At 49.8% G+C, this 71,245-nt stretch overlaps 2 protein-coding genes across 2 annotated transcripts; both read right to left on the bottom strand.

The window, feature by feature from the left end:
* Nucleotides 1-22,783: 22,783 nt before the first annotated feature.
* Arhgap40 (Rho GTPase activating protein 40) lies at nt 22,784-60,616 on the bottom strand. Its single transcript, NM_001145015.1, has 15 exons — nt 60,474-60,616; nt 46,122-46,318; nt 42,040-42,257; nt 41,478-41,553; nt 40,969-41,120; nt 38,524-38,689; nt 34,690-34,781; nt 34,076-34,153; nt 33,541-33,700; nt 31,549-31,631; nt 30,004-30,207; nt 26,564-26,704; nt 25,618-25,793; nt 23,717-23,766; nt 22,784-22,875 (listed from the first exon to the last, which is right to left on the bottom strand). Exons 1-15 carry the CDS (start codon nt 60,605-60,607, stop codon nt 22,784-22,786), a joined length of 2,019 nt encoding a protein of 672 aa, NP_001138487.1. The 5' UTR covers nt 60,608-60,616.
* A 4,597-nt stretch (nt 60,617-65,213) lies between these two features.
* Nucleotides 65,214-70,800, bottom strand: Adig (adipogenin). The gene is made up of 3 exons (NM_145635.2): nt 70,543-70,800; nt 67,491-67,620; nt 65,214-65,457 (listed from the first exon to the last, which is right to left on the bottom strand). The coding sequence occupies exons 1-2, from the start codon at nt 70,667-70,669 to the stop codon at nt 67,505-67,507; spliced, it is 243 nt and encodes an 80-aa protein (NP_663610.1). The 5' UTR covers nt 70,670-70,800; the 3' UTR covers nt 65,214-65,457; nt 67,491-67,504.
* Between the last annotated feature and the right edge of the window lie 445 nt (nt 70,801-71,245).

The following is a 71,245-nucleotide window of genomic DNA, read 5'->3' as shown; positions in this document are numbered from 1 at the left end:
TTGTTAAGGCGCACCTACCGATTTGTCATGAGAGTGTCTCTAGATTACCCAGTGGGAGAAATCTGCTCTGAATGTAATGACACCATCCCACAGACTGAAGGCTTGGGCAGCACAAAAGTGGGAAAGGAAGAAAGCCAAGAGTTGGCCTCTGTTCCCTTTCTCTCCTTCTTGGTCAGTCATGGCGTGAGCCGGGATGCCCCACCATGCTCTCCCCCTGTGATGGACTGAACCCTCTGAAATCATAAGCAAAAGTAAAGCCTTCTTCTCTTCAGTCGTTCCTGTCAGGCACTGGGTCACAGTGATGGAAGTAACTAGTGTTCCAGTGTACTCCAGTAGACACTGTCAGGAGACACAGGACCCTGTAGTTCGGTTCCATGATCACGTTTAGGACCTAACCCATTCCAGAGACTTGCAGGCAGAAAGCCAAGGCAATGCCATAGCTCCTCAGGGGCTCACTGAGCATCAGCTTCCTAAGTGTGAAACTCTCACATCTGTCTGAGGCTCTCTGGAGGCTAAGCCGTGTATATCTCATGGAGATGGTTTAAGAGGATCTAAAAGGCTTCGAATCTCAGGTGTGCATGCACACACATACTCACATACTCGCATTCTTTCTTTCTCTCACTCTCTCTCTCTGTATGTCACACACACTCACATACACACTCATACTTGCATATTCACGTTCTTTCTCTTTCTCACATACACACATACACACATACACACTCACATACACACACAGACACACGCAAACACACACCACACACCTGTGCGCCAGAGTAGGACGCCACCTCCAGAAGGTTCCATGAGTTACTCTCAGCCTTTCTGTCGTTGTGCAGGCCTTCCCATGGTTATGCGCAGTGCAGAGAACCTGGGACAGAGGATTTCTTTTTATTCTCTACTTTAAGTATTTTTACCATTTTATAGGTGTAGATATTTTGCCTGCGCGGCTATCTGTGCACCAGCATCATGTCTGGTGACTTCAGAAACCAGAAGAGGGTGTTGGATCCCCTGGGACATGGCGGCTGTGAAGCACCACACGTGGGTGCTGGCAGCTGAACGTGGGTCTTGAGGGGCAGCCAGTGCTTGTGAACATGGAGCCTTGCTTTAGCTCCTAGTCCTTACTTACGGAATATTTCACAAAGGTAGATAAACTCAAGAATCTAATTGTGCACAGTTCATCCAACAATGCTAAACACCATCACGACCATCAGGTCAATGACTAGACCCTCTTCTGGGCCTGCTCTTGGAACCCTCCTCTCCTATGTCCTTTCTCTCTCCAGAAAAAAGTCACACTCTGGTTTCTGAATTCAAGAATTCCCTCACTTTCTTTTAGCGTCTGCTGTCCTTGTGTGCATTCCCAAACAATATTTTATTTATTTGGTTGGTTCGTTGGTTGGTTGGTTTGAAGGAAGTTTGCATGCAGGGCCTTGCATATGCTAGGCAAATGCTATACCACTGAGCTACATCCTTAGCCCATTGAGCTACATCCTTAATAATATTTCAGCCTTACCTGCCTGGTACTGGATACAGTTGAGACTCGTGTCTGTTGGCGTTGCCGTGAGGAAGACCTGTCATGTTGATGTGTCACGTGCTCCATGTTCCCACTGCTCTGCCATGCTCTGTCTGTGATCACACCACAGTGTGTCATTCCGCCTTTGTCAGAGACTTTGGTCATTTCGTGTATGTCTCCTACAGTGTACATGCCCTTTAATGTGTTTCCTGCTCCTGGAAAGAAGCACAACTTCTGTCCGAGGACTTGCACACCTCTGACTTTATTAGACAATCTTCAGCCGATTTTCCAAAAATAACTACGTGGCCCTTTGTGGACACATCAGCAGCAAATGAGAATTCTCAACAACCCAACATCGGACCAACAGGTCTTTACTTCAAAGCTGTTGAAAGTGTTGGTCCTACTTCTAGAATATTTCTTTTACCTGGATCACAAGGACTCTTCTTCCCAGAAGCTTTCTGGGGCTTCTGTAGTCCGTATTATCTGCCACCCTTGGCTGCCATAGCTCTCCACACCTTCCACATCACAGTAGACCTCACAGTGCTTAGCTGCAGCCCCTTTCCTTCCACCCTGTCCCCCACTAGCCTCGGAACTCCTGAAGACAGAATGTATGGATAGGACAGGTGCAGAGTGGGAGTTCGGTCCATAACTGTGGAACAAACTGGTTACACTCCCTTCCTCCCCCAACCCATGACTCTCCTCAACCACTGGGAGGCCAGGTGACTATTAAGGCTTTTCATAGAATTGTTGCCAAAACAACAAATAATAACTCCAGGGAAATTAATTGTCAGATCTGCTCTTTCATTAGTGGCTCATCAAAGGACTGTGAGCCCCCAGGGGGACTCTTAAAACTAAGTAACCGATCAGCATGGGAGGAGGCATCTTCTACCCGGAAGCCCCCTCCACCAGCACAACATGCAAACAGACACACCTCCTGTGAATTGCCGGGCCTGGCCATTTAACACAGTTATTACCAACTCCCCCTTAGTGAATTACAGGCAAGAGCCTCGGGAGAGCTTTCAGAGTTCTTCAAATGGATGTTTAAAAGCCTGCGGTTGCTCAGACTGGCTTAGCTAATGGCATTTATTACTTGGAGATCAGGGTATTTACATAAAGCTGGATTTTTTATTAGAGTGGTCAGGTGGTTCCTGAAAGGGAGGGCGGGAGGAGAAGATGGAGGAGCACGAAATTCTGCTTCAGCTTCAGCAGATGCGGTCCAGCTCTGATCCCACGGGAAGGCTGGTCCTCTCGCATGCCAGTACAGAAACAGTCTAGGGATTGAGTGTGGTGTCCCTAGGTGGGAGGACCCAGCACGGAACATGTCTGCATTTCTCTGGAGTATGGAATCAGAACCATGGACAGCTCACAGCGCAGGCATTGACTCTCTTGGTAGGCATTGCTCTTTCTTTAGTAAAACAACAAACAAACACCATTAATGTTAGCTCTTTGATGATTTCACGCATAATATATTCTGGTTACTCTTTTCTTAATCTTCCTCCCACCGCCATCAATTCTTACTGCTCACCACCAGTCCCTTGCCCAGATGAAGACTTTCAGTTTTGTTTTGTGACCCATTTAGAACAATCAGAGCCATCTCTGTGACCACTGGATCTGTACTCTCCATTTATTCCTTCACTCTCCTTCACGAGGTCGCACAACAAGCCATGCCTCTTCATCTCCCTGGATCTATCAGTAGGCAATAGTCCAGCAGGGTGGGCAAGGGCCCCCTAAACTCCCCTTCCATCCCTTTCATTCATGCTTTGCTGCTGAGGGGCCCACTCTTGTGAGACCCAGGGCAGGTCGCCCACAGTTGCTGCGAGTTCACGGCTGCAGTGTCTGTGGAGTTCCCAGATGTCAGGTTTTTAATTGAAGGTTTAGGGGAGGATCCTCGCTTCTTTCAGCTGTAGCCTAGATCATTGGAGACAGCGAGCCACTGGCTTTGCCAGCAGTTGGGGGAGGAGAGTTTGGTATACTCCTGAACTTGCAAGGCAAGATGAAGGTAAACTCAGGCCACTGGATACTGGTTCCAGGAGCTTCTGTTAACTGTCCATTGCTATGTGGGGCTTAAGAGATGGCTCAGAGATTAGGAGAATATAATATTCTTGCAGAGGACTGGAACTCAGATCCCAGATTCGGTAGATTACAAACAGCTATAACTTCAGCTTCAGTGGATCTGATACCTTATTCCATGGGCACATATATTCACAAGCAGATATTCACACACACACACACACACACACACACACACACACACACACAGCACCTTGTTATGTATTCCTCATGAGTCTCTATTCTCGGGAGACTGCTCTCCTGGACTTGCATGGATAACCCATCCAATTGCAATCAGCTGCCAGGTCACTTGGGGCCAGAAGGTCAGACTACAAGTATGGATTTAATGAAGGAAGTGAAGAAAGCAAGGGGCCTAGAAGAGGAGCAGGTGTTTGGTAGGTAGGCAGCACTGAGAAGAACATTCTAGAAACAATGAGAACAAAACAAATGACACAGAAAAAGGGCTGTCGGGAGCCATGGGAATTGGAAAGTGGTTCAGATGACTCTGGCAGAAGTAAGCAGGGTATGGGATACCTGGTTGAACCCACAGAATGAAGGGGCTGGAGTGATCAATATTTAAGTAATTGCCACCTCTGGGGTTCACGTGATGCTGAGCTGAGCAGGTGGAGTGTTGTGCTTTGTTCCTCTCTCAGGGTCCCCATCCTACAGATGAAAACTCTAAGGCTGCAACCCCATTCTACACATAAAAACACTGAGGCTTTTCAGCAACAGGGATGTGATTCAGAACCCAGGAGTTCTGACTTCAGAGCTGGCAGTTTTGATTACAATAGCCCATAACCTTTCAGAGTGGGTATAAATACACGTACCCGATAGCACACACAATATATAGACACCACAAACATCCTCCCAGAGCTGCAAGAGACGGCACACACTTGTAGCTACAGCACTCTAGAGGTGTAGTGTTGTGTGACTTTTCCTGGGGAGAGGGCACCAACAACAGTTTAAATAAATTATCACATTAAATGTAGCTTAGTGGACCAATGAGTTTGGGGGAAGGGTTACTTATGGGAGTATGTGGTGGGTTAGGGGTTACCTACAGGACCATGGACGTCTCAAAGGCAGCTGCATCCCTGACAAGCCCACCTCAGGAAGATGATAAATTAAAAAGCCACACTAGCACAGGAGATTATTCATGGAGTCTGCATCCCTAGAGGTTCCTACTCAATCTGCCGACATCAAGACTGGCCAGAGAGGTCAAGAGCTGGCAGTGGTTCCTAGCCTTGCTCACTCTGTCCATCCTACACCAAACACACCTTGCACTTCTCTGATGAGCCTGGCACTGCCCTCAATGGTGAATGAGCCCATAATGAAAGAGCTTCCAGCAAAGACACCCACAGTCTCCCTCCATCTTCCCTCAGAGGGAGAGCTGAAGTTTCCCAAGCCAGCCAGTTTTTCTCTGCTGTTGCTTTCTCTGATGCAGGAGCTCACAACCTTGAACTGGACCCAAGTGTCTCAGAGCCCTTCTGCATGAAAGCGCATCCTCTGCCCTCCTAGGGTATCACTCCCCAGAGGCTGGGTGTTGGTCACTCAGTGGGGATAATGCCAGTATCTAACATCATGTGTCAAAGCAAGACCCAAGCCCTTCCTGCAGGCTCTAGTTGGCCTTCCTAGTGTTCTAGAGTTCTCGAAGTGTATTTGCAGACGGGAGACTACTACAAAAGCATCCCGGAGCACAAGCAGTTAAAAGGAAGAGACCGTTGAAATGCGTCTTCTTTTATCTGTCTGCTTCTCCAACACAAACTGACAGACCAGCAGGCTTAATTCAAATGAAATGCACGTAGTTGGCTCTATAAAAGATGACTTTATCTCAGCGAGGAAGAGCGATTAGGAGAAATAAATGTGTGTGTGATTGAGGACAGGATGCCCGGTGACGGGAGATGGAGGATGCTTCAGCCTAGCTAGGCTGGATTGCTGATGCTCTGGAGGCATCCCCTTCACCCCTCAGAGGTAGATGGCCACAGAGTCAACCCTACTGCAGCTGCACCTGGCAGCTGCCCCTTGACACAGGGAACAGCCAGTCTGGGCTACTCTGGCCACCCTGGTGTCCTGATGTAATTGGTGCAAAGGAAGCAGAAAGAGTAGATGGTACATGGACCCAGCCTGCTTGGGTTTGGATTCCAGCTGTCCCCTAACAGCTGTGTGGCCTTAGGAAAGTTGCTTAGCCTAACCTTGCTGTCTCTGCTGGGAAATGGAGTTAATAATAACAGCGTGGGCCTCATTGCTCTACTTTACTACATAGAGTAAGTACTTGACACACATGAAGTAGTGATGGTTGACTGGACAGGTGGCTCAGTTGCCTGCAGCCCTGGGTTTGATCTCCAGGACTGTTTAAACCCACTGTGGTGGCAGATACCTATAACTGCAGCATTGGAGAGGCGAATGAAGAGGGATTGGAAGTACAAGGACATCCTCAGCCACATATTAAATTCAAAGCCAGCCTTAGCTATATGAGACCCTGTCTCGAAAGAAAGAAGAGAAAGAAGAGAAGGAAGGAAGAAAGGAAGGAAGGAAGGAAGGAAGGAAGGAAGGAAGAAAGAAAGAAAGAAAGAAAGAAAGAAAGAAAGAAAGAAAGGAGAGAAAAGAAGGAAGGAAGGAAGGAAGGAAGGAAGGAAGGAGGAAGGAAGGAAGGAAGGAAGGAAGGAAGGAAGGAAGGAAGAAAGAAAGAAAGAAAGAAAGAAAGAAAGAAAGAAAGAAAGAAAGAAAGGGATGTTCCTACTGTGGAAGCCAGGTGGAACAACAGTTTTAGCTTTTTTAGTTATTCTACTACGGCCTGGCCACTCGGGACCTATTTGAGCAAGGAATACTTGCAATGGGGCAAGCATGCCAGCAAGCTGCTCTACCAAGCAACAGCATCCACGCATGTAGCTGTCTGCTAGCAGGACAGCTGTGGGGCTCAGCTCTGCAGATCAGAGACTCCCAGCACTTGGTAGCTGTGTGGCTTTAGGCAATGCTTCTGCCTCTCTGAGCCTCAGCACCCAGCAACCCTCATGGCATAAGGTTAGGATGGATAAGTCATTGCAGCAGGCAGCTCAGTCCTGAGAGGCAAGACCCAATAAACACCAGCAACGACTAGAGTCCATCATCCTGACCTCTCTCCTCTCCCCTTGAGTTGAGATATTATCTAGCAGGTTGGTTTCCAAAGGACCACTCACTTGTGAAAGTTTCATACAAAATGCTGAAACCTATTCACGTACCCTATTCATGTACCCTCTCTGCCTCTTCCACTCGCTCCCTCCATCCCTTCCTCAGATGCTACATAACGCTACCTCAGACTCCAGCTAAACAGCACAGAATCAGAGTTCTGATACAGTGGCGGGTGGTCAGTGCTGCCAAAGTGGTCAGACCTGGCCAGCAGCAGTGCCTCCACATATCCCCTGTCCCTGGGTGTCATCCTAACCCCTCCCACCCCCAAGTGCCCCTGATCTAGAATACAAAGTAACCAATCCTTTCTCCTCCTGGCTGACCCCTCTCCCCTCCATCCCCCTCCTCAGATGCATGCGGTATGTTCGAAGTCAAGGCCTTTCCAGAAGGAGCCCCCTCAGGGTCCCCAGCTGTGGGCCCTGAGGCCTGGATTCCTCAGGTTCAGTCCAGGCTTTAAATGGGTGTCCACACAGAAGGAAGGCACCTGACTCTGGGTCCTAAAGAGCATCAATCTAATGCCTTTTCCAGAGCGGGCTAACAGGCTGCATCTAGGCTAGCCTGGTACTAATGAGGACCAAAGCAAGAACAAAACCAAAACAAACAAACAAAAAAAGGGAGCGTTGTTGGTCCCTGATCATCAGGACCTCTCTCCAACTCTCTTTGGAGCATGAGAGTTCCCTGAAGAAACAGGAGTAAGGTCTAGCCTGAGGCACAGAGCCTCCAGACCACAGGGTAGGTCTTGGCCCCTGATAGGCTTGGGGCCAACTTTGAAGTCCACAGTGTCCCCACCATAGAAACTACAAAGTCCTGGGCACATTCACCGTCCTTCCTCTGTTCCTGGGCAAACTGCAGCTTTTCTGCCTGGAAAGTGTGAACCCTGTCGGCCCATTCCCTCCTTCAGGTCTCAGCATAAATGTCCCCTCCTCTGAGCAGCCTTCCTGGCCAGCCCATCAGACCCGAACTCTGTTCCTTCTAATGCCATCTTCTCTATTCCTTCCTCCTTCAAATCTTTATAAGGAAGGACCTCTCTCCTTCCCTCTCCCTCCCCTCTCCTCCCCTCCCCTGCCTTTCTATAGGGGCGGGCCTTCTCCTCTCTTCCTTCCCCCCCCTCCACTGATAGCCTTTGCATATATAAAGCCCTAAACTATGCAGGTTAGGGGTGAGGTGAAAATCTTAGCTTGGATGCCTTGGCTCAGGAGAGAGCAGAAAGGACCCAGTTTCCAAGTCCGATGGATCCAGTCCTGGTGCAGTGAGAACACTTGTTATCCAGCCTTGGCCAGGCACCGCTCAACCTTGCTCTTTAGCCAGTGTTAATGATCCTGCCTCGTAGACAGAGGAGAGGAAACGGTGCTAGCATCCATGGAGACAGCACAGCCACAGGGGAGACAATGCAGATAGAGCCTACAGAAGGCCCAGCAGTGGGCGCCCAGCACTGGAAACCTGCTCTCAGCCCCCTCCTAGTTTCTGAAGCAGAGTTAGGAGTTCTTACAAGATGCCTGGAGCAAAAGCCTTAAGTCCTAAGTGGTTCCTAATGCTGCAATCCTTGAAAACAGCTCCTCATGTCATGAAGACCTTCCACCATCAAATTATTTTCGTTGCTACTTCATACCTGTATTTGGCTACTGTTGTGAATCATAAGATGAACACTTGTATGTTCCAATGGTCTTAGGTGACTCCTGTGAAGGGGTTCTTTGACCTCCGAAGGGGTCGAGACCCACAGGTTGAGAACCACTGCAAATTCAAAGATGAAATTAGAACACACCCAAGGCTGGGAGTGTGAACTCTAGGAGAGAGTTGCTGCCTCTTCCTCCTCCTTCTCCTTCTCTCTCTCTCTCTCTCCCTCTCTCTCTCTCTCTCTCTGTTTGGGGGGGAGGGGCATTCATGTTTGTTGTTTGTGATAAGGTCTCACTCTGCAGCCCAGCTGGCCTACCCCAGCCTCCCACGATGCCTGGCTCAGTCACCCCTCTTTAGTCTTGTGTTGTTGGGAGAGTTGGTTGGTCTTTCTGGGCCTCCTTTTTCCCATCTGTAAATGGGGCAGTCTGAGACTCGTGACCTGACTTTAGATTCAAGTAGGAACTGAATGAGAACAAAGAGCCTAGGCTGTCCCTGACCTGAGGCACAATTAGCAGCCAAGAGCTGTTTGTTTGCCCACAGTCACCCCACCGAAGCGCCCACCCTCCAAAGTGAACAGGCTTCACAGCAGCTAACCCGAGCTGTCCCACGAGCTGTCCCACGGGTGCTTCCCCTCAGCCTGGTAGGAACATAGGAACAGCATTATGGTCATCCTCCCTCTTGCCTGAAGCCCAGAGAGGTTAAGCAACTAGCCAAAAGCCACACTGCAGGGCGGGGAGGAGTGGAAACTGAGCTGTGAAACTGGATCTGAATCCGGGCAGCTGCACTTCCTAACCAGCCTCCTTAGGCACTATCCTAAGAGCCTATGGTGTGCCAGGCAGCACGTGGGGTTTTCTCTTGCGTCGGCCTGAGCCTGGATGGTCACCTTCTGTTGGGAAAGGAGAAACTGAGGCTGAGAAATGTGAAATTCCTCACGAGGGAAAGGGCGGCGCCCAGTTCGGTGGAGAGAGCAGTGTGCAGGTCTCCAGGCAGGGGCGAGAGGGAGGAGAGATGGGGCCAGCCCAGCCGCTTTTTTTTTTAATAACATTAATAGTTAAAAGGCAATTATGATGCTAATTTGCAGTGCTTTAGGGAGGGCAGAAGCTGAGCAGGGACTGGCCCTCTCCCCGGAGAGCCCCAAGCCTGGCTGAGACACAGCACACACATCCATCGGCTCCCCAGAAGGAAGCAACTTCTTCTTCTTCACAAGGCTCATCTCTGCCAGGCTCCTGCAAAACCAGGGCCGTGAGGTGAAGATGTCTGTGGGCCAGCTCTGAGTCTTCCTTCCTCAGGACAATTAAAACGATAGCACAGGACGTGAGCGTGTGCACGTGGGTGGGTGAATTCGTGCGTGTTTAACTCCTGTGTCTCAGTTTCCTTGTCTGTAAGATGGAGTGACGTCCTATCCATGCCAGGTTTGAAGGACATAGAGCCTGAGACTGTGGGAAGAAGATCCCACGTTCAAGGCTACCCTGGCTACACAGTGAGTCAAAGCCATTCTGGTCTACATAGTGAGAGCTGCCTCAAACAGCCAAAAGACAGTGGAAAACAGCACATGGGATGTCCATAAGGGCCTCAGGAAGATGCTTGGCGCCTGAGCCAGTGCAGAACCGGTGCTGACTCTGGACACAGTGCCTGGCATGTCCTCTTAGTGTCCACAGTCCCAGCCTTGTCCTGGAGGAAGAGACACTTAGGCGATTAGCTAACAGGTAGGGAAGGCTGGGAGGTTATGGATCAAGACAATAGTGTGTGTGCTGCTGGCTGGGAGAGAGGGCTCCATGGTAGAACACTCATCTGCAAGCTCAGAAGCCAGTCTACACTGGGTGGCGTGATGGTGCACGCCTTTAATCCCAGCACTGGGAAGGCAGAAGCAGGCAGAGCTCTCAGTTCAAGGCTAACCTGGCCTACAAAGTGAGTTCCAGGATAACCAGAGAGATCCTGAAAAACCCTGTCTCAAAAGAAGAAAAAAGAAAAAGGAGGAGGAGGGAGAAGAGGAGGAGGAAGAAGAGAAGAGAAGAGGAGGGTAGGTAGAAAAGGAGGGAGAGGAGAAGGAGAAGGGAGAGGAGGAGGAGGGAGAGGAGGAGGGGAGGCTAGTTCGCCAGACAGGCTAGACGGAGGGCAAGGGACATTGCCAAGACACTTTCTCACCACCTGTGCCCCGTAGTCCATAAAGACGGCCACAGGTGAAGGCCACTTATCACACACACACACACATGCACACGCACACGCACACACTGGCAGAATTCAGACTGGGCTGAGCCACTGGAGTAGTTAATGCCCCACTTGTTCACAACATCGGCTCATGAAGCAGGGGATTGACCACAGGTGTGTCCTTGTGACCAGTGCCGTAGCCATGATGGAGAGCCCTTGAGAAAGAGACAGCGACAGAGATTAGCATCAGGTGAGGTTATTTCACATTTATATACTTCTTACAATTTAATAATTACTAACACAACATAATATATTATAAACATAATATAATCAACACAAATAGAAACATAGTCATATACATTTATATTATATGTAAATATAAAATTATGATTATCTTATAGATTTTATATAAATATTTACATTGCATCAGAAAGGACCTGGAGGAAAGGACAGCCTAGCTTCTCTCCAGGAAAAAAAGGATTTACGGCCAGGTAGCCAAAGTGCTCAAGAATTTATTATTACTATTGTTGTTGCTGTTGTTGTTGTTGTTGTTGTTGCTGTTGAGACACTTTCTCCTTGTAGCTTTAGCATTCTTCATCCCAGCACTTGGACAGCAGGAGGGGGCAGAGGCAGGCAGGTCTCTCTGAGTTCAAGGTCAGCCTGACCTACAGATGGAGTTCCAGGATAACCAGGGATACACAGAGAACCCCTGTCTCAAAAACCAAAACCAACCAAACAGAACATAATAATTTTTTTTAAAGGTAGGGTCTCCTGTAGCTCATGCTGGCCTCAAACTAGCTATGTAGCTAGGTACTTGAATTTCTAACTGCCCCACCTCCCAGGGGCTGCAATTACAGTCATGTGAGCCATGACATCCAGTCTGTGCAGGACTGGAGATCAAACCCAGAGCCTGGTGCATGCTGGGCAAGTACACTGCACAGAGTGGGAAACTCTGTTTTGATCTCAGGGCTGGCTGAGGCTCCCTAGCCTGTGCCCCGCCAGCCTGAGCCCAGGCTGTCCCCACTCCCTGAACACTCCACACCCATCACTCCACCAGAAGACAGAAGGCCCTTTCCACCCCAAGCCTGGCAAGTGGGAGGTGAGGAGGTGAAGACTTTGAGAGTGGGGACATCACAAAGGGTTATCAGTGTGTTGACGGGGAGGAAGTTGCTTCCTGCAAAATGGCTGCATGAGGGCTGGGTGGCTGGGCTGCCCCAGGCCCATCTCCAGCTCATTCATTGATGGAGACTTGGAAAAAAAAATACTGATTTTTTTTCCCCCAGCACTGGAGACAGAGAGCAATCTGGGTTGCTATGCAACCAGTGCCTGTGCCCAGCTGATAACACCAGAGGAATTAACTGTCCTTGTCCTGCTCAGGCTCCGGAGGAGGGGTTGATGCCAGTGGTTGGACCATAGCCTCCCCCACCTGCCAACCTCTGGCTCCATTGTGGAGGGGGAACCCTGAGCTAGGTCCCAAACCCCTTGCCTCCAAAGCATCCAAAGGGGAGCCCTTGCCCTCCAGCTTAGGGGGTACCTGGCTGCAGGGTGAGGAGGGGCTGTCTGAGCTCTTAGACCCTGGATGTCCCTGCCTGCTTTGATCTGCAAATGAGCTGTGAATTCAAAACAAACCTGGACTGGAAGGGGAGCTGTGAGGAGGCCCGGGCTGCTGACAGGCTGTTGAAGGGCCAGCCAGGGCTGGAAACAAGATAGGCAGAATGAGGCCATCTCCTGGGGCTGCAGAGAGGCTTGTGTGCAGCGCTGGCCTCGCTCCTGCAAAGGTCCTCCAGGCCCGAGGAAGAGCAGGGCTGGGGTGAGAGACAGGTCATACTGGAGAAGACGGGACGGGGACCGCTTGAAGCTGCCAGGGCCTTGCATTGTGGGAAGAGCAAGAACTGACAGACCCAGGGTCTGGAGAACTGGAAGCAGCCTGTCTGAGGGACCTGGGGATTGGATAGTGGGTGGGACCTAGGGAGATGTAACAATGCATGCCTGAGCATCAGAGTGAGCCAGCGAGATCCAACTTCCTGCAGAAAGCCCTGTGCTGTTGGTGAACATGATCCACCCCGGAGCCCAGACTCCAGGATCTGCACACATCTTCCCAGGAGCAAGACGGTTGAACCTGCAGAAGTGGGTATCCTAACTTCTATTTCTTTGTTTCTATCCTGGACAAGGTGAAGGTGACTGAGTCCCTTCTCTAAAATTTGGCTCCTCCCAAAAATGGTAAATAAATTACTTTTTCCATATTCATATACATGGTGTCATTTGCTCTTAGTGTGGGCAAGTGTTCAGACCCAGAGTCAGGCTGTGTGGTAGCTAGCAATACCTGGGTTCAAATGCACTCAGAGCTGTGTGACCTTGGGCCAGTCACTTGACCTCTCTGAACATCAGTTATCTGTGTCTTTTCCATGAATGTGTCCTGAGGACTAAAGAGACTGTGTGCCAGGTTGAGCTTGTGACAAAGTGCCTTCGCTGTGGGTGAAAGCAGGCTGAGTGTTAGATCTTTCTTTTGGCTCAGACTCGAGGGATATATGGTACATGGAAGCCATGACTCCTGTCTTCTGCTGTCCTGGGTGGTTAGGTGTTTAAGGACTGCAGGGTCTAAGCTGTGTGTGTGTCAATAGCCCCAGAGCCAGAAGATGCAGGCAGGTGATGAGGGAACTTCCTCTGGCCCAGGAGAATTCCACAGCCTCAGAGGCCAGGTTCACAGGACTTCCCTCCAGGCTGGAAGCAGAGGGGGGGGGGGCCCACCCCAACTGCCCTCTGGGTTCCCTCCCCTCCTTGCCCCACTTACTGAGCAAAAGTCTTGCTTCCACGTTACCATGGTTACCATTTACTTGCGCACTCTCACACTGGGCTCCAAGCTAACAGGCTTGGCGGGGCAGCGTTATTAACTCATTTATTCGGAACAGCAGCTGAACTTGAACCTTATTTTTAACCCTTTGAGGTCTTCCTAAAACTTTATTGTGTGTAAACAGCGTTCCTAAACAGTAAACGCTCTTATTTTAGCGGCACAGTTCCAAAGAATTTGGACAAATGTTACTCGATAATCCATGCCACCCTCTCTGGTCTAGCTAAGACACTTTCCTTACCCACAGAGAGTTCCCTGGTACTCAGCTGTCAGTCTTGCAGATCACCCCACAGATCCTTTCCTCCCACAGGCTGTCCGTCTGTCTCTGTCTTAAAGCCCACTCCCACAGTGACACACCAACTCCAACAAGGCCACACCTCCTAATAGTGCCACTCCCTGGGCCAAGCATATTCAAACCACCACAGTTACCTTGGAGTTGTAGACAAGGCCAAGTTTTATAATTGGGGCTTTGGGTCCGTGCCATCAGTGGTGACCCAGGCTTGCCTACACTCTGGTCTCAGTCTCAGTCAGCCAAGGGGTGTTCCCCAATCCTGTTGACATCCAATCATCAAGGGGGTGTGGCACAGAGGGCCTGGATGCCTGGTCTGCTTCTTAAAGTTAAGGTCTGATGTCAGCTGACCTCATAAGGATGTAAGCACTAGCCTTCCGGTCTGTCTTTTTTGAGTTGTGGTTAGGGTCTAACAAAAGCAAACAGTGACAAATAGTGAGTGACCTATGCTTGGTAAGGCAGTAAAACCAGTCACTTGACTAGATTTTTGAGGGGTCACCCACAGCGGGCCTGGGTGAGCAATGAAACCCCCAACCCTGGATGTTCAAAATCCTTCCTGAGGCTGGGCAAGGCTCTGCTTTCTCAGCAAGGTGATCCCTGGCCACAGTGGGGCCTTCCACACTGCCTGGGCCCCTCTAGGAGTTCTGGGAACCAGTGTCTGATGAGAGATGAGCTTGGAAGGGGGCAGTGGGAGGCACTGAAGGGGTCACAGCCGATTTTCCCAGTGGCCCCAGTCTGTTAGCTGGGCTCCATTACCTAAGCACTGACAATGTGGGAAACATGGACTTGCTACGTTTTTGTAAAGATGAAAGGCTCCCTGTATGCCTGACCCATAAGAAGGTGGCCAGGAACTATAAGCACCCGTGATTGATCGGCCCCCTGAGCCGGCTGCTTACGGGGAAGTTTTAGGAGAGGGGTTGCTAACGAGCAGACTGTCCTGCCTGCCTCTTCACAGGGCACATGGCTATTCTAGGGGAACTTCTTTGCTGAGGGACTTGGAGCTTGTGACATCACCCACCTGGCTTCTGTCCACAGCCAGTCTTTCAAAGCTGGATGTGAGGAGCTAGAGAGTTGTTGGCTCAGCAGTTTAGAGCACTTGCTGCTCTTGTGGGGGACCCAGGTTCAGTTCCCAGCACCCACATGGCAGCTCACAACTTGTAACTCCAGTTTCAGAGGGATCCAGTGCCCTCTTCTGGCCTCTGTGGACACCAGGCATACACATGATATACAGATGTACGTGCAGTCAAAGCACCCATACACACAAAAATAAATAAATATTTAATAGGATCTTACTATGTAGCCCTGGCTATCCTGGAACTCACTCTGTGGACCAGGCTGACCTCAGACTCACAGAGATCCACCTGCCTCTGTCTTTGAAGGTGTGCACCACCACACCGGGCTTAAATAGATAATTTTTAGAAACTGTCACATAGTGTATACATATTTCAGTGTGGAGGGTGTGTGGGAAAAATAGAAATGAGAAGCGGGTGCCTCACAGAATATCAAATATAGTATTGATGTTAAGTATTAGAATTTTTGTACCTTACAAACGAACTCAATGTTACTAATTTAAAAGAGCTACTACCGACTGCCAGATATTAAGGAGACTTTTGGACATTGCTTTCTTTCAGAGTTTTTTGTTTGTTTGTTTTGTTTTTTGAGACAGGGTTTCTCTGTATAGCCCTGGCTGTCCTGGAACTCACTCTCTAGACCAGGCTGGCCTTGAACTCAGAAATCTGCCTGCCTCTGCCTCCCAAGTGCTGGGATTAAAGGCGTGTGCCACCACTGCCCGGCTCTTTTGGAACTTTTAAAAACGTGCATGGGTGTGCATGCATGTATATGCATATGCATGTGTACGCACACACATCCCATAATACACATGACACATGGAGGTCAAAACACAAGTTTCCAGAGTCCGTTCTCTCCTTCTACCATGTGGGTCCCAGGGATAGAACTCAGCCATCAGTCTTGGCCTAGAACCTGAACCACTGGGACACCTTGCTGGCCCTGACGGGTTTCAAAGGGTATGTGTGACTCATACCACACATGTGGTTCAGTAAGTATGATACCACAGAATTTCTTTAAAATTGAACTTTAATAAAAGTTAAGTAAATTAAATTTTAAAAATAAATTTTAAAAATCTGGCCACGAACTGAAGGAATTACCAGTGGAAAAGCCAAAGGCTCTCCCTGAGACTTGTTATTCTCAAAATGTCTGCTCAGCTAGACCTGGCCTGAGCAGACCCTAACATCTCTTGGGGATGGATCCAAGTGGGGCAGGGTTAGAGTACCCCAAGGAAAACAGCATGGAGCCTGGAGTCTGGAGCATGCAGAGCAAGAGGGAATGGGAGCCACCCTCATGGGAGGGGAGCTCAAGGCTGCTGCTGGGCCAGAGGACATGGCTTGCCAAGGGGTTTGCTCAGGGCCTGGCACAGCCATTTGCCTTTTCTCCACTTCTTACTTTGAGCTCTCTGAGGGTACAAACAAGGTCCAAGTCAGGTGGCCGTAAGGCATGGGGTTCCATGAAAGGTAAAGAACCAGGGTGTGTGTGTGTGTGTGTGTGTGTGTGTGTGTGTGTGTGTGTAGTCGTATATTTTTCATAAAGAAGAAGAAGAATCTTAACGAGAGGGAAAAGTGGGGTTTCCTGCATTTCCCCATCCCTTGCAGCCCTGTTAGGCTTGCTCCCACCCACCCCTCTCTGTGACGCACTCCCACCCTCCCCTCAGATCCATCAGGGCCCATTGTTCTCTGCTCTCCTCAGTCCAAAGCTCTTGATGGATTTGGTAATTGGGGTAATTACGGTAATTTTACCTTAAAGACAGACAGCTGCGGATTCCCTATTGGGGAGCCCCTCCCTGGGCCGCCTGCCAGCATTCAGGGACAATGACAAGTGGCTCCCATTCCCCTCCCCCAGAATACAAAGTGGCTGGGTAGGGGTGGGGGTAATGCATAGACTGTCCCTTTGGCAGCCCACGGTGGGGGTTGGGACAGCAGTGTCATTTTCCTCTCCACCACCCAGCCTTGGTTCTAGGGATTTGTCAACCAAACACACACACACACACACACACACACACACACACACACACACACACACTTTTCCTTTTCCTTTTCAGGCCTGAAAACCCAGGCAGATAAACCCCACTGTCCCCGGTGCGGGGATAACGTCCCTGAAGGACGCCTAAAAGGCGTCCTTCCTTGCACCTATCCTTGTAATTTCTAAGGATAAGGGACAAGAAAGAAAGGTGGTCTTGGTCTTTGAGTGTCATTTGCCCCAAACCTGGAAGCACCTGCCAGGCTCGGAGGAACCAGAACCCGCGCTGCTCTGCCCCCAGCGGCATCTTGTGGAACTGCATCCTAATCCAAGGCCCCAGATGGCAGAGAAGATCGCTGAATGCTCGATCTGTCAGTATAGAATTTCAGTATAGAAGGGAGTCTCAGAGAGCAGAGGTATTCAACCAAGGCCACCCAAAATGTGTGACACCATCACCACCACTACTACCACCACCACCCACACGCGTGCGCGCGCGCGCGCGCGCACACACACACACACACACACACACACACGCTGGCGTGCCTGACAGCGAGAGCTCATGCAGGTACTTGAAGCCCACCAGCAGGACAGGGTCTTGCAGAGACATTAAGAGCTGTGTTTAGGGGGAGCTGAGGCAGCCTTGGGTAGCCTCAGAATTCCAAGTTGGTGGTTTCCTTCTTCCAAACCCTCCTGGAATGCATCTCATCACCAGGCAGCTCACTGTTTCTGTCACCACTAGGGATATCCCAGCCTGCAGCGTCTATGTCAGGAAACAACTTCCTTACACTTTAGCTCCAGCGCACTGTTCCTCGCTGCTTGGGGAGGGGGGTGGTCCTTCCACCTGCCGCTTGCTTACCCGCGAGCCTCCCCTTAAACTCCACTGTGCTTAAGCACCACATCTCTGGAAGCACCCCTCTCTCTCTCCATACGCTGCGGGGAAACTCTAGCACTGTTCCAGTTCCCCACTCCACACACTGAGGGACCCTGCTCCCTCCCACCACCCCCATCCTGTTCTCCTCGGTTGCCCATTGTAACCACACAGCAATTTGTGAGGTGCCCTATGTTAACGTTTCTCGTTTCTTCCACCAGACTGCAGACTCAAGAGGAAATGTGGCCTCTGTTTGGAATCCTGTAGCTGAGGGAGGGAATTCTGTTACTGTGTGTTGGGAGTTCACGGACATCACTGACCCATGAGAAACAGGTTATCCGGGTCTTTACCACCAAGGAAGAGGGCTGGTGGCTTCAGAATAAGTCAGCTTGCCCCGCAGGCTCCCTGCCCTCATCCTCCGCTGGGCAGCACTTCTGGGTCTCACTCTCTCCCACAGTGTAGGGCCCAGACTTCCGGGATAGGACGCCCGCACCCCCATAAGCCCCACCTCCTGTGCTGAATAGCAAATCCCTGAAGGTTGGGGGTGGGGAAGGTTGGGGGTGGGGAAGGTTGGGGGTGGGGAAGGTTGGGGGTGGGGAAGGTTGGGGGTGGGGAAGGTTGGGGGTGGGGAAGGTTGGGGGTGGGGAAGGTTGGGGGTGGGGAAGGTTGGGGGTGGGGAAGGTTGGGGGTGGGGAAAAAGAACAGGATGAAAGAGCTGTAGGGTGGTGTATTAGTCAGGGTTCTCTAGAGTCACAGAACTTATGGATAATTTCTAAATAGTAAAGGAATTTATTGATGACTTACAGTCGGCAGCCCAATTCCCAACAATGGTTCAGTCGCAGCTGTGAATGGAAGTCCAAGGATCTAGCAGTTACTCAGTCTCACGCAGCAAGCAGGCAAAGGAGCAAGAGCAAGAGCTAGACTCCCTTCTTCCAATGTCCTTATATTGTCTCCAGCAAAAGGTGTAGCCCAGATTAAAGGTGTGTTCCACCACACCTTTAATCCCAGATGAAAGGCATAGCCCAGATTAAAGGTGTGTTCCTTAACTCGGAGATTCAATCTTCTGGAATCCATAGCCACTATGGCTCAAGATCTTCAAACCAAGATCCAGATAAGGATCTCCAAGCCTCCAGATAAGGGTCACTGGTGAGCCTTCCAATTCCGGATTGTAGTTCATTCCAAATATTGTCAAGTTGACAACCAGGAATAGCCACTACAGGTGGACTGAGCTGTCCCTCTGCCCTAGCTGCCCGAAAGGCCTCTCTGATTCATACACCCTGGGTGAATTTCAAGGCGACCGGCTAGAATTTTGCCAGCTCCTTCTATTTGCAGGTCTTTGCGGCCAGCAATCCTTATGGCTGGTTCGTTTACAACAGTTTGGAATCTGTTCATGTGTCACGTCCTTGTTGGATGCATCATAGGCTCATTCTACCCGCCACGCCACCTGGGCACCCATGACACCGGTACATGTCATTGGGGTACTCTGTCCAAGGTCTTGCCTGTCACAGAAGTGGTTAGCCTGCCTGTACACTGGCATCGCTGGGGTTGTGGAGAAATCTGTCATGCAAAATCTGTCCCCCATCATCCCTGCTCCCCGCCCCCAACAGCTCTTAACCAGGAAAGGGAATCCGCAGGATGCAGGATATACTCTATCGCTAGGGGTACGGCCCACGGCCCACACGACTGAGGCACAGAACTCCCAGTAGCTCTGAGCCCCAGTTGCCCACAGGCCTGCGTTGGAGGGCCCAGATCTGGAGCACTCTAAGCCCCACACGTTCCTAGCCTCCTCTCTCCTCGCTATCCATTTGATTTTCTCAACATGTGATGCCTTTCATCTCAGAATTGATGTCTGTCTCGCCCATCTGTGAGCTCTGTGCAGGCTGGGTTCTTTCCTGCCCTTTGCAATACTCTGAACTTAGCTCAGCTCCGAGCTGGCCACTCATAAGACACTCACCACCGCTGCTGAAAGCCTGCAGACCCCTGACTCCATCCCCACGGTTCTCTCTGCAACTTGAGCACAGAGTACTGGGCAGACTCCCCGCAGCCTGTGCACATGGAATGGGATCCAAGGCTATGTCTGACCCTGGGTAGCCCTGCTAAATGCTGCCTCTCCCTGGGATGTATGCCCTTGGCTTCTCTCATCTCCTGCCTGGCGTCACCACTACCCTTTGCTCTTCCCACTGAGGACTTCTGGCTAATTCCCACCCCATTTTTCCTCTCAGACATGTGGGAGTGGGGGTGCCTTGCTATAGAAACCTTAGCGGATTTATGTTGGTCCCTTGCAGACAGCACAATGTCTAAGGCTTTACTCTTGGATGTCTAGACTTTAGACCTGTCACAATGTGCTTCCCAGTGAGGGCTGCCTTCCTGCCTTCCGACTGTCTGCCCCTTCTCTGTGTCCTCACCTGGCCTTTCCTGTGTGCTTTGGGTGGGGAGAGGACTCCCATGATGTCTCCTTTTCCCATCAGGACACCCTACACTATAGCCTCTTAGAACTTTAACTTTAATTTGGATATGAATCCCCTTAAAGGCTTCCTTTCCAAATACAGTCACTTGGGGGTCTGACTTTTAAGTATGGGTTTGGGGAGAATGTGATTTGGTTCCTAAGAGGCTCCGGACTCCAGCCCAGACTGCAGAGCCTGCAGAGGCTGGGCCCCCACTGTGAGTTGTGCTAAGCCGGCAGAGGAGCTGCTGTGAGATCATCAATCATGAAGATGGCACTGGCTGGAAAGCGATGAGGTCTCAGATACCACGGAAGATGAATGGAGTAATGGACATGCCATCGAATTGGGCTCCTCCCCCGCAGCCAGGGCTTCCCTCCTGCAGTGGTAGCACACAGCCAACCTGGGGCTCCCACAGAACATCCAGCACACGTGCCTACCTCCTGCTAAGGTCAACCAACTCTCTAACTACAGAACTTGGGGTCATTCCTGCTAGTTGAGAAAGTGAACATGGTAAGCAATAAGACCAGCATAAGCGCTGAGACCCACCCATGTGGGGAGAGTAGCAGTTACCACTGCAGGCTGCCTGCTTCTCCTGAATAAGGGGATGGTTTGGAGAACGGTATGGCACACACCCTATGAGTTTTCTCATCTGTGTCTACCAAACAGGCAGGTCAGATGGAGACAGCAAACCAGCTGAGGTGCAGAGGACAGAATGTGAACACATTTGTTCATCCAGGCGAGCAGTTTTTACTATGCATTTATAGTGGTGTCTGCCCCCCCGAGGGGCTGCTCCCCAGTCAGGGAGATGGAGTAAAAACTCAGTCAACAGGACTATTGCAGGCAGTGTTAAAATGCTAAGAAAATAATTAATGATGGAAAGAGTCATGTATGACACACACACACACACACACACACACACACACACAGAGAGAGAGAGAGAGAGAGAGAGAGAGAGAGAATGAATGAATGAATGAATGGACATTTGACCTGAGACCTGACATGGAAGGAGCCGTGGGAAGGGATTCTATATGAAGACAAGTGGAAGGGTAAGAGCTCTGAAGCAGAAATGGACTTGGGTTCTCTGGGGACCTACAAGGAGGTGCATGTGTCTGGTTGTTCAAAGGCAGATGACTGTGGAGAGGTGGTCAGGGGCATAGGCAGCCTGGAGGCCAGGAACAGACCATATCACTGCTTTAAATGCTTGAGAGTCTTCTAGGTTTTCAGTGCAAGGCTTTTCCCACGATTGAGATCATCATCATCATCATCACCACCACCACCATCATCATCACCAACGACAACCACAACCTCCATTACCGCCAGCACCACTGTTACAGACTTTAGGCCTGAAAAAGTACTGTTGGTTGCATGCAAGTCTTTCTACAATGATTTGTAGCTCTTTACTCCATGAGCTCCTAACCACAGGATCACCCTCATCCCCACCAGCATCACCACAGGATCACCCTCATCATCACCATTATCACAACCATCATTACCACCATCAGCGTGCCATAGGATGAAGCAGATGTTACCAGTGCAAACCCACATCCATCCCTCCAGGATCACAGAGTCCGTCTGTGTACAGTAACCATTTTGAACTGCGCCTCTATCTCTAGTCAAGAGCTCACTGGCAGTCAGAGCCACTCGGCCAGGCCCTCAGTCAGCCTGGCAATGCCCATCATAGTCGGGAGCAGCCTGTATTCAGTGGCTGGACTTGACTCCTTCCTCTGTCCTCCCATGTGCCTGCCACCCTTGTCCTTTACCCCTGGGATGGGGTGACTCAAATGGACAGTGTCTACATTGTTTCTCAGGGTCCCTCAGCAGAAGTAAGCTCTATTTGCCCGTTGTGGCGACTTGTTTGATAATGCACCTGCGGATGGTGGCCTCCCCTTCTTTCTCATATACTCACTCTTCAGACTCCTGGGAGCACTACTCTCCAGACTCCAGGGAGCACCACCTGCTCTTCAATCTTTATCTCAGAGTCTACTGAGGAGAGCTGAGATGGAGACACTGGAGGTGGAGTTTACAAAACTTTTGGTATAAATTAGATGCTCAACATATTCATTATTGAATGAATGAATGAATGAATGAGGCTTCACTTCCCCCAAGGAGAAGACAGACTTGGGCAGAAGAAAGAAGGGGTAGAGCTGGGGTCATAAGGTGTTGGAGGTAAGCAATGCTGCCCTTCCTCCCATCCGGGCCTCCTACTCTAGGCACCGCCTCTGGCCCTGCTGGAAAGAGTGAAGGTGTGGCCAGAACCTTTGGGCTAGCACAGCAAAGTGTTTTATCTCCCAGCTCCAGTCAGCTGCCCAAACAACAACACCCACTGTGAGCCAGGCTGGGGAGAACAAGGTGAACATGGCCTTGAGCTAAGTTGTGCGTTTAATGTTGAAGCAACTTAAATATGCTATAAAATGACACAGACCTGTAAAACAGCGTGTAAGACGCAAGAGTACAAAGGGAAGGTACTCATCTGTGCAGCTATCCTAGGGCTGTCTGTGGCCTCAGGCATGGGTCTCAGAGAAGACAAGGGGTTTCCCACTTCGTACTGTGGGGATGCCTCCGGAGCAATATTTTTCTGGAAACGTCTGCCTGTTCCTGAGAGAGTTGTCACAGTTTTTATTCCCTTTGTGTCTGGAAATTGTGGACAAACCCCTGGAGAGATGCAGGTACCCGGGCAGCATCCTCCGGGGCTCTGCGTATGTGGTGAGACAGCTCTGTGCTGTCTGCCATAGAAGAGGTATTTCCTGCAAGGGGGGCTTTGGATGAAGACCTGGCCTTCCCATGTGACCAGCTCTGCTGCCGGGCTGGATCTCCAGGCTGTTTCTTAGGTGGGGCTCTGTCTGATGACCCATTCTCCATGGGGGTTGGCACGGTACAAATCCAAGAGGTAGGCATCTGGGTCCAGGCGACGTTCACCTGTGGAGAGGCGGGATTCCAGAGGTTGAGACTGTGGCAGGGAAAGATGCTGTTATCTTTTCAAGAGCCTCTCCCCAGGCAAGGTACCACCTTCTGATTATAGGAGCCTTGCCGTGGCTCACAGTTACCCCCTTTTTTTTTTGAAGAGACTTCTTCTGTTAGTAGAAGATGCTTTGCCAGGAAATGCAGTCCCCAAGCATCCACACCAGAGGTGTCAAGGACCAGCAGCCTTCAGGGCTGATACAGCCATATAAGCATGCATCCCAGCGCCCCCTGGTGGATCTGGCAAGCTCCTAAAATACCTTCCCTAGCCTCTAACACTCCTTCCATGCAAAGCTGCCTTTCCATCATCACCCAAAGCTTGTGGACCTGGTGTTGTCTCCCCTTCTTGGCCACTGGCTCTCTGAGGGAAGCCTGGACCCTTGGACCAGCAGCCTCAAATGCACGGGGAAATTATTAGAAACACAAGCTCACAAGATACCGCCATTTCTCATCACAGTCCTGAAAGACTCTAATGCCCTACTCAAGTTTGAGGGTCATTGCTTGTCCCTGGCTCTCACAAAGCAAGGACACTTGGAGCCAGATGCTGCTGAGCCTACAGCATCCATAAAGACTTCCACATTCAGGGCTGAGATTCCCCTCCCCTAGAGTGTCCTTGAGACATCCGTGGGAGCACTGACAGCTTTCACACCAAACACTAACCAGGAGTCAGCTCTGGGTAGAGCTGCCCACGAAGGAAGAGTGCCTAAGTCAGCCGTGCTCATCTTGACCCTCACGGCAGGGGAGACGGAAGCCTGAAGCCCCCCCTCCCTGTAGATTCACTTCCCACCAGGGAACTTACCAATATTTCCTCCAACTTCATAAACAAGGAAGGTGACCGGCTTCGTGTTACTGTAAGACAGAGAAAAACGTCCACTGGACTCTGCTACACAAGGCAAGGCCACCCCAGGTCTGGAAGGAGCATCCTCAGGGATTTGTGGTCCTAGTAGGAAGGGCCTGAGGACTCTTCTGAGAGAACAGGAGCCAATGAAAGAGACCAGCCTCCAGAAGCAGAGAGGGGAAGGGAGAGGCAGGGAGGTAGTCAGTCCTTGGGAAAGATCAGCCCCAGGTGCTCTGCCACAGGGCATCAGAAGTGGGCTTCAGGGGGTTCGGTCAGGGTGACAAGTGGAGCGAGCACCCTGCTGTGAGCACCGGCTTCTGCATCAAGGAGGAATGTGTATGACTCTGTGTGGGTTATAACAATACAAGTGTATAATTATCCGATGATGATTATAGGTATCCTGGATTTGGATCCAGGATCTACCCCTGACTAGCTTTGTGTCTTTGGACATGCCTTTGGCCTTTGATTTCTCATTAGTATCAGAAGGAATTGGGTCAGACACTTGGTAAGGGCTGATACTCTGGGGGTCTTTGTGCCAACCCCAGGAAGGAAGCTCCCAAGGACTCCGGCTGCTACTCCTTGTGCCTGGGAATGACAGCTACGTATCAGCCCCCTGATGCATTTGGCCACACCGTTTCTTGCTTCCTTAGGACCTCTGCACATGCAGGGTTCTGTGCCCGGAAGCCTTGTTTGCTCCTCAGGTTACAGTAGGCACCTCAGTGCAATTCATGTTATATAAGACAATATAGTGTTTAACTTGACTCAGCTACTTAATTTATGTCTGTCTCTTTTCTCATGGCATGAGCCTGTAAAGGCCAGAACCTTTGTTGTTGTTGTTGTTGTTTTTGAGACAGGGTTTCTCTGTATAGCCCTGGCTGTCCTACAGCTCACTTTGTAGACCAGGCTGGCCTTGAACTCAGAAATCCGCCTGCCTTTGCCTCCCAAGTGCTGGGATTAAAGGCATGCACCACCAACCCCCAGCTGGTTTTTTTTTTAAATATTTATTTCTATTCTTTTGTTTGTCTGTTTGTTTGTTTCTTCCTTCTTGTCTGTCTTCCTTTTGTTTCTTTCCTTTTTTTTCATTTTTCTTCTCTTCTCTTTTCTTTTTCCTTTCTTTCTTTTCTTCCTTCCTTTTTTTCTTCCTTCCTTCCTTCCTTCCTTTCTTTCTTTCTTTCTTTCTTTCTTTCTTTCTTTCTTTCTTTCTTTCTTTCTTTCCTTCTTTCTTCCCTTCTTTCTTTCTTATTTTTTTTGACACAGAGTTTCTCTATTTAACAGCCCTGGCTGTCCAGGAACTTGCTTTTTAGACCAGGCTGGCCTGAAACTCAGAAATCTGCCTGCCTCTGCCTTCCCAAGTGCTGGGAAGGCGTGCGCCACCACAGCTGGCTATTTATGTTTAGTTACGAGTTGGGGGTGGTGTACATGCACATGTGTGTGGGTGTCTGTGGAGGCCAGATTGCTGTGTACCCTGGAGCTGGAGTCACAGGTGGTCATGGGCTGCCTGACTAGGGCAGCTGGGAACCGAACTCCAATCCTCTGCAACAGTGGTCAGTGCTCTTAACCACTGGGCTGTCTCTCCAGCCCCTCTGTTAAGGCCTTTCATTGCCATTTTAGCATTCCATGCACCGTCTGATCTACAGTAGCTATTTATTAATATATATTAAAATCAGTAATGAATGGTGGCCCTTTTCATTATTATTTGGAGCCAAGAAGTTCTAAAAAGGCTGACCACCACAGAAAGGGGAAGGCCAGGGACAGACATGTGTAACTCCTCATGGCCTTCAGCTGGAAGGGACCAAACCCTATCCCTCTCCACACCATGCAGGGCAGAATGGAGGCTCCTGCCTCAGGGAGGTGGCACTTACTGTGAGAGAAGGCTGTTTGGGTTCTCACTGCCCTCTTCAGGCTGTGAGCCAGGGTTGAGGTGCTCTGTGAACAGCTTCAAGACGTGGGTCACCCTGGTGCTAGGATTCAGAGGCACCTGCAGAAGATCCATGCTAGGCCAAGTCGCCTGGACCTGGATCTTTGCCACTTTGGGAGTCTGGAGGTGAAGATTTGGAGATAAAGAATCAAGACCCTTCCATCCCTGCAATTCATGCGCACGTGTAATACTTAGACCAGTATTCAACATCACATGCATGCACAAGCCCACGTCTACAGCCAGGTGTGGAAATGCATGAACATACGAGCTACATACAGATGTGCACATGTACACCCTGGCTCATGTCTGCTGGTCAACACACACAGTCACAGATACAAAGACACACACACATACACACACACACAGATACACAAACAGACATACAAACAGAGACAGACACACACACAGAGATACACAGGCACACAGAGAAACACAGACACACACAGACACAAGACACACACACACACACACACACACACACACACACACACACACACACACACGACTTTCCCAAGTGGCTGTGTTGAAAACTCCTTCCTGCTCCATGTTCCGGAAAGAATCTTCGATTCTTCCACATCCCTGTTCCTCAGAGTAGCCCTATCCACTTTCGGAACCCCGCCCCAGGCTCACAAAGGACTTCCTAACCATAGGGCCAAGTCAGTGACTTCCAGAACCTCCCACCAGGCCAGCTTCCCATCCCTCAGCCCCTGCCTCTGGTTTCGCGGCACCAGCTCCTTGATCTCTGAGATGCGGCTCCGGCGCCGCCTGGAGGTCACAGACGGTTATGCATGGCAGTTTGGTGGCAGGGCCTAGGAAAAACCCGGATGCCCGCCCCTCAACCTTCTCTCCCCCTTCGGTTTCTCCATTCGCCTGGTATGGGAGCCACTCACCGCCTCAAGCCCTTCCCCAGCCTTGTCTCTGTCCACGTGTGTCCTCCACAGCCAAGTCTTGAGGCCCCCATCACAGAGCTGGGAACGACGGCCATTACTGTCATTCAGTTTTCGCACTTGAGCTACCAAGAAAGAGGCGACCTGTCCAGAAAGAATCATGTTTCAGCTGAGTTGATATGGCAGTGGCAAGCAAGGCCCCATTTCAGCCACCGCTGCCTCTCCCGCACAGGGCTTGAAACGGACACCTTGAAGCAGCTTCCAGAGATGTTAGAGGTTTAGCCCCAATGAGGACCCCGGAGTATTGGACTCAGGATCGAGCAGTCCCTGGAGCTACTGGACAGAGCTGTGCTTGAGAGAAGCTTCTCACTGGCACACCATGCAGAGATGTCCCCCAAACACATCTGGCCTGCAGAGTTCCTGGAGAACTGCAGGTCAGCTCAGCCACTGTGCAGTGTGAGAATCTAGCAAAGACCCAGCGACCCTCTTTCCAAGGTTCGACAGACTATGAGGTGTAGAAGCCTAATCACAGTGACACGCGTGGAGAAGTTGATGAGATTTCTATCTTGCTGTATACATCTGGGCTGTTTGATACTTTAAAAAAAAACCAACTAGTAAAAAACTAGTATTTAAGGAATATTTAAAAAAAAAAAAAAACTTCCTATAACAGGAAAAAGGTAGCATCCAAGAGCTGTCAGGTAAGATCACTGGCAGCTCTTTCATTAGCTGGTCCCTAGCATCCAACATCACGTGGAACTCCCCCTATTTGGATTTGATGTCTTCTTTTGACCTTTGCAGGGAGCAGGGCCATATGTGGTGTGGCCACACCCATGCAGGCCAAAAGTTCATACAGATAAAATAAAAATAAATCTTTAAAAAATTGCAATTCACTGTGTTTTAATAGCAATGTAAGTTAGGGGGTTGCATGCAAAGAAAAAGGAATTATGGGAGTCTGGGAGGCAGGTAGGGGGTTTTCAGCAGAACAACTGACCCTGAACTGAGTCTTTAAAAAAATAAGCATCCCTTATTTTTTGTTTTGTTTTGTTTTTTGAGACAGGGTTTCTCTGTATAGCTCTGGCTGTCCTGGAACTCACTTTGTAGACCAGGCTGGCCTCGAACTCAGAAATTCACCTGCCTCTGCCTCCCTAGTGCTGGGATTAAAGGCATGCGCCACCACATCCAAGTTCTGCCTTTGGAGAAAGGGAAAGGAGTATCCAGGCAGAGTGAAAGGCTTAAGCAGAAACCCAGAGATGGGAAGCCCAGGGTGCATTTGAATGCTTTGCTGGAATATATTAAGTGTGTGCCTGTGGTGCTGTGAATATGCTTGGCCCAAGGAGTGGCACTATGGTGAAGGAGGTGTGGCCTTGGTGAAGGAGGTGTGGCCTTGGTGAAGGAGGTGTGGCGTTGTTGGAGGAAGTGTATCATTGTTGGGGTAGACAATCAGACCCTCCTCCTAACTACATGGGAGCCAGTCCTCTGGCTGCCTTCAGAACAAGAACAAGAGGTAAAACTCTCAGCTCCTGCACCACGCCTGCCTGGATGCTGCCATGCTCCTGCCTTGATGATAAAGGACTGAACCTCTGAACCTGTAAGCCAGCCCCAATTAAATCTTGATCTTTATAAGAGCTGACATAGTCATGGTGTCTGTTCACAGCAATGAGACCCTGACTAAGGCAGTGCCTCATGGAGGGCAGAAGAGGGCATCAGAATCTCTAGAAGTGGAGTTATAGACTGCTGTGGGCTGCCACATGGGTTCTGGGAATCAAACCCAGGTCCTTTGGAAGAGAAGTGTGTGCTCTTAACCACTGAGCCATCTGTCCAGCCCCCACCGCTCCCACTGCTGATGCATTTAAAACAGCAGCTGGCTCAAGTCAGAAGATCTGGGGCTACTCAAAGAAAAATGCATTTACTCGCTTCTGGAGGGATCCATCTAACTTGTGGATGAGGGGAGGGATAAGATGGAAGATGGGTAGGTGGACAGGTATGTGGTGGGTAGATTGGGGTAGATGGGTGGCTAGTGAATGGGTATGCAGGTAAAACACTGATGAATGGCTAGCTGGGTGAGTGGCTGGGTATATAAATGGGTGCAGAGTGGATAGATGAATAGATGTGAGGTAGGTGGGTGGGTGGGCACATTGTTGAGTAGGCAGTGGGTGGATAGAGAGATGAGTATGAGTCCACGGGTAAATGCATAAGGGATGGGTGAGTGGGCGGATAACAGATGGATGGATGACTGATCGGTGGATGATGGATGGTAGGTAGATGATAAGTAGATAGCTAGATTAGTGGTGAGTGGTGGATAAGTGGGAATTGTTTGGTCAAATGGGTAGGCAGATGACTGATAAGTGGGTAGTTGGATATGTGGGTGGAAAGTTGTTTGGGCCAATGGGCAAATGGATAGGAGACTAATGGATTGAGCAAATGGCCTGAGCAGCCCCCGTGGATGGTGCCAATTGTGTGGTAGGAATACTGAGCGCTAGAAGGATCATCTCGGGCTCCTGTCCCATCTACAACTTCCGCAGACTAGGACCAGGTGTGTGATCCCTTCTGTGTGATTACCTCCCCCCACCCCGATCCCACTCCTGCTTCTCTGCATGTTTTCAGGGCAATGTTCTTGGTGGGAGCAGGGATATCTCTGATGTCTGGTTTTGGCCTCCCTTGGGCAGGACTTATGCCCCTGAGTCGCAAAGCTGGACACTCTTGCTAGAGTAAACTAGGGGTGATGGGGGAACCGGAGGGCTGCGAGTTGGCTGAGAGGTTGGGGTTGTAGAGAAAGAAAATGTAGTCTTCTTAGACTTGAATGCAGGGAAGAAAAATCCTGGCCTCTGCACAGTCCCTCAGAGTCCTAGGAAGAGCTCTAAGTAGTGGCTCAAAACATGGCACCCATGATAGAGGGAGTGGGTATCTGTTACCTCCTTCCAGCCTAGCTAGGCTGGCTCAGACCATCCGCCACTTAGGCAGAGCCACCTGCTGTACTGCTTCTCATCACTCTCCTTTGATATGCCACTACCTGCTACCTGTCTGAGGCCAGACCAGACCAGTACTCGGAGATTTTCTCGGAGTTAGCGCGCCTAACTGTGATCTTCGTGAGTTCCTACTAAAAGGCTGTTCTGACAACTTCAAAGGAACTTTGTGTGACTGGGAATGGGCCTCCTCTCTTCTTTATAAAGCATGTTTGACATTAAAGTTGAGTCTTGATCAGAATTCAGTCTTGACTCCATTTCTCTCTTTACCCGCCTAGATTCCCTCTTTTCTTCCAGATTCCAAGATGCCTTCCAGGCTGGAACCCAGACATGAGAGCCTCAGGCCGGCCTCAACAGGTATCTACACCAGGGGAGTGCAGAATGGTGGAGCCTGTGATGGATGGACAGGCAGATGGACAGATGATGGACAGACAGATAGACTAAGACTAATGGATGGATGGACCCACTGCCATCACTCACCGTCCAAAGCAGGTCCTGGTACTGCACCATCATGCACACCACTTCAGCTGCGCCCTCTGCCAGCTGCTTTCCACCCTTGGTGAGCTTGGGAGGCCGCCCGCGGGGCAGGAAGAGACTGGGGACCATCACTGTGGAAACATTCCACAAGGTCATCTTGTTGTGCTGCTCCTGGGCTGCCACCTTCCTGAGGAATTCCAGGAGTGCCTAAGGAAGGACACAGACCCTGCCTTAAGTTCCAGCACAACTCTCTTTGTAGGAGTCTGGGCAGGAAGGGGGTGGATCACAGCTACTGTCCACTGACACCCAGCAGCCAGCCTCTCACAGGTGCTGCCATCTCTCCGATGGTAAGTCAGCTGCGATGTGCCTCAGGAAGTTTTACTGTTGGGCCCATTTTACAGAGAAAGAATCTGGCTTAGAAAATGTGCCATGGGCCATGTAGTAAATAAAGGTGAAGAGAGAGATGGATGGATGGAGGAAAGATGGATGATGGAAAGATGGATAGGTGGGTGGATGGATGGATGGATAGATGATGGATGGATGGATGATGGAAAGATGGATAGATGGGTGGATGGGTGGAAGGAAGGATGGATGGATGATGGAAAGATGGATAGATGAAAAGACAATAAACAGAAAAAAAGAAAGGGAAGGAAAGGAAAAAGGCATGGGAAAGAAAAAAGGAAGAAGAAAGCGATGAAAAAGACAATAGATGGTTAGAAAAAATGAAGAGGAAAAGTCTGAGTGAGAGAAAGGAAGGAAGGGAAAGGAAGAAAAATAGGAATGAAGAGAGGGTGAAAGGGAGGGAGGGAGGCGGAGGGAGGGAGGGAGGGAGGCAGAGGGAGGGAGGGAGGCTATACATTGAGCTCCTACAGGAGGCCACATCCTCTATGCCATGATTTCTCCTGTGCTAGCTCCTGTAGCACCAAAACAATCAAACAAACAAACAAAAAATACTTCATCATCCTCAGTGGCTAAGAGGCAGTAGAAATTCCAAGATAAAGATCCCAGGCCCTTTGTGGGCCCATGAGCCCCAGCCCCAGCCCCAGCCCCAGCCCCAGCCCCAGCCCTCAGCACCCACTCCCAGATCACACAGTGAAGGGCCCCAGAGGGGACCGGTTCCCAAACTGGCTGTCAGTAGAACACTAACACCACACCACGTCTGAGAAGGACAGTAAGCAGCTGAGTCTGGGATGCGCTGGCTGCTCCAGCCCCACTCTGAGATGCACAAGGCCTTGGCATACCAAAGCCTCGGAGAGGTCCTCAGGGAAGAGTAGTCTGAACTAGTGCATCTCCCCCCTGCTCACCAGACTTCTCGTCAGCACACAGAGCCCTTGCCCTGGAGATGCTGGCACCTAGTGGATCAGGTGTGCTCCGAGAGCTCTCCTGCTTTCTTTGGGGAAGACTTTCAGACAAGGACTGTGTAGGCCAGTGGTCACCACACCCACACCTGGTATGGCTGTGTGACAAAGGCATGAACAGAAGGGTGAGTGCCTTCAGATCCAGCACTGAGGCCGAGGGCTGAGACCAAGGCATAAAAGCCACTTTTACCTTCAAGGTGTTGCGGTTGGGTTCAGGCAGGAGGAGGACGAGCAGGTGGAGAGCCTGCAGGCGCTGTTTCAGGTCAGGGATGTCTGTAGAAGATGGAGGGAGGGAGGGAGGGAGGGAGGGAGGGAGGGAGGGAGGGAGGGAGGGAGGGAGGGAGGGAGGGAGGGAGGGAGGGAGAAGCTCAGGAATGCCCCATCCTTGCTCTAGCCTCGTCCTGGGGAAAATTCAGGGCTGGGAAGCCCAGCAGACCCTTTTCCACAGGGCTTACCACTACTTCCTGGCTAGCATGCTCAGGCAGAAACCCAAGTAGTGCTGATCAAGATGAGACGCTCACCACACTGTGTTAGTAAAAAGCTAGCACACATGCTCAAGCCATATGCACTCACACATGCATATGTGTGACTGTATACATGGCCAGACAGACACTGAGCTGAATAATGGCCCAGTGTCAGAAATGCCAGACGCCAGAAAGTCATCCCTGGGAGGAAACCTTGATAGCTCACTTGTCCAGCACAGAAGGTTTCCCAGTGTCTTTCACAAGATGAAGGTTGGAAAGGAAAAGCTTGCCCACACCGGAGGTCAGAGTCTCCAGGAGGAAGAGGGGAGAAGTTACAGAAGGGCATATTGCATGTCAGGGCAGGGGGCCCCTGAAGCACTGATGTTGGAACTTGGGCAGGTGGCAGTGAAGTTGTGTGGGGGAAAATCCCTCTAGTCAGAGAGCAGCAGGCTGGGAGGATGAGGGGCAGGCTGCAGAGGGAGCAGCATCCCCCTTGGATGTCTTACTACAGGAAGGGAGGATCTGTGAAGATGTGGGTCAAGTCCTTTTGCAAGTGTGTTGGGGCTTGATGCATGTTTTGAAAGGAGGCTGTGAGACAGAGGAGAGAGAGAGAGAGAGAGAGAGAGAGAGAGAAACACTCAGAGCTCTGCTGTGCTGGGGATGGTGGAGTTCAGGTGGCCTGAACATAGTGTGTGTGTGTGTGTGTGTGTGTGTGTGTGTGTGTGTGTGTGTGTGTGTGTGTGTGCAGGCCTCAGTTGCTCTCTACCCTATTTTTTGAAACTCACTGAATGGCTAGGCAGGCTGGCTGGTGAGCTCAGGAGATCCCTTCGCCTCTGATTCACCTGTGCTGGGACTGCAGAGCCATGTGACTCTGGCTGACTCTTACCTGGAGACATGAATTCAAGTCTCCACGAAGTGTGTGGTGAGCCCTCTATTGACCAATCAGCCCCACCAAGTTGCAGAGAGAGAGAGAGAGAGAGAGAGAGAGAGAGAGAGAGAGAGAACCACACACAGGTGTCCACAGATCCATACGCCTGATAAGCCCCATCCCATGGATGTCAAGAACTCCAGGCACCACCATAAAAGGAGAAAGCAAGCCGGGCGTGTAATCCCAGCACTCGGGAGGCAGAGGCAGGTGGATTTCTGAGTTCGAGGCCAGCCTGTCTACAAAGCGAGTTCCAGGACAGCCAGGGCTACAAAGAGAAACCCTGTCTTGAAAAACCAAAAAAATAAAAAAATAAAAAAAAAAAAAGGAGAAAGAAGATTCCTGAAGGTTGCCCTCTGACCTCCACAGGGGCTCCATGGCCTGTGCTCCGCCCACCCCACCCCACACACAAAGCTTTTCACCTTTTAAGAAAAGAACTGAAGCTAGCTAGTCCCCACCCCTCACCCCATCTATGTCAGGACTGATAACAAGGTTAGCTGCCAAAGCCCTAACTCTTTCTCCCCTGTGGGTCTACACACTCATGTACAAATACATACACTTGACAGACACGTGCACCAATACCCACCACCCGCATGCCTGTGCATCCATGTATACGCTTATACACATGCTAACACACTTCCAGCCCCATCAGCTTGGGACCCCAGAGGACAGATATTTCTGAACAGGTATCCTGTGTGCCTGCCGCTGCCCTCCTGCTCCTTCCCCACCAGGACGAGGGGCTCCCACCATTCCACCGGCCCCCGCGCATGCGCACCACTGTCGCCACACGCACCGGGCACTGATGCAAAGGCTGGGAGGTACTCGGCTGTGAGCAGAGGCACAGGCAGCTTCCGGAGGAACCTCTTGAGCAAGTCAGATGCGTCGTTGGGATGAACCTTGTCCCAGCTAACGAGGCCGGCATAGAAGTCTCGCTCCAGCTTCTGCTCCAGCCCCTAGAAAAAGGAGGGCCACCAAGAAGTTACCCACAGTTCCCTCATACGCTCACTCTGTATGGGCTTAGTGTCCTCAAAGGTGGGGACAGTGCCAGCACTTCTCAACATCCACATCGTTGTTGTGAGGATGGGATGCCATCCTGTGTTGTACTACAATGTGCAGGAAGCAGGGAGGGCTCCGCTCCACGGTGTTGGCAGTGTGTGTGACTCCAGAGCCCACTGCTCTACTGGGCTACCTTTCTGTCTCCTGGAATCCCATAACCATACCAAAGGCTGGCTACAGACTAGCCAGGACCCTGATTCTCTCCCAGCCAATCACAGCACAGGGCTTGGAGAGCTGAGGTATCTTTTAAAGGTGGAAGAAGCCAGCATTACCTTGACCCTGGCCTGGGATCCCGGCACTCTGAGGATGCCTTCCGTGTCCAGCCCTCTTTTTTCCAAGCAGGACAGCAACTATCAGAGACAGAAATCATCATTCAAGCTGACTGACGCTGACAAGTGGGTCTGAGAGCAGGGTCTGTCTGTCTGTCTGTCTATCATGAAAACTAGGACGGGAGGGTGCTACAAGGGTTCCTTCAAATGACAAGAGCCCTTGCTATTGTTTTCGTGGCCCTGGAAATGGAGCCAGGATCTTGCACATGTTGGGCAAGGGTTCTACCCCTGAGCCAAATCATCAGCTTATCTGAGCTTCCTGGACCACTTCGTGAGCCAAGTACCGTGCTGAAAGCTTTGGAGACATTTTTTTTTTCATTTAATTCTCATCTAAAGGAGACTGTTGTTAGAACTCCAGTTCACAGACATCAAAAGGAAGGGTCTAGAAGGTCAGAGCTGCACCCAGCTCTCTCAGCTAGCAGACACCAGAGGCAGAATTTGAACCCAGCTCCCCTCCTATGAAGCCCAGGCTCTTTCCCCTGCGGTAGGCATTTCCCAGGCAGTCCTCAGAGCCAGCCCTCCAAGGGCTGAGGAAACCCAAGCTGGGGACAACTTACAGCTTGCAGGAGCAGTGGGACCTGGGTGCTGGGGAAGACTCTGTGGTCAGCTTCCAGAAGGCTATGAAGAGGCACGCCAAAAAGGCCGGAGTCTGCAGGAGGCAAGAAGAGGAGAGGGGGCATCTCAAGAATAGAGTCAGACTCATTTCTCTGGAGGACCAAGCTCTGGGAAGAGGTGGAACTGAAGCGACTGGCCTCAGAAATGGTGACCTCAGGCGTGCCTCAGCACAGCCCTCTCCCCTGGCTAAGGAAGAACTAAAAGAAAAATGTCCATTGAAGAAAATACGTAATAAAAAAAAAAAAAGAAAAATGTCCAACACTTTAGTGTGAGCCAACAGACCAGGGCAGAGCTGCCTAGGTCTGCAGGAATGGGCCAAGAGCCAGGGTCTCAGCCAACCTGGCTTAAAGTTGTCGCCAGACAAACCCTTTCATTGTCTTCTCTTCTGCTCTTTCTTCCACCAGCCTTCTTGTCTCTACTTGACCCTTCTTACCATCTTCCTAACCCACCTTCCCCCCTTTCTCTGAAGAACCACAACAAAGCCACAAATGCATGGTGGGATGCTGAGAGTGATGCAGTTGGATGAGCACACACTATAGATGGTACCAGATGTCCAGACCTTCATAAGAACTGTATACAGCAGCTCATGACTGTAGTCTTAGCACTCCAGAGGCTGAGGTAGGAGAAGAGAAAGCCAAAAGACAGCCTGGGTTACGTCTTTGTGAAATTCTGTCAAAAAAAATTTTTAAACATTGATGCATTCAAACTGTTAAATATAACAACTGTGGATGTGTTTTGTACCAGGGAAAATATTAACCTAAGACCTATCTTCTAGTAGGGAAAGGGTTAAATATACTAGTGTAGTCAGGGGAAGAAACATAGTGTAACGGCTAAAAATGATGGTTTCCTTTGAACCACTGAAGACATAAATTGAGGAAGACATAGGGACAGACAGGCCTCCCATGTTCATGGATTAGCAGAATTAATATTGTGGAAACGGCTGTGTTACAGATTATCAATACTCCAACGACACTCTCCTCAGAACTAGAAAAGGCAATCCTAAAATTCACATGGAAGCACAGAAGACTCTGAATAGCCAAATCAAATCCTGAGCAGAAAGAGCAGCAGTGGAAACCTCACAACACCCGATCTAAACGACATGACACTACAGAGACGGGAAAACAGACACACAGGCGGCTGGACTCGAGCACAGGGCCCAGGAATAAAGCCACACAGCTGCAGCCGCCTAATGCTTGACAAAGGCCGGGAAAAGAATCCTCTTCAGGAGTGTCAGGGAAGCTGGGTTTCACGTGTAGAAGTGTGAAACTCGAGCCATCACTTCCCCCCAAATAAATTCAAAATGCACCAAAGACCTTAATGTAAGGCCAAAGCTCTGACGTGGTTAGGGAAAATACTGCAAGACAATGACACAGGCAAGGATGCTCTGGAAATGTTCCAAAGAGCAAAAACATAACCCCAAGAATTGACAGATGTGACTGAATGAAATATTTAAAAAAAAAAATCCACACAAAGAAGGGAACAATTGCCAGATAATCTACAAAGAGAGGATTGTGGTCCAACTATACATACACCAGGGGATCAATATTTAGGATACACAAAGAACTCCAAATATTGAATACCAAAAAAATGCAAATTGTGTGATCAGTAACAGGATAACACATCGAATAGACAATTCTGGAAAAAATACAAATAACCAATAAGTATTTCCGGGGGCAGGGGGAGTTGAACATCTTTACTCGTCAGAGAAATTTGCAAGTCAAAACTGTATTGAGACTCCATATCAACCATTCAGAACAGCTATCATGAAAACTAAGGCATGCAAACAAGGACTGGCAGGGCTGTTGGGGGTTTGTGTGTGTGAATCCCTATACAGCACACTGCTGGTGGGAACCCACTGTGGAAAACTTATGGTGATTCACAAACCAAAAGAACACAACGTAATCGGAACTGGAGAGGTTGCCCAATAGTGAAGAGCACTTGCTGCTCTTGCAGAGGACCCAAGTAAGGTCCCCAGCACCCACAGGGTTGGTTTCAAAGGATCTAATGCCCTCTTCTGATATCAGCAGGGCACTGCACACACATGGTACACAGGAACACATGGGCAGGCAAAGCATCCATACACACAAAATAAAAATAGACCTTAAAAACAACTACTGTAGGACTACAGTGAGACCCCTACAGGAAGTAAGCCAGCAAAACACAGACACTTCCACATCCATGTTACTGTGCAGTACTCACAATAGCCAAGATACAGAACCAGCCTAGATGTTCATCAGTGATGTGTAGATGAAACTGTGGTACCTGGGTGTGATGGCCTGTTATTCAGCCAGAGAGAAGAATGAAATGCTACGGGCAGGAAGATTGACAGAGATCATCCTGGTATGTGAAATAAGCCACTCAAAAGGACAAGCAGCCTGTGCTTCTTTTTATGTACAGAATCTAAATTTAACACACACTCACACATACACACACTCACATACATACACACATATACACATTCACATAATACACACACTCATATATACACACATATACACACATACGTACACACATTCACATACATACATACACGCATTCACATATACACATTCACACACACATACACACTCACATATACACACACACTCACACATTCACACTCATACACACATAATACACACTTGCACACTCACATACATACACACACTAGCATATACACATTTACACACACTCATACACACACTCACATACATACACACATATACACATTCACACACATACACACTCACATACATACACACACTCATATACAAACATACACACACATACATACACACATTCACATATACGTGTACTTGCACACACTCACATACATACACACACTCACATATACACACTCACACAAACACTTATACATACACACACTCACATACATATATATATATACATACTCACAAATACACATGCTCACACACACTTACACATTCACACTCATACACACACATTCACATATACACACTCACACACACTCAGAAAGAATCTCGAGGAGCAGAAAAGGGTCTAAAAATTGGCTGTTTGAGAGAAAAGATGGTAATTAAGGAAAGACAAAATATCACATTTTCTCTCATATGTGGAAGGAGAACTATCGTTCCAAATTCAACACTCCTCCTGTACATCTTCTCTGCTGTATGAACCTGTGCTGTGTCCCCACTGGGGCACCCTTTGTGCACCTCCACGCTTTGTGTGGGGCCTGGCCATGTGAATAGTGGAGCTCTCTGGCACAGTCACCTACACAATGCAGACGGAGGCTTTGGATGTGTTCGGTGGGTATGCTTGCTCTCTGTGTTTCTGCTCTTGCCAGGAGAATCTGCTCCAGATGGCCTGGTGGTCCAGAGAGGAGGAGGAGAGCTAGACTGACCCACAGCTAAAGCCACCCCTGAGCTAGACCAATCAAGCAGTCTCTCGCTCACCCATGCGACGAGAATGCCTAAGCCAAGGTGGGTGTTGGGGGCTGCTCATGATGGAACACTACTGTAGGAAAGTGCAGGATGTAGGACCAGGAAAATGGAAAATGTCCACAATTTATTGTATTAAGAGGAAAAAATATATTCACACATACATAAGGTGTGTGTGGAGAGAGAGAGAGAGAGAGAGAGAGAGAGAGAGAGAGAGAGAGAAGAAAGTGAACGCTGCTTGTATCTGCCTTGCAGTTTCCATGGAATGGGGTAAAAGTGCTCCTTAGTGGTGGGGCAGGCAACCCGAGTTCTCAGGGCAAAGGGTGGGTACAGAAGGTTGCAGGCTTGAAGGGCAGCCAGGCTTCTGGCACACGTGCTCACCTGGGCCTTTCCACTTCCCGCCTTTGCATCTCTTCAGGTCCAGGCCCAGGATGTCATAGAGTGCTGTCAGCTCTATCAGGGCCAAGGGAGGGATCTTCTTCATGTCCCTCGAAGACAAGTCTCCTATCCTGGTCACGCCCAGTCTGCCTTTGGGAATTCTGAACCTCTAGGGTAGGTGGTAAAGACAGCCAATCAGGAGGTGTGTGGGATGCTGTGGTAGGGGTCACCGGTCCCTGGGCATTTAAGTGAGAGAAGCACAGAGCGGGTGAGACCCCAATCGGGGACCACAGCGCACTCAAGTCTGAACTCCTGCCTCAGAAGGCCTTTGTGGGCAACACTGCATCAGGCTCAAAGCAAAAGCAAGCTACAATTCAAGAAAGGTCCTGGAAGAGAGAGACCACCCACGGGCCTCTTATCACGTTTCCATTCTTTTATTCCTTTCACACATGCTTCTGCTACTGTTCCACCCCTCAGCCTCAGCCTGGGCAGTCATTGCTCCTCTTCCTGCCTATGAGCCTGGTAGAGAATGAAAAGACGAAGGCTGCTCAGCTGCTCCACCTAGAGCCCACTTTGGAGCTCTGCAGGCAGCTTTCAGCATTGTGGTGGCCAGCAAGAGGGACAGGTCTTCTGGCTCTTCCTGGCAGGCTTGATCAGATCACACCCTCCAGTGTACCATGAGAGCACCCGAAGGAGATGGGTTATTTTTGGCATGTATGCATGCATGGTATACATGCACATGTGTGGATGTAGGTACACACATGCATGTGGAGGCCAGAAGTTGAATCAGGTGTCTTACTCAATCAGTATGTATGTATGTATGTATGCATGCATGCGTGCATGCATGCATGTATTACGTGTGTATTACATATGTATTACGTATGTATTACATATGTATTGTGTATGTATGTATTATTACATATTATGTATTATTTATTTATGTATGTGTTGCATATGTATGTATGTAGGTGTATGTATGTAGGTGTATGTATTACATATGTGTTACATATGTATTATGTATGTATTATTACATGTGTATGTATTATTTATTTATGTATGTATTGCATACGTATGTATGTATGTATGTATTGGATACAGGATCTTACTATGTAGACCAGGCTGGCTTTTAACTCACAGAGATCTGCATGCCTCCCCCACCTGAGGGCTAGGATTCAAGATGTAAAGCACCACGCCTGTCAATCACTCGCCATTTTATTTATTAAGGCAAATTTTATTCCAGAGCTGTATTTTATAATTATAACCAGACTATAGCACACAAGCCATGGGATCCTACATCATAGATTCAAATGCTGACTTGCACTTTATTGCCAGCACTCAGGAGGCAGAGGCACTCAGTACTCTGAGTTTGAGGTCAGCCTTGTCTACAAGCAGAGTCTAGGCCAACCATGGCTATGTAATAAGATCCTGTCTTTAAAGTGTGTGTGTGTGTGTGTGTGTGTGTGTGTGTGTGTGTGTGTGTGTGTGTGTAGAGGTCACCACAGGCAGGAGGCAACCCCCCCCCAAGTGGTAGAGAGTAGTGGTCAGTGGGTCGACTTGGGCCTGGCAGCTCTAGAGCCCAGGTTCTTGCTTCTGTGCCAGCCGGCCAATCATTTCATATCTCTAAACTCACTTCCCTTTTGTCTGCCAAAACTGAGGGCATAAATGGTACATTCATCTCCCAGGGAACCTGAGACCACAAGCATGTGTGCAGGAAGCCTAGGGGCTGACACCTCCAGGAGGTGGCCCTCTGTAAATAATCCCACGGTTATTCAAGCACATCATATTGTGGTCGGTGAAAACCTCCCTTGGTAACTGCAGGTCCTTTGAAGATTGTGTCCCATGAAAGAAGCCAGAATACTGCTGACTGTCTGTAGGAGGGACTGCTTTCAAAAAGGGTATGGAGGTAGGGCTGTGCTTCAGGGAGTGGAGGCTCCTAGACCTGCCTGGAACCTCCCACAGCTACAAACATCACATTTTATCACTGTGTACATTACTGAGTTAAATTTCAGATTTTTTATTAGTAGAATGTATTTAATATTTATTTGTTTATAGCCTATGTAAGTGTGCTTATGCTTGTATGCACATGTGAGTTCTCATGTGGTGTACGTTCTCGTGTGTCTCTCTCTGTGTGTAGGCATACATGTGCCCTCACAACATGGTAATAGTCAGAGGACAACTTGGAGTAGTCTATTCTATTCCTCTACCATGTGGGACCCAGAGACTGAACTCAGATTGCAGGCTTGGTCACAAACACCTCTGTCCACTGAACCATTCCACTGACCCCGTTCCTGGTTCCTGACACCCAAAAGCTGCCAAGATAACAGCTGCAAGAGGAATCAAGTGAATTAATGATTCAATGACTTCCCAGCTAGGTGCCTAGCGTCCTGGCAGCTGTGAGGAGCTGAAGGATGGGGTTAGTGCTCAAAGATCTAGGGCCAGCATCCTCACCGGCAGGGGTCCCTTGCCCCAGGCAGTGGTGCCTCCTGGGGATGGCCAGGCCCTCTGTAGAAGCACTGCAGCTTGTTCAGAGTAAGCAGAGTCCATGTTGAAGACTTCCTCCATCCCAGCCAGCTCCTGTGGTCCCCCAGGTTCTGCTGATCCTAGCAAATGAAAGCAGAGAGACAGGTCTGACTAGGAAGCAAGTTCTTAGGTTAAGGACTCAGGCTCACTGTCCGGGAAGTGACGTTCTAGCTTCGGCCCATTGCCCAGGAAGCGAGTTCTTATCTGAGGCCAACAAAAGTGTTCACCTATCTACAGATTTTCTAGACTGAGGCCCGTGGGCCTGAAGGCAGTGGTCCATTTAGGGAACATTTTGTCCCTTTGGAGTTTCTTCCTGCTACCCCTGTGCAGGGAGGGAGAGGAACCAGAGGAAGGTGCAGAGGTGAGCAATCTCTTGCTTCACGGAGAGGCTGGAGCAGCCTGGATTCCCAGGGCCCTGAAGAGTGAAGCCCACTTACTCAGGGGAGATGCAGAGTCCTCAGAGTTGATCTTGGTCCATTTCATTCCTGAGACTCCATTCTCTGGAGCCAGTTCCTATACGAATCACAGAAACGCCCAATTAGTCCTGTGGGGAGATAATACACAGACCCCGGGAGATAAGAACTTCTCACAGGAAGAGCAGCTGAAGCCCAGAAGGGCAATGTTACTTAGCCAAGATCCCACAGAAGATACATTGCTGGGGGGGGGGGGGGCGGGAGATGACTGTCTAGCCTCGAGCCCATCATGTTAACCACAGGGTTGTGTCCTTTTCCTATGGATTCCAGAAAAAAAGATGCCCACAGCGTGTCAGGCTTCAGTGACAGCAGAGCATGCGAATCACGACCCAAAGCATTTAGTTTGTATTGGCAATGACTTCGACAGAACCTAAGCTTTCAGATGCATCCAGGGACACGGTGGTGGCGACAAGCGCATACGCACTTGGGCAGCATGGGAACATGACACACTGGCATGCAGAGAGGCACGTGAGAGTCGAAGTGACATCACGGAAACTCCAGAAAGATAGTGCCTAATGTCCCTTACCCTTGACGTGAAGACCCCAAAGATATCCCTGACGTCTCTGACGGGCGCCTTTTGTCGTCTTCGGGCTGAGCGGGCATAGATGTCTAGCCGGCGGCACACAGCAGCCACCTGGGTCTGTGTCAGTGTAGACAGGAGTCCCTGATGATCACCATCCAAGCCCAGACCACCAGCAAGACCCGACAGGCCTGTGTCCTGTAGCCACTGGGATTCGGTGTCTCCTTGGGTCGACAGAGGGAGGGCATCAGATCAACACATAGAACTCCACATGTGACCTAACCATGCTCGCTAATGTAAGCCTCGCATAGAGCCATGTATTCATGCGGACATGAAGAGATTCTGCAGTGCTCATATTGAGGCACATGATTCTCCCCAGATGAGAACTGGGGGTGCTTACAACATTAGCCAGCATCCAGATTTAAGCCCCTATGAACAAACTCTTAGAGACAGCAAGCCAGGAAGGGCCCTGTGCACTCAGGTTTCTGGAATATTGGCATGAAATTACTTCCACTCCCAGTGCTGGCAAAGACACCAACCACAGGGTCCTGGAGGTCCAGCCATGCACAGCATGGACTCTCTCTGTTCAGGACCTTTATATACTGGAATAGTGCCCCTGGTTGGGTTTCATGCCAGGATCCTATAGCAAAACCATGCTGAGACCACAGCTTCTGGTCCCGCCTGCTGGAACTTTGCTGCAGGAACTCAGGCCATGGGCTAGGATGCTGCACCTAGGCCACCAGTCCCGGCTACCCTGACTTGGTGCTCTTCAGACCACCCTGGGGAGACACTGCCTTGTTGTGAGAGAACCAGCCAAGCGTTCACCAAGGAAGCTGTGCAGACTGCGAGAGGGCTAGCGGGGACACAGGTAGTTGTATCTCATGTATTGAACAGGTTATTCCAGAAGGTGCTGATGGTTTCAAAAATAGCCTAGCAAGGGCCTGGGGAAGTGGCTCGGTGGTTAAGAGCACTGGCTGCTTTCCCAGAGGACCTCAGTTTAGTTCTCAGCACCCACATGGTCTTTAACTCCAATTCCAGGGGAGCTGATGCCCCCTTCTGGCTTCTGTAGGTACCACATGCACATGTTGCACAGATAGACATGTAGGTAAAGTGCCCATACACAGAGAAATAAGTAAATCTTTAAATACTTTAAGTTTCTGCAAGATATTCTAGCATAGCACTAAGAAAGGCAATTAACACACTCATATAATGTTCATTTGTATCTAATTATTTACTAAATATTTTCCCTCAGTTACCAACTATACTTTTAACTTTTTCATTGTTTTTTGATTTCAAGCTTGAGGACAATTTTTATTGGAGTTTAAAAAAAAAAAGACCCAGGACAAGCAAGCCATAAACCTCAGCAGCTGTTCGGAGGGGAGAGAGAGAGAGAGAGAGAGAGAGAGATATGCTGTTTGAGTTAAGCTGGCATGGAGGGTTAGCCTTAAGCAGGCACGTGGTCGGTAGAGCTTTGGAGAAAAGAAGGTGTGTACAGAGAGCACAGACCCCCAGACTCCCAGAGGGAGCATGCCTAGGCTCTGGGCAGCATCCAGAAGAAAGAGACAGAAGAAAAGAAAACAGGAAAATTAAGCTTTTTCGAGTCCCGACTCAAAGGCAAGCAGACCCAGCAGAGCTTTGGAGTCGAAGAATGGAACTGTGAGAGGAGAATTCTGTGTGCTTGTGAGAAACTCCAAGATAACAAGGCAAGAGTCTTATGGTCTCAGTTCCTTCAAAACAGGGAGTTTGTGCTTTCCTGCCTCTCCCAGGTATAGTGGATAGGAGCGAGTTCACTTCAGATTATTCATTGCAGCTGGCTATTATTATTTGTTTCTATGCTTCTACAGAAAAACACGTCACATGCCACATGCAGCTTGTCCTTGTGATTGTACACTTTCCTCGTGTGAGTCTTCTTAACCCTCAGAGTATAAATTGCCTGATGCTCTGAGTAAAGCTGGCGACTACATGAGGCTTTACTCTGCCTTACTTGGGGTCTCCCTTCTCCCAGGTCCACCTACCAACGAGAGCAGTAAACAGTAGGAGGGACTACCTTAAAGCGCTGTAAGGGTACAATATGAATGCAAGGAGAGTGCTTGCCATCACCTGCCATACGGAGAAGTTAAGAGGAAAATGGACCTCAGAATAGTCCAGCAGGAGCAGGGACAGGAGAGCGCATCTGGTGGCTATGAGCAGAGCAGAATGATATGCGTGTACAAAACCTGCATAATGAAACCCAGCATTCCTGGGCTGGTTAGATGGCTCAGCGGGTAAGAGCACTGACTGCTCTTCCAGAGGTCCTGAGTTCAAATCCCAGCAACCACATGGTGGCTCACAACCACCTGTAATGAGATCTGATGCCCTCTTCTGGTGTGTCTGAAGACAGCTACAGTATATTCAAAATAATTAATACAAATATGTTGTATCTATATTATCAATATCTTATATATAATAATTAATATAAATGTAAAATAATTAGATAATTTTTTAAAGAAAGAAACCCCTCATTCCTACACTAACTAAAATAGAATGATGATAATGAACTACACACTCTCTAGCCCTAACCCTAACCCCATCTGTCCCGAGCCTACTCAAGTCCTGTGTTTTATTTTGTTGTCTGAAGACACTCCAGCCTTCCAGCCTTCTGACTCCAGTCCATGTTGGGTTTTTGATAGACTTGCTGGCTATCGTATAAGGCGGGCAAGCCCATCTTGTGTATCCCCCTCCTTCCTCACCAGAGATTTGCATTTCTTAGACCCCTGCACCAGAAATCAGCATCAGCCTGTAAAGACCTGAAAATCTCAAATGCCCAATTTGACCAACCAAGGCCGGCGAGGCCGAAGCATGGGCCAAGGGAGAGGGTTTCATGTGGGCAGCACTATCTCGCTCTCTTTACTCCCTCACTTGCCAAACAAGGAAGGATGGGGCATTGGGAACGTGGCCAGTTGTTCCAGATTCCAGCACGCAGACTGAAGTGGGAGGGGCTGGTGACGCCCTGGCCTCGTGGAAAGTGGATGATGGCTGTGTATGAGCAACTGTTACGGTAATGTGGAGGCATGAGAATTGTTACAGCAATGAATAACATCGGCCAGAAGTCCACAGGTTGTCAGTGTAGAGGGAAGCTAGGAAGACCTTTCTGAGTTAAGCAACTGCCTAAGCACAGATCATCTTGTAAGGTGCCTGAACAAAGAATATTCTAGAAAGAGGAGGCATCGAGGACGAAGGCAGGGGTATGCTTTCATGGTCAGAAACGGCAAGGAGGCCTTGTGGGAGAAGAACGTGGTAGAGTGACAGGCCCAGGCCAGTTCTGGAAAGGCTTGTGAGCTAGGGGAAAAGACATCCCACCAAAGATGGAATCTGCGTCTCCTCCCTTAAACTATGAGTGCACATGGGATGATAGAAAACACAGAGCAATGGTGGCTGTCTGTCACGGCTGTCTGGGAGCATCCTCTTCCTCAGGCTTTACTCTTTAAGCCCAGATGTTTAAGTCATGTTGTGAGGAGGCCTGGACCACACACAGAGGCCACGTGGAGGCAGTCTAGACCCCAGGCCACAAGTGTGGATGTGAATCTAGTCCCAGGCATGTGAGTAAGAAGTCCTTTGAGATGACTGAGCCAGATGACCTTGGGCTCATCACTGAAGGAGATCCAGCTGAGAGCCCGGTCATCCCCAGAACAGTGAGACATGTTAACAATGGCTTTTGTCTCAGGGACACGCGGCTGCTGGTACCCTGAGAGACACAGGGAGTTAAGAGTATTGTTTAGAGTGCTTAGAATCTATAGAATGTCAGATCCTCATAGACTGTGGGTTCTCCATTGTATCCCAGTGTCTCACTTGGCCTGGCAGACAAGAGACATTCGATAGATATTTCCTGACTTAGTTCACCAAGTGGGAGACAGACCGATGGGTCTTATAGGATAATCCTTTTTGACAGTGGCAGAGAAAACAGAATGCAGGAATCTCAGTGGAGAGATTACTGCAACAGTCCAAGCAAAGTAGAGTTCCTCTGTGCTCTAGCGCGTGTGTGGGCCCTGACATGCGCTTCCCTTGGAATAAGGCCTGAACATGCAGCTTGCAGGCCCAACTAGTCTCACCTTCTAGGAGCTGGCTTCTGCCTTCACCACAGTCCTCCTTCTTCACTTCCGCCCTCTGTTGGATCCGTTCCACCTCCATCCAGAAGCCATCCATGGACAAACTCTCTGCCCAGGACAGCCGGGAGTGGGAGCAGTCAGCAGGGCGTGGCTTCTGAGGATGCTGTTGCAGATTTGTGGGGCCTGTAGAGAGGCCAGGGCTGTGCAGATAAAAGGAGGGGGGTGGTCAGGGCAGCTCAACTCTTGCTGTGCCAGGCCTAGGTATGTCCTGAGGTTAGTGCAGCCCCAGATACTAGACACTGGCTCTCAGCAAATTGACCTGTGACATTTTTAAAATCCTCCATCACAAGCAATGTTACTAATGCCAAAGACAACTAAAGGGCCAGAGTGCTCCCTTAGCATGGCCAACAGTCCTTGTTTTCTGTGGCGGTCCGTCTCAACTGTCAAGTTGATAAGACCTAGAATCACCCACGAGACTGGCCTCTGCAGCCACAGAGATGGGGATAGGGGTCCTAGTCCCAAACTGTCATGACCCAGACTGTGAAGTTTGGGGACTCCTGCATCCCACCCTTGACCCTCCTTGTCCTTCTACATAATGAATTTGTACTTTGTACAGTCAAGTTACTCCAGAATGACACAGCATTAGGCTCTGGTCTCAGTAAATGACAGCCCAGGATGACCAATAAGCTAGGGTTGATGTCTCTCTGCTCCCATTAGAGCCAGGGGCTTTGGAGACCTTGGTGCTAAAGAGCCCCAAATACTTACCCTGACACCCACCAGCTGTCGGACCTTTAACTGGCCCTATCAGGTGAGAAAGAGAGACAATATCCCCAGGTTCCTCAAATAGGAAGTGAGTATATCTAGAAATTTCTATAACTGTTTGAGTTTATAACTGTATTGATACCAGGCAAGATCCCTCTATGTCTCTGGTCCCTCTAATGAAAACAATAAATGTCTTCAAACTTTGAACTGTCCAAATTAAAAACAAAACAAAAAACTCTAAATGCTCAATTAAAAAAAAATTTATGAAGGCACTGCTTTTTAAAGGCAGGAGAGCTCTGGCCACACAGGAAGAGGATTGGAGATCAGGTCACCAGTGCTGGGTCTATAACCCTGGCACTCAGAAAGCAGAGACAGTGGGTCCCCAGGGACAAACCGGCTAACTAGACTATCCAAGTTAGCAAATTCTGGACTCAAGTGAAAGATCCTGCCTCCTTTTATAAGGTAGAGAGCAACCAAGACGGACACGCACTGTGTCAACCTCTGACCTCCACACACACACAGAGTGCAAAGACATATCCCCACACAAATAAAAACAAACAAACAAAGGCACATGCTATAAAATGGCAAAGGTCAAAAGTAGAAGGAAGGTTGGCTGGGATGAGGCTCAGTTATAGAGTGCTTGCTTGACATGTAAAAGGCTGTAGGTTCAGTCCCCAGCACAGAACACACACACACACAGAAAAGGAGCACAGGCTGGGCAAAGTTGGGTGAGTGTTAACAAAGACAACGATCCCACTACTACTCTCAGACGAGGATGCCTTCTGGGAAGGGGGATCATATTCAGAAAGAACTTACAATGGGGACTCTCATGCCTGTGTCTGCACGGGAACCTAGCAAAATCCAAACCCAGAAACCACCCATGTGAACACGCACCCATAGAAAACCGTGAACCTAGTGACACAGCTGGCCTTTTTTTTTTTTTTTTTTTTTTCGAGACAGGGTTTCTCTGTGTAGCCCTGGCTGTCCTGGAACTCACTCTGTAGACCAGGCTGACCTCAAACTCAGAAATCCACCTGCCTCTGCCTCCCGAGTACTGGGATTAAAGGCGTGCACCACCACAGCCGACCTCTTGTCTAGTCGTTTCCCACTGAGTACCGAATGCTGCAGACAAGGCGTTTAGACAACTGCAACTCACCTTCCTATATTATGGAGGTGAGATCCGGGACCCAAGGTCAACTCCATGGGTGTATGACCATACACCCCACCCAGGGAGAGTGTGCATAGGGAATTTTTATTCCTGGCTTCATGTTCTGCTGGCATCATTCTGGGATTTGATTTGATTTTAGCCATTGTCTCATGTAGCACAGGTCGGTTTCAAATTTACTACATTTTGGAGTAGAGAATGACTCTGAACTTCTGGAGTGTCGGAGTTACAGGTGTGCGCTACGTCATCCAGCTTTCTGCAGTGCTGAGCATCAAACCCAGGACCCTGCGCAGGCTGGATGAGCCCCAATGGAGCTTCCCCTCCAGCTCCACCATCTTGGAATGTCAATCGTTCCTGCATAAAGACCTCCACACTCTGTTTTTACACATGGCTTGTCCTACCTGTACCTCAGCCCAGGCTCCTGCTGTGCCTCGTCCATCACTGAACTCTGGAGCTGTCAACCGGTCCACTCCTAAAGGCACTCAAGTGTGGCAAAGGGTGAGTGTTTCGGGGCCAGGAGGAAGAGTCCAGGGCTGGCCATTTTCTCCCAGCAGAAATATCCTAACTGGAGATCAATTGCCAGTTAAAGATAAAATTGGCTGCTGGGCTAGTTGCGCTTTTCCAGATGGCCAGAGCCAGTTCCTCCCGGGAGTCTGTTTGCATCTCCTGCTGGCACACAGCTCTGCTCTTAGCTGCCTCCAGTAGCACTGAAAACCCCCTGGCAATCATTCGTGTGTTTTCCTGACACTTGGAAAAGTGGAGCGACTAAGCCCAAAGAAGGGCCAGCCTCTGTGCCACCTTTCGCTAGCTAAGTGGAGACAGGACAGTCATCCCATGGTGAATTTCTGGAGAGGTCAGAGAGGGCAAGGGAAAGCATGGGAAGAAAACTATGGTTTCGGAGGTCACACTATGCTGTGTGGCCATGAGTCCCCTTTTAGCAAGAAGCTGCGTGTTTAGCCCGCACACAGAATTTGCTTGGAGCCTCCCAACAAGCCTTGGTTTGATGCCAGCGCCTTGTCGCTGTACGGAGTACACAGGCATGCCAAGCATGGCTGCTTCTGGCGCCCATGCCTGCTTTAAACGTTACTGTGCATGCGCACACACCCAACAGCAGACCCAGCCAAATTTCGAGTTGATATATCAGTCCCATGTAGGGGACACAATTTCCCCCAATGTACAGACAAGCAGTGTACAGACAAGCAGACTTCCAAGAGAGGGAAGGGGAGCCACTTAGACTTATCCAGTAAGCAAGGGACAGAGCCAGAACCTAATACCTTTTGATGTACACACATATGTGCTGTGTACATGATCGTGTGTGGATGTGTGGTGTGAAGTTCTGCCTCGCTCAGTTTCCACATTATTATTTATTATTATTCTTTGGGCTTTTTGTGACAGGGTAGCCCTGTGCATCCGAACTCAGAGATCTGCCTGCCTTCGCCTCCTGAGTCCTGGATTAAAGGTGTGTACCACCATGCCGAGAGTCCACCTTATTGTTTGAAACAGGGTCATCCACTGAGCCTGAAGCTCACTGATCCAGCTAGGTTGGTTGGTCACTGAGCCCCAGGGATCCACCTGGCTCTGTCTGTCCATTACAGATACAGGTTGAACTGGTGCTGGGTGCTGGGGATTGAACGCAGGGTCTCCTTTTGTGGCAAAGGGGATATTCTGAGATATCCCCTGGCTCTTAATAGCTGCATTAGATGGTTTAGGGATCCTGGGTGTCGATGAGGGGATCTGAGTGTGTTGGTTGCCCCATAGCAAAGCTGTTCCTCTGAGTTCCCTGTGGCCCCTTCTTTTTCTCCAATGGACCAGGGGTGGGCAGGGGGCCCTAGAAGTTTTTGGTGGTGGTCCAACTTTACTCTATGTGACGGTGGCTTTGTCTTTCACTCCCTGGCCTGGCTTTTGTAACTGTAAAATGCGGTCATGAAAATGCAGGTGTTGCGTGCTGCAATCTTACCAGCTGACAGGGGCAAAGGCCTCCGCTGATGAGCAGGGCAGAGCTTCAGAAACATGCAAAAAGAGCCCACGGGGGGGAGGGAGAAACTCCTCAGAGGCCAAGGTCATCATGACCCAGGGACCAAGAATGTGGCACAACCCGGTGAGCAGGACCCGATAGAGGTGTGGCCAGGCTCCTTGCCAGAAGCCACCAAGGCTGGAGCAGGGCAGGCAGTGGTAGCCTGGCACATCGGGAATGAGAACCAGGAATCTGCAGGAGCAGTCACAGCAGCAGCTCCATTGTCCTTGCCACAAATGTTAGAGGACATTGACATAAGAAACAGGGTCTTGTCACTAACGTAGCTGGTATGGCTATAGTGTCAGCTGACCCTAACACAGGCCCCCCCACACACAGTGAACTAACATTAGCATTTGCCTGTGCGAGGCTCTGCTCTGAAACCCACAGTGTGGTCCCCGACCTGGCACTGGCAAGTCGCTTGTCTGTAGTGAGGGCCAATCCTTGCATGAGGACTGTTTAACAGCAGCTCTGGCCTCTGTCCAACTGGACACCGAGAGCATCCCTCTGTTGGGACAACCAGATTGTATCAAACGTTGCCCAGGGAACAATCGCACGGCATTGTGAATGGAGACACTTCTCATTCACCCAGGTCAATTCAAGCAGTCCGTACTACTTTCCGTCGCTATTATCCCATTTTGCAGATGAGAAAGCAGAAGTGCAGAACGGGAGGGTAGTTCATCCCAGGTTTCCTGCCAAGCCATGGCAGCCCAGGCATTCTGACCCCTTAGATTCTATATTCTCCAGCACTAGGCAAGTCCCCTGTGCACCTTTCCTGCTAGGCGTGGCTTCTCTTTCATTGGCTGGATACAGCACCTGAATGGAGAGGGACTGACACCCTCCTGCAGTGCCCATTTTGGCTCTATCAGCTGAAATCCCTGTCCCTGTCACACCAGGCACAGGGTCACTGGTCTGTTTGGGAGCCTCCTCCTGTCTCATAATTGCTGTTATGCAATGCTAAGTTGGGGTGTGATGGACTGAGATAGGTACCAGTGGGGCATGCTGAGAGTGCAACAGGCTGTCACAGCCTTTGGCTTTTGGGCAAGCCCAGTAGAGCCTAGGTTAAATTAGCTGACACTTGAACAAGAACAAACAGTTGTAGATTTTAGAAATGACTGGTGGTTGAGTTCGGGATCCTTTGTTATGCGGCAGTAGCTGACTGATACAGTATTCTTCTGAGCAACCAAACAACTCTGCCAAGAGGGGCAGGAGCCTGCATATTCCACTCATATACATTCCTAGATGCCACACACATGCCACCAGCAGTGTGTCCACGTCATGTGTTCCCATTTCCAACACTAATGAGTGACTCACGTTTAAAGAAGGGCAAGAACCAGGCCTCTGAGAGCAGAGACATAGCCACCGATAGTGATCTCAGGACACAGCCATGTGCCCATGTCTGGGGCAGGGAACCTTGGGTACATACCCTTCCATGAGCATATACACAGACGCGCAGTGTCAGGACTCAGCCTAGAACCACGGTATGAATGGCATACCTGTGGAGGCACATCCTTATTACACAATGCATGGTACACAATCTGAACCTTATTGCACCATGCACAACCTGCACATCGGAAATGCTGTACTGCTGTCCATGAGGCCGGGTGCATTGTGGGGAGGGCGTGGGGAATGAGAGGTTGGTTACGAAGGCTGCAAAGGTTCGAGTATCACCTGCCAGCCTCCTCAAAACCCTCTAAGGCAGTAAGCAGCTTTCCTCTTTTTTTTTTTTTTTTTTTCTTTTTTCTTTCTGAGACAGGGTTTCTCTGTGTAGCCCTGGCTGTCCTGGAACTCACTCTGTAGACCAGGCTGGCCTCTAACTCAGAAATCCACCTGCCTCTGCTTCCCAAGTGCTGGAATTAAAGGCGTGTGCCACCACTGCCCAGTGCAGCTTTCCTTTTAAGACAACAATAAAAACAAAAGGTGACTCAGCCAGTGTACTCATTCTTTGAATTATAATGGTGCTCACTGGGCTGAGGATGTAGCTCGAGCAGAATGCTTGCCTAGCCTGTACAAGGCCCTGGCACACATGCACGAATGCACACATGTGCATGCACACACACACACATGCAACACATACATGCAACACACTCATGCACACACATGCATGAATGCACAGACACATGTATACACATGCACACACACACAGCATTCATCTATCTCTGCCTATGTCTTCTATTCTTTCACACTGTAGGTCAGATAGAACCTTCTGTTCTTAAATTGCTCTTGTCGGATACCTTGTCACAAGGGAAAGGGGAGCTACCGTGGCCTGGAATTGTGTTCAGGACACCTAGAGTACAGGAACCCGTTGCCCAACTGTAACTCTGTGAGCTCTCAGTGCACACGGAAGCTGCCAGATGAGCAAGTAGCACTACAGTAGATGTTATTATAAATGAAAACTAGGTGCCAGATTCGAAAGATGCTCTGACTGAAATGTAAAATGACTACCCATTAAAATTTCATATTGGTTACATGCTGAAATATTCTGGAAATACCTGGTGAAAGATGTATCATTAGCCACATTAAGCAGGCCCCACACCCCAAATCTCACCAAAGTCTTCCCTGATATATTGTCTTAATGGCCCAACCAACCCATGGGGCCCTGGGAGTTATGGCTGTCTTTGGGGAAGGAGGTTAGGGAGAACTCTGAGAGGAACTGGAGATGGCCTGTGGGTAACGTGCTTGCAGCACAAGTATGAGAACCTGAGCTTGAGTTCCTAGAACCCAGGAAAAGCCCTGCATGGTGCACACATCTGGAACCCCAGCATTGGATCAGGGGTCATGGAGAGACAGAGCCCAGGGCTTGCTGACCAGAGAAGCCAGCCAGACGGCTAGCTCGTGGTAGAACCCAAGAGAGGAAGACACCTGGCGTTAACTTCCGGTCCTCACACGTGAGCACATCTCTGGCAATCACTCCTAGACATACGAGTGCACACAGGAAACACACGCACATGCAAACACCACACACACACACACACACACACACACACACACACACACACACACACGGGTTTTTTCTGTTTGTTTATTGTTGTTTAAGAAAAAAAAATCTCCATGATTTGTAGGTTTTTCTCTCCAGACAGTGACACCCTTGTCGATGACCAACACTGATGGTTTTGGTGGCTCTTAGGTCTTACAGGGGCCAGCCTTGTACACCCTCTCTACAAAGCAGCCAGAAACCAATATCAAGGTGACAAAGGCACAGGTTGCTTGCCCTAGACTGGCCTGTAACCCTTACCTTGCCGCAAAGGCCTTTGTTGTGGGATTCTTATATTTCACCATTTCCCTGGGGTATTCAAGGACTTAAGAGGCAGGCTGTGAGGGCTGGGAGGTGGCTCAAGGGATAAAGTGCAACTTGAGGACCTGAGTTTGGAGTACCAGCGCCTACCAAAAAAACCAGGTGCAGTACTGTGTGTCTATAATCCCGGCGCTGAGGGTGGGTGGGGGGATGGGAGGATCCCAGAGGCTCGTGGGCTCAGTTAAAATGGTGAGCTTAATCTAGTGAAAGGCGCTGTGCTAAAAACATAAGGCAGAGAGCAATACAAGAAGAAAGCTCAAGTGAAACTCTAGCTCCACACCCAGATGCACAGTCAGGCATACACCTTACACACATGCACATGTGCACACAAACACACACACATACACACATACACACATGCATACACCACACACACACACATGCATATACCCCCCCCCCCCGAAAGAGGCATACTCATACACAAATATACACACGCACATACATACACATGCACACACTACACACAGAGGCATACACATGAGCACATACATATACCACACCCACACAGTAAACAGGTAAATGTAATTAAAATCTCGATGACAGTGCCTTATCTAACTTAGAAAGAGTTTCTAGAATTCAAGAATAAAATATCAATAGACTAGTAAAGGTGACATATTCTACTTCCTTTGGACATGAGGCATCGGTGCTCTCTTTGAAAGGATGCAGAGCCCACAATGATCAGGAAAACGTGCCTTCAAACCGGTGAAATATTTCACCCACCGGAATGACAAGCAGCCAAGGAAGCCCTCATACCTGCCCCAAGTGTGAGTCACGACAAAAACATTCCAGTCTCACGCTCCTCGAGTGGCTGCTGAGGAGTTGGTGGAGTCACGGATGCCTGAGGAAGAGTTTGTAAACAGGGTCCACACTGCAGGCAAGATGAAAATCCCAGGGCAGTGATGGGCAGCACCCAGGGCATGAGGCTTGGGCCTTGGTGCTTCTGCCCAGCTGTGTCCCGCAGTGGAGGTCCCCGAGGATGTTCGTGTGGATGACAACCACTCTCAGCATGGCACAGATTTGAACACCAAAGGACAGGCTTGCAGAAGAGGGAGCTTTCGTAAGGAGGGTGTGGATTCAGAACTCTAAGTCAAACTAACGCTGCAGGAAGCCAGGGGGCCTGGATCTGCTGTTCCCATGGGAACAGGCATCTGCAAGCATGCTCCCTTGGACCACTGATAGCTGAGGTGCATGGCTCACGGCCTGTACATCAGGCACTGTGCCAAGCAGAGACTCCGTTTTACCCTCACAGTGAGCCCATGCAGGCTCTGCTGGTCACAACCATTTAAAGCCAAAGTTCTGAGGTTGAGTCACATCCCTCAGAGGCCCACAGCTGGCATGTGCTGAAGGCGCTGAGATGTAGGCTGAGCCTTGTCACTTCCACTGTGCACGTGTGATTCATTCCGATCTTGTGTCTGCAGACATAGCTGGAGATCAGTTGACACTGACCTTGGTGGCAGAGACCTGAGCTGCAGGTGACTGGAGAATGAGCTGAGGATGTGAAGGGTGATTTGGGTGTCGCCAGCCAGGGTTCCTAGCTATTGCTGATGGAGAGAATCTGACAGTTGCTCCAGGATCTAAATGGGTCTTCCTGGCTCCAGCTTGGAAACTCTGCCAGGGGGGTATGAGAAAAGCTGCTCAAGCTATGGGCATCGATCTTAGAAAGGTAAATGATGGGGCTGGAGATGCAGCTCGGTTGGTAGAAGGCCTGCCTAGAGGGTACTGTCAGATCCTCAACACCACATAAATGGTATATTGCTGTGCACACCTGTAATTCAGTGCTCTGAGGCAGGAGGATTACAATCCAAGGTTATCTTCACCTACATTCTGAGTTTAGGCCAAACTGGATGGCATAAGACACTGTCTCAAAAGACATACATACATAAATACATACACACACACACACACACACACACACACACACACACACTACAAGAACTTTACTTGGATTCAATTAACAAAAACTAAAAAATACAATAACTTACCATCAAGAATGAGCCAGGTTGTGGCACATGCCTTTGATCCAAGTATTCTAGAGGCAGAGACAAGCAGATAGACCTCTGAGTTCAGAACTAGGTCTACAGAGTGAGTTCCAGGATACCCACAGCTACATAGTAAGACCTTGTCTTTGAGAGAGAGAGAGAGAGAGAGAGAGAGAGAGAGAGAGAGAGAGAGAGAGAGAGAGAGAGAGAGAGAATACCAAGAAACAAGGCGGCCAGGGAGATGGTACAGAGGATAGAGGAGCTTGTTGTGCAAGCCTCATGACCTGAGCTTGATTCCTGGGACCCACAGAAAGGTGGAGAGACAGAAGTAACTCCTCAGTTTTCCTTTCAGCCCACATATGCTGTGGTAAATAGTGTGTGGCCTTAGAAAAACAAACAAACAGATCAAAAATGCCCCTAACTTAAACTCAAGTTTAAAACCAAGGATGCCAGGAGCATAAGGAATCAAGTTCATGGCCTCTGAGATGGCCAGGGACACAGCTTGCCTGGAGACCCCCTGAGGACATATTTCAACGTTCTCAAAGTTTATGTCGCCAGGTCAGTGATCCCTGCGGAGGGTGTTTGTCCCAGGGAGAAATCTCCAGAGATACAGCATGAGAGCAGCACCCCAAAACATAAGAGCCAGGAAAAGGCCACTAAACAAGGCACAAGACGAGCAGCCAGGCAGCCGTGGAGAGGCAACATCAGCCTGTCTCCAGTAGCTGCCATCAGGTGGGAAAGGTTGTTCTTCGGTTACATGCAGTTAGAACATGAAAGGATCACATAAATGTCTTAGTTCTATAATGAAGAGCTTCCTGCCATTATGATAAAACCTCTGAGGCCAGGCATGGTGGCGCATGCCTTTAATCCCAGCACTTGGGAGGCAAGGCAGGCGGATTTCTGAGTTCAAGGCCAGCCTGGTCTACAGAGTGAGTTCCAGGACAGCTAGGACTACACAGAGAAACCCTGTCTCGGAAAACAAAAACAAAAACAAAAACAAAAACAAAAAAACAAAAAACCCAACCAACCAAAAAACTTCTGGCAAAAGTGACTTAAGGATGGAAGTCTTTCCTCTGGCTCAGAATGGGAGCCCATGATGGTAGGGAGTCAAGAAGGCACACACTTGGTTACATTGTATCTGTGGCCGGGAAGTGGAGTGATGGATACTTGGGCTCAGCTAGAGTCTTTTTTTTAATTATTATTTTTATATCTATCTATCTATCTATCTATCTATCTATCTATCTATCTATCTATCTATCTATCTATCTATCTATCTTAAGACAGGGTCTCACTATGTAACGCTGACTGACCTGGAACTCTCTATGGACACCAGACTAGCCTGAACTCACAGACATCTCCCTGCCTCTGCACCCGAGTACTGGGGTTGAAGCATATGTGCCCAAGACAGTTTCTTCTTGATGTTGTCCAGGGAATAATGCCTGCCTCCCCTTTAGGGTAGGTCTTCAGCCCTAATCAAGATGGTCCCTCAGAGGAATGTAATCTAAACAACCCCTCATAGTTGTGATGGGGCGTGTCTCCTAGTAAGATCCTGTCAAGGTGATAACATGCACCATCACATAGACATTTTAGATATACATATATGTTACATATATGTATATTTACAAAGCATAACATCCTACAGAAGTGCACTGAGCCATTCTTGGTGACTGTCCTTGTGGGATGGAGGTGGGAAAGACAGGTGAATTATGTTTCTAATATTTTTTTTCACAGTAAACACTGCTTTCTCATGGCAGTCGATATAAGTCAATAAATACAGGTACCCAAAGAGGTCAAAATTACTCAGCACCTCACTGGTCCACAGAGAGCTGAATGAACTGATGACGTAATGGCCAGGACAGCAGAATGCATCCTGCATTTGGGAAATGAAGCCACGGCCACAGATATACAGCACATGCTGTCCCCCCACTGTGAAACTACGGGGGCCTTCTACCTGAGGGCACTGGCTGTCCTTCAGATGCACTGGCTCATGCTATCCCCCAGAAACAGCTTGTGTTTCCCTGGTTTCGGAGCGTTGATGGTCCTCTCTCAAAATCTAGGTGAGAGTCAGCAGATAGTAGAGCACCTTGGCTCAGTTACTGCTCACCAACCATAATGAGTGGCTGCCAGGAACCAAGTCACCACGTGGCCGCGACCAGTGAGATGGCTCAGCCAGTAAAGACACTTGACACCAACTTGACAGCCTGGGTTCCAACTCTAGGTCTCCCATGGTGGGAGGAAAGAGCCAGCTCATGCAAACTGTCCTCTAATAACCCACACACACGCAAACTGTCCTCTGATAACCTCCCCCCCACACACACACACACAAGTAAGTGTAATGTAAATATTTGCTAGTTACCACATGGGAAATGGAATTTTCCTTGCAATTTTGTGTAGCTAACAGAAAATATATTTCTACGGGGGAGTGGAAAGAGATCCTGCCAATGCCACCTTGCTCAGATAGGACTTTAAGGTGCCTCCCAAGACCAACACTGTAATGTTGCACAGTTTTTAAGATTCTACGCCTTGGCCCGTTCACTCTTTAGGATGTCCTACCAGACGGACCGCTGACTTTTGCCACACCCCAATGCAAACCTTTCTGCCTTCCTCACAGACTACCCATGTGGTCTTCCACCTCCCTGCCCACCTGGAACTTCACAAACCAGCAGTGATATTTAAGTCATCAAATGACTATTTCCCCATCAGATCTGAGGGGCCATCCCTGGACTGCCACAGTCAGACACACGGGTGAGGGGAGCCGTTCCGAATGGAGCGTGACCTGAAGGTTGTGGCCTCGCTAGAATTTTCTGGATAAATAAATGACTCACTGAATGCCTGGTGAAAGGAATAGTCTCCGTGGTGGGACACTTAACATGGTGACTGTGGATGGTATGTAATGCTTAGCCTAGAGGGGACACAGCCACACCATCCCAGGAAAGTTGGTTTTCAGCTGGGGAACAGTGAAGCCCATTCTCAACAGAGAATCTGCTGTTTAATGTTCATGGTGGGAGCTCACTGTAAAGTACCTTATACTTAATATCATTTTGATGAACAAAACTGTTCAGTATATTGTACATTGGAGAACATGTTTTCAGTGGTAATTTAATTTGTTTTATTTGTGTGAATATATGTGTGTATCTATGTATGGGTGTGTGAGTGTCTGTGTATGGGTATGTGTGTGTGTATGGGTGAGTATATGTATGTGTGTATGTTTATGTATGTGTGTGTGTGTATGTGTATGTGTGTGTGTGTGTATGGATGAGTATGTGTGTGTGTGTATAGGTGTGTGAGCATCTGTGTATGGGTATATGTATTGTGTGTATGTGTGTGTGTGTGTGTGTGTGTGTGTGTGTGCATCTGTGTATGGGTATATGTATTGTGTGTATGTGTGTCTGTGTATGTGTGTGTGGGGGGGTGTGTGAGTGTCTGTGTATGGGTATATGTGTGTGTGTGTATGTGTATGTGTATGGTATGGTGTGTGCATGGGTGTAAATGGATGTGCTCACCCGGGCAGGTCAAAAGTGGCCCTTTGCATTAGCTTCTGCCTCTAATTCTTAAGACAGTGTCTCTTGCTGGACCTGTGGTTCTCAGTGTCTCTGGCTGGCTGGCTGGCTGGCGAGCTGGAGAGATCTACCTGGCTCCACACAGCCCCTGCACACACCACGGCACCTGGCTTTTACCTGTGTGCTTTGGATCTGAACAGAGGTCCTCCTGTCTGCACAGCAAGCACTTCACCCACTAAGCCATCTCCTGGGCCCCTTCACTGGGATTGTCTTAAAAAACTAACAATGCTGGCATGGTGACCTTGGCACCGGCGAGGCCAATGCAGAAGAAAGGTCTCCCAAAAACAGTACAAATAAAACTTAAGACAAGGCTTACATAACCCTGTCGTTTGGAAAGCCGCTGTTCCAAAAGTGAGCACGCCGCTTTTGTTCCCTTCGTATTGTTGTAAGTAAACAAAGGGGAGCTATGAAATTTCACATGCTTAAAGGATCACTCACTGGTTCATCCAGCCACAGCCACTGAGCACATTCAGTGGCCAGACGTTCTCACAGATGGATTAGTATTAATAGACTTAGGGGATTAAGGCAGGGGTGGGAGTAAGAAGAGCCACCTTAGTAGACAGGTTGCTAGGTAGGTTGATAGAGATTATCGATAGGTCGATAGAGGGATGGGCAGACGGACGGACTCCATAGATGGAGTGATAGGTAATGGATGGCTAGTGATGTAGTTGTAGATTAGAACAATGGGATGAATGTATAGATGGAATGAATGTAAAGATACATAGAATAATGGAGGCCCCTCAAAGATGTCTGCATTTAATCCCCAGAATTTGTGACTCTGCTCTGGGTGTTCTGGCTGTGATTGTTTGGGTCCTCAAGATGAGGGAGAGCCCGGACCATCTGAGTGGGTCCAAGGCTATTACTGATGTCACCCTGTTAGTGGCAGAGGCAGGCAGGAGAGGCAATGGGGATGGAAGGGTAGGTCATAGCCAAGAGTCAGAGGTGCTCAGTGGTGGCATTGCATATGGGGAGGCTAAGAGCCAAGCAACATATGGGCCCTTAGCATCTGGGAAAGGAAGCCTCGTCCCCTGAGAGCCTGGTAGTGGAGAAAGAGTCCTTGGTTTGGGGAATCTCAGCACACTGGATTCGAAGATAGTAACTGTTGTTTGATGACTCCGAACAGCAGTATCAGGAAGCCAACACATCTGACAGACTGACCAGGGCAAAGTGGACAGACAAACAGGTTTCACCTGTTGAGCCCATTTCCCTCTGATGGGACAGAGCCCCCACAGTTCCCCCACAGGCACTCAAGGAATATGTTTTGTGGCACAAAGGTTTATCCGTATGAGTACCACTCCCTGCCAGTTGCCCCATCTGAGAGTTCCAACCCCGCTTCCTGAATCTCTTCCTGGGGAAGGACCACATCCAGTCTCCAGGGGCTCAAGCCGAAATGTGTGTGGCAGGAGCCGTAATTATCCATCTAAGAGTGGATTTGCCCAAGCTAGTCCCCAGCATCACTTAGAATTGTTAAGAATCAGGATCAGCCTAAAGGTACTCTCGCCTCACAGAACTGTTGTGAAGTGGCACCTGTTCCTCACACACAGCAGATCCAGTCCTCCCTCCACCACCCTGGACACCAGTACCTGCAGCCCAGGTGGGCCCATCGCCCCGGCTGCCTGGAGATGCGGGCTCGTGGGATCCGGGGACAGGGTGAGGTCAGGGGCAGCAGGGCCAGCCCTTCCATCTTGGCAGCAGGGAGAAGGGACGGCTCTGTCATGGACAGGCACACACAGCTCCTATTGCTGCCTCTGGGACTGAATGAATCACAGTGAGAGTCGGAGGAAGGTGGCAGGGCCTGTGGCACACCCTTCCAAGACACCCCCATATTGAGGTGAGGCTGAGTCAGCCAGAACCGCCCACAGGCAGGTATGTGTGAGCACAGACTTCCTGGCCCTTAGCCAAAACAGAAATAACACAAAAAAGCAGCAGACGTGAAGTAAGCATGTTACACATGCCTATAATCCAGAAGTTAGAAGGTAGCGAAAGAAGGTTGTGAGTTCAAGACCAGCCTGGGCTGGAGAGGTGGCTCAGCAGTTAAGAGCACTGGCTGTTCTTCCAGAGGACTGAACTTCAATTCCCCCGGCACCTGCATGGCAGCTCATAACCATCTGTAACTCCGGTCCCAGGAGATTCAAATGTCCTCTTCTGGCCCATGTGGGCTTTATATGCATATGGTACAGAAATATATGCAGGCAAAATAGCCATACACATTTTTTTTAATCTAAAAGAAAAAGAAAGATTAAAACACCAATCAACCAGCCAAACACACTTGCACCAGACATAAAACATGCTATTGGGGTGGGCACTCTCATCTCCCACAGCCTTCCCAGTTTCAAAACCAAACCAAAAGGAACAAATAAAGCTAGTGACTGGTGGTGACCCAGGCCTTCACCTTGGCTTAGTCCCTTCCCATAAGCCTCTGGGAGCTGTAGTCCTACATATGGAAAAAAGGGACCACAGGAGCTCTAACTTGCAGGTAGTCCTTGCTGGCTCAGTCAGACCATGCAGATGATCAGCTGACCATCTTCCCAACACTCCATCCTCAGAAGGAGACAAAAGAACCACCTTCCAGGAACGGAGAGGAGATGGGAGTCCCACTGCTGCCGAGGCTCCTCCCTGTGTATAAAGTGAATCTGCATGGAGGGCATGCTTGAGGCTGGCACATGATGAGGGTTCAATGGAGCTTTGTGTGAGAAACACAGTAGGTGCTCAGTGAAGGATGGACGCATAGGTGGGTGGGCAGGAAGTGGGTGGATGGACACACATGTGGACAGACGGATGGATGGATGGACAGTCAGATGGATGAAGAATGAGGGGTGGGATGAGAAAATGGCTGAATAAGGGGCCAGAGAGACACAGCACCTGTTCTTCCGTGGGCTGGAGTTGCAGTTCCCAAGGCTCACACTGATTGGACCACTACCACCTTCAACTCCAGTTCCAGGGAATCCAATGCCCTCTTCTGGCCAGCTTGGGCATCTGCACATGCATGATGTACATATGTATACACACACACACACACACACACACACACACACACACACACACACACCTTAAGAAAATGGCTGCCGGGCGTGGTGGCACACGCCTTTAATCCCAGCACTCGGGAGGCAGAGGCAGGCGGATTTCTGAGTTCGAGGCCAGCCTCGGCTACAAAGTGAGTTCCAGGACAGCCAGGGCTATACAGAGAAACCCTGTTTTGAAAAACCAAAAAAAAAAAAAAAAAAGAAAATGGCTGAGTGAGAGGGATAACTAGGAGGACCTTTAAGTGAGAGGATGGGCGGACAGACGGACGGGTGAGGGGAGACTGTCTGGGGCGGGGGCGGGGGAGAATGGGACACAGCAAGCCCCAGTGAAGTTATAAATCAGCGAGCCACTGGGGAAGAGTGAGTGGACGCAGAAGTGAACGCCAACTGAGGAAGCTCGGGCCGACTCAATGACTAACCTAGAACCACAACGCCAGCTGCCAGGAGAAAGCAAGAGTGAGCGCTCAGCCCGGATCCTGTACCAGAGGCTTTGAGCCTCTGGCAGGAAGCGCTCCCTCCCAGCTTCCTGGACAGTTGTGTGTCTTCAGCCTGGAGGTGGGAGTGTGCTCCACCTGGGCACCCCTGGCAACATTCCTCAGCCCCATGGCCCTGTTGCTGGAGTATCGGCCAAGCCGGCTAGGTCACAGTGGTGACTCAGACCCGTGGGCCCTGCACCTGGCAGCCTGCCAACACCTCCCTAGGCAACCTGAGCTCTGGACATGCCTCTTCCTACTGAATTTATTCTGTGGCCCTCACACTAGGAGGTCCCAGAGACCTTGTTCTGGGCTCAGAATCTATTCCATATCTCTGTGCCCACCACACAGTACCTTAGGACAATGCTGTTCCACTCTGTACAGTATGCTGGTGCCTCATCTGGAGGGCCACTCTCAGCTTTCCCACTAAGCTCTGTGACTTCTGGCAAATGCCTTAACTGCTCTGGTTCACAGCTCTCTCATTTAAATGAAAGCATTGCGTGTTCTGCGAGTTGGTGGTACGAACTCAGAGCAATCCACAGCAAGCACTTTAATTGCCCCTGGCCTACATGAGACACAACACCCCTTGTTTCCAGGGGCCTGACTTTTTTTAAAATTTAATTTAATTTTATTTTATTTCTATATGAGTTCTCTGTGTGAATATATGGTGTGTGACAGAAGAGGGCATTGGATCCCATTACACATGGTTGTGAGCCACCATGTGGTTGCTGGGAATTGAACTCAGGACCTTTGGAAGAACAGCCAGTGCTCTTAACCACTGACCCATCTCTCAAAAAAATCTGATGCTTTTTTTTTTTTAATGAAAGTGTATAGGTCACTTGCAATGTGCCAACCAAGCTCTGCCCCCAGAGCACTGCAGATATTAAAGTCCTAACCCCCAGGATATGAGGATGTGACTGTATGTGGACACAGGGTGTTGGCAAAGGAAATCAAACAAAAATGAGCCAATTAGAGCAGACTCCAGGTCAACATAAGCAAGATCCTGGTACAGAGGTAAGTCTGGGGAAGTCAGCATACAGACAGACATCCAGGGATACTGTGTGAAGACAGGTTTGATGGTATTGTCTCAGGCCAAGAAAGAGTCACAGCCACCAGATGATGGGGAGTCCAGGGGTGACTCTGACACACAGCCTTCAGCCTGGGGAGCACTAAGCTCACACTGGCAGCACGTTCTGTCACCCAGAGATTCTGCCTGCTCCTGCTCAAGGCCCCTCCCTGATCTTGTTCCCTGCAGGATGGCTCCCTAGAGGGACTGTGATGGCTCTGCAGATCAGGACATAAGGCTCAAAGCAATGGTAGAGGGAGAAGGAGGTGGGGCAGGCGCTGAGGGGTGGGAGTCCCCAGCCTGTAACCCAAAGTTCAGAGTGGATAGTCAGGGGCATGACTGTCGGTGTGACAAGGAGTGTGGGACACTGTGAGAGACCTGGATGGTATCAGAAGGACCCAGGCACCCACATTATGATGGTGGCTATCTTCAACATCTGACTGGGTGTGACCCAGGGACATAGGCTGCATCAGAGGTCCAGTCATGTCTTCTCCCACCAGTCCAAGGAGGTACAGAAGGGCCTGCCTGCTCCTGCTTCCCCTCAGGGTCCATCCCACATACTTCCAGACAGGTTGGGACAATGATCTGGGGACTGGACAGCATGCCCAGGATTGTGGGGAAGCTGGCCTTTGACCTCTGAGCTGCTGCTGGGGTTGCTTGTAATGGGGTTTATGGAGAAGCCTCCAGGCAAAGCCAGGGGCCAGCCCTGGCCGTGCTGAATGGGAACCATTACCAAAGGAAGCTTAGCCTCATCACGCAGATAAAAGCCCACGTAGAGCTTTGTGTGTGTGCATGTGAGTGTGCATGTGTGTGAGAACATGGGGGGGGTGTTGAGTTGATGTGTGTGCCTGTGTGTTGGGGAATGTGTAGAGGCTAGAGAAACATGGCATTCTCATGCACCCTTGGTGCCACCGTCCGTGCAAAGACTTGGGGACTTCTGTAAGCTGGACTGTGGGATTGTATCATACACACCAGCATGCTCGGAATCTTCTACAATATTTTCACATAGGGGCAGGCTTATGGGTGAAGTACAGGTATAGTCATTGCATCCTATGATGGAGGAGAGAAGAAGCCCAGGGCGTTCAGCAACATCAGCTGGCTTCAGATCCCAAAGGGCCGTGTTACAATGGATGAAGAGCTGAGACTCCAGCCAGGAGCACAGGGAGCCACAGATTGGGTTTTTTTTTTTTTTTTTTTTAGGGAAATGGGGGAGGGGTGTTCTGATGGGTGCAGTGGGTGAGTCACTCTGACAAGACAGAAGGAACAGTATAATGGTCACAGGTTATCAAGTCAGGCTCTGTCTTCTCCCTGGGAGAACTTCAGTCTTTGTGGTGTCCAGCAGGGGGAGGGACAAAGTGATATCAGATGGTACCTAGGAGGCCTGTCCCCTCTCATGGACCATCTTCCAGTTGCCTTGGGGTAACCAGAAGGGCTGCAGGAGACTTTGGTAATTCTCCAAGGCCCAGGACCTTAAAATGCAGCCAGGCACAGTGACACACCTTTAATCCCAGCACCCTGGAGGCAGAGGCAGACAGATCTCTGTGAGTTTGAGGCCAATCTGGTCTACGTGGCAAGTTCCAGGCCAGAGCTACTTCGAGACACCTGTCTTAGTGTGTGTGTGGGGGTGCAGACATTCACACTATAGTCTAATCAAGGATCAAGCCTGTGGTGTGACGTTGAAAACTCAGAGTGCTTGCCTCTGCCAGCAGACACGAGGCTGGGACAGTCCAGAGAGTGCCATGCCGAATGAATGGACATCGGAAGCTCTGTAGGGGCACAAGAGCACCCCCATTTCTTTAATAGGTATCCAACACACCCTGTGAGTTGACTGGCCAACTGGCCCCCATAAGCCGCTTGGGCCTGGCTCTTCCAGGTTCCGGGTCATCTGTGGTGATGGAGAAGGGATGGTTTGGCAAGAGGCTTGGCAGGTCTGACAACGGGAGATCCCAGGGAAGGCCATCGGTCACCAGTGTTCTCCCTCCATCCACTTAGGCCCAGATGGTACCTAGTAAACAAGCCATAAACACATGGGACTTGGGTTGGAGATGAAGTCAGAATGGAGGATAAGAGATGAGGAGCAATGGTGGGGTCGAGAAGAGCTCTCTCTGAAGATGGGCAGGGTCCTTTGGTTCGGGATGTGACTTGGTGGTACAGAACTCGCCTAGTACGCTTGAGACTCTGGGTTCAAACCCTAGCACTACCAAGACAACAAAATAAATAAATAAGTACACACAACCATAGCAGAGTCATATCAGACAGAGAGGTTTCTCTGGGGCCTTGTGTGATTTCAACGGTCAAGAAGCCTCCCCTTCCTTGTCCACGAACTTGAGCACATGAGCACACAGGAGTTTTTCCAGGGAAATGTCTCACTTGGCAAGGCTATGACCCAGAAAGGTTAAGCAAGGACTCTTAAGCTCAGGGAGGGTTCAGGGAGCCCCCCACCCCTTCTCAGTCCCACCTCCTCCCTCCAAGTGAAAGCATAGTGCTTGACCATGCTACACAACAAGGAGAACAGAGGGAAGATGTGGGCCCAGCGGAGGTGGCGATGGGTCGCCAGGACCTGTTGCCATGGCTGGATGTGAAGGAGCCCTGGAGGCTGAGCCCTAAGGTGGTGGCTGGAGCAGGGACGAAAGAAGTGGGGATGGGGCCATCGGGCTTTGCTTTGTGGGGCGACTGTGGGACATGGAGAGCTTAAACGGGGAGATGACAGAGCTCAGAGGAAGATGAGAGTGACAACATGCATTTGGGGGCCGCTGGCTGGAGGCGACATGAGCCCAGTGGCATGGCTGCCAAGGCCCTGGATCCCTCTGGATGAGACCCCAAGTTTTCACATATCCATGGAGGTGAGAACACCTCATCCCAGCTTTCACGGTGAGTGTGTGAGAAGGAGATGCATATTCCAGGACCACCAACCACACGGGTGATGACTGGCATCGTAGGCTTTGGCCAATGTGTGTGCAACTCCCCCACTGTGTGGTGGGAAGGGATTTGGGTGTTTGGATCCCCCCATTATCTAGGTTTCTGGAAGGTGGTAATTAGCCACAGCAAAGGAAAGTAGTGCAGAGTCAAGGGGGCACTGTGATATCCAATATTGGGGGAACCCCTGACAAAGTGACACTTGTGCGAGTCATGGGAGGGAAGAAGGGGAATCCAACAGCTGTGTGAGGGAGGAAGCTTCTAGCAGAGGGAAGAAGCAATGCAAAGGCCCTGAGGTGACACGAGGTGAGGAAGGGCTGGGGCTTTGTAAGGAAACTCCTCCTGGCTGAGGTGACAGTTCTCCACACACCAGGCAGGCAGCTGCCCACCAGGGGCCAACGTAGGAGCAAGGAAATTGTGAGTGTGTATTGTCAGGAGCACAACCATATAAAGGACCCCAATGCCACAGAGCCACAGGAGTGCACCCACCGGGTGTAGGGCTCAAAGGGATGGCAGGCAAAGTCTTCCTTTAGTGTGCAGAAAATGTCCACTATAGCTTTCGTCCTCCAGATTGCTATGGCCTGAAGATTACTCCCTCACAGAGACCACACTTATGAGTTTAGCTAAACCTTCCTCTTTGTCCAACTGAATATCATAGTTCCTGCTTCCCCATCCAGCTGTACACCATGGCCCCTGTCTCCTCATCCAGCTGTACACCATGGCCTCTGCCTCCTCCTACAGCTGTACACCATGGCCCCTGCCTCCTTGTCCAGCTGTAGACCATGGCCACTCCCCCTGCAACACCCCTCACCCCCCCGGTCCAGCCGTAGACCATGGCTCCTGCCTCCTTATTCAACTGTACACAATAAACATGTTCCAAAAACCCAGATCATCCCATCCAAGCTTGTCTATGTCCATGTGTCTGTCCTTTCTTCACACCTTTGCCACCCCAGTCAGGTCAAGTCCCTGAAGTCATGGAGATCATAGCAGGACAGTCAGTTCTTCAGTAAAGCCAAGGCCCAGGGTGTCCACACAGCAAGACAGCCTGCTCCAAGGGTCAGCTGCTGAGGCTCTGTGCAGGCCCGGGGTCTTACAGCTGCCCATTCCTATGGAAGGCCTTACCTGGTAGAGCAGGATCACCAGTGGAGTCCGTCCTCCTCACCAGGAAATGTCTCCTCACAGCCACACTCAGATGGTCTTTTGCTCCAGGGCTCCCAGTTGAAGCACAAATCTGAATCATCTTCCTTTGACTCTGTGGAGACCAGAGACAGAGCTTCTGGGGTGGGAACAGCCTGTAGTGCTCTGCAGCTCCAGAGGAGACATGTGCCAAGCCTGGGGTCCATGTGGCCCTGTATGAGACCTGAAGCTGGGGCAGGAGGTTAGCTCTGAGACTTTATGGTCTTGGATGGAGAACAAGGAGGGACCTAGAAATAAGATTCTCTCGGAGACAGTGACCATATCCACGTACTAAAAACAGAAGGACTCAGGAGGTGTGCAGATGTCCCACTGTCGCAGTGTGAATGGGAAATGCCCTGCACAGGATCATGGGAACTCTTGCTCCACAGCTAGTGGAAGTCTGTAGAAACTGCAGGAATCAGAGCCTCTAGAGGGAGTGGAGAGAGGGGGACCACCTGGAGGCTTTACCAGCCTCCTCCTCTTTCCTGTTCTCTGCATCCTGATGTGATGAGGTTGGCACCCAGGCTCTGCCACACCCTCCCCATCATGGTCTCTGCTTAAACCAGGAGCCCAAAATGAAGCCTTTCTTCCCTAGCTGGCTTTTGTCTGTTTTTTTGTTTGTTTGTGTTTTTTTTTGTTTGTTTTTGTTTTTTTGTCGTGGTCACAAGATTGGTAATTAATGTACCTGCTGCACTGGGCATTGTCCAGGGAAAACACCCAGTTCCTGACCTGCCCATCGTTCATCTTCTAGACTGCTCATTACTAATATCTGTGCTTTCTACTGCTTGGTGGTGAACACACGCACGTGTGGATGCAGGAATTCCTGAAAGCACACACGTCTATCAGGAGAGGCCTGGATGACTCAAGCACCCTTCATGTCACAGAAGACCTGGTCCAGCCACTCAGGGGCACACCTGAAGCTGAGGAATGACTGACGTCTCTTTGTGTCTTTCAGCTTGCAGGCTGAGTTAGCAGACAACGATGCCAGCGTGCGGCCCACCACCTCCGAATGGTCCCGGAAGAGCAAAGGGCTTATTTCAAAGGTGGAGGTAAGATGTCCTCTCCAGAGAGGCCACCCAAAGCCACTCCTATCCTCCCTCCCATGGTGACACCACCACCACCAACTCAGCCAACACTGATTGAGCCTACAGGTGCCTACTGTGTGCCATGTGCTCAGGTCCTTGTGTTCCTGCATCAAGAGCTCTAGACCTGGCAACGTGTTTTCAGTCTAAGAGATGTGGTGTGTGTGTGTGTGTGTGTGTGTGTGTGTGTGTGTGTGTGTGTGTGTTGGGGTTTGTGATTACCTTCTCTTGTAGTAAGGAAACTGAGGCTCAGGTAGCCCCACCCTAAAGCCACAAGCCAATAGATGTAACACGAGGATTTGACGTTTGTGCTGATAACCCTTCATAGGCTGTGACCTTGGGCAGGTGGTTTCTCCTTTCCAAGCCTCAGTTTCCCCACCTGGGCAATTAGGATTGTTTCACAGGGTTATCCTCAGGATTGGAGGGAGGTAGCATGCGACCCATACTCAGTATAACTTCTATGTGTTCAGAAGGGGTTAACTTCACTATAAACAAGGAGGCAGAAGGATGCTGGGGATACAGAGGGTTTTGGTTTTGAGAGTCTCATGTATCCCAGACCTCAAATTTGCTATGTAGCTAAGAATGACCTGACCCCCCTCATCTTTACCTCCTGAGTGCTGGGATTACACACATGCACTACCATGCCTGGTTTATGCAGCGTTGTAGGAACCCATGGCTTCCTACACGCTGAGCCGGAGATAGCTCCCACAGCCAGCACACAGGCATTTGAACCCCCTCGCTGACAGGTCTAAATGCCTGGGCTGGGCCCCAAGGGAGGGCTCTAACTCACCTGGAAAGTGACTTGAATGAGCTGAAAAACATGTTTTTCAGAAACCTAAGGCCCTTCGAGGCTCCTGCCAGGAAAGAGTAACGAGACCATTTAGCAGCCCACACACTGCAGATCAAGAGGCAGGCCATTGCAGGCTGCTGCTCATGTTGCTTCAGTAACTTGTGACCAGAGCTGGCAGCACGCTGGGTACACTGTTGCCCAGTCAGCCCTAAGGTCACAGAGCCAAGAAGCTGAGAAAGAAAAGCCTCTGGGTTAAGGGGGGTGTTTATGGAGACAGAATGCCCCTCACTATAACCCACCCCACCTGCCCCTAGCCCAGTTAATGGCCAAGTTTGTCTGGGCCTTTTAGCTCAGTGGTTCTCAATTCTCCTAATGCTACAACTGTAATTTTGCTACTGTTATGAACCGGAATGTAAATATCTGATAACGACCCCTGTGAAAGGTCTGGAGCCACAGGTTGAGAGCCACTGCTTTAGCTGCTCCTGCCACTCTGCTGACATTAGGCTCCTTGTCAACCACCTTCCATGATCTCGTGTCCCAGAGAAGGCCGGCTCGTCTCTAAGTTTGGTATGGCCAAAAACCAGGATAGTATATGAGTGATCCGCAAAACAGCAAAGGCTGTTGTGCTCTGCACAAAAGCACACAGGGAAGGGTGTAAGTGAGGCTGAGAGGCAGCCCGGGCTCTGTGGGTGTCTTTTGCACAGAAAGAGGCAGCTTTTCCTAATTCAGCAGGCCTGCCTATGCACTAGCAGGGGCCCAGAGGGGCTGTGGACAGACACAAGCATCAAACAAGAGAATCTATCAGGATTAAGAAACCTCCACCTGCCAGCATGATGGTGCACACCTTTAATCCCAGCTCTCAGGAGGCAGAGGCAGGGGGATCTGAGTTCAAGACCCTATATAGTGAGTTCCAGGACAGTCAGGGCTATTTGGTAAGATAATATCTCAAAAAAAAAAAAAAAGCAAACAAAATGGAAAGAAGGAAGGAATAAAAGAACCCCTTTCCTACAGTTGAGCTGCATTTAAAATACTGTGCATCCTCCCTTCTGTAATTGTTTCAGAGAACTTTATTCTGATTAGGCCCCTGCCCAGCTCCAAAATTAGAATCCAGCCTGAACCAGCTCACCTTGACTAAGTAAGAAATGCAACCAGACGATCGTCAAGAACAGCAGCAAAGCCACGGGCAGGCAGAGCCAGAAAACCAGGAAAGAGAGTGTGAGGTCGCTCACCAGAGGCACCAGAGGGTACTTCATCGCATACCTGGGGCCCTGCGGGGCCACCTGGATTCAGCGGGAGGGCTGCTCCTGAAGACCTGTCAGCTTGGCAGGATCTACTTTGAGTCCAATTGTGACTTAGTTACGGAGAGTGTGATGTAACAAGGAAGTCACAGTGTCCTCAGGCAGAGAGAGCCTACAGGGGAGGAAGCTGAGTGGGGCTGGCTGAAAGACACTCTGGCTTGGAAAGGCCCAAGCTTCCAAGAAGGATAGCCAGGGCTGGCCTGACCCAGGAGTCACTGGGCTCATGGGAGCCTTTGACCTTCTTATGAAAGAAAATGGAGTAATTCTAAAACCAGGAAAAACAGACAGGACAAATATCAGCCCGTATAAGGCACTTTCGTACTCATGGTTACACTGTGGCCAGGAACCAGCCAAGTCCCTGGGTCTTCCCTCCCAGTAGCACATACCTATATGTCACCAAGCTCATGGGACAGAGGACTACAGGGAGCTCAGGGCTGGAAAGGAAGGGGCTGTATAGCCCCAGCAATAGTTGTTTTGCTGGAAAGACAGGTCCAGCATTGCCAGCCTTCACAACAGTGCAAGTCTGGCTGT

Source organism: Mus musculus, chromosome 2 (genome assembly GCF_000001635.26).
Source record: "Mus musculus strain C57BL/6J chromosome 2, GRCm38.p6 C57BL/6J".
Lineage (NCBI taxonomy): Eukaryota > Metazoa > Chordata > Mammalia > Rodentia > Muridae > Mus > Mus musculus.
The sequence above is the reverse complement of the archived record's forward strand: the minus strand, read 5'-3'. Positions and strand labels throughout refer to the sequence as shown.

What these genes read in the sequence shown, in the direction of transcription:
- Adig (NM_145635.2), bottom strand. Translation starts at nt 70,669, where the DNA reads ATGAAGTACCCTCTGGTGCCTCTGGTGAGCGACCTCACACTCTCTTTC. An exon ending in GCATTTCTTACTTAGTCAAG is followed by an intron (nt 67,621 to 70,542) that starts GTGAGCTGGTTC and finishes TGGTCTCCACAG; the next exon opens with AGTCAAAGGAAGATGATTCA.
- Arhgap40 (NM_001145015.1), bottom strand. Translation starts at nt 60,607, where the DNA reads ATGACAGAGCCGTCCCTTCTCCCTGCTGCCAAGATGGAAGGGCTGGCC. An exon ending in CGGGAAGTGGAAAGGCCCAG is followed by an intron (nt 34,782 to 38,523) that starts GTGAGCACGTGT and finishes TGCCTCCTGCAG; the next exon opens with ACTCCGGCCTTTTTGGCGTG. An exon ending in TGAAGTTGGAGGAAATATTG is followed by an intron (nt 22,876 to 23,716) that starts GTAAGTTCCCTG and finishes GCCTCTCCACAG; the next exon opens with GTGAACGTCGCCTGGACCCA.